The sequence below is a fragment of the Pleuronectes platessa genome, chromosome 1, assembly GCF_947347685.1.
Source record: "Pleuronectes platessa chromosome 1, fPlePla1.1, whole genome shotgun sequence".
NCBI classification, from domain to species: Eukaryota; Metazoa; Chordata; class Actinopteri; order Pleuronectiformes; family Pleuronectidae; genus Pleuronectes; species Pleuronectes platessa.
The window spans coordinates 6,155,242-6,226,135 of NC_070626.1; the positions used below are offsets into that span (position 1 = coordinate 6,155,242).

The 70,894-nt window shown below is 41.1% G+C and overlaps 7 protein-coding genes across 15 annotated transcripts in view; 2 read left to right on the plus strand and 5 right to left on the minus strand.

Moving 5' to 3' along the window:
* Nucleotides 1–101, minus strand: part of LOC128438181 (high choriolytic enzyme 1-like) — an 879-nt gene extending 778 nt beyond the window's left edge. Inside the window, exon 1 of one of the 2 annotated variants that reach the window (XM_053420646.1) lies at nt 15–101. In XM_053420646.1, the coding sequence (XP_053276621.1) occupies nt 15–101 (87 nt within the window). The other variant, XM_053420639.1, reaches the window with a different exon arrangement.
* A 3,371-nt stretch (nt 102–3,472) lies between these two features.
* On the minus strand, nt 3,473–4,351 carry LOC128438145 (high choriolytic enzyme 1-like). 2 transcript variants are annotated; one of them, XM_053420586.1, is made up of 2 exons: nt 4,265–4,351; nt 3,473–4,165 (listed from the first exon to the last, which is right to left on the minus strand). In XM_053420586.1, the coding sequence occupies exons 1-2, from the start codon at nt 4,349–4,351 to the stop codon at nt 3,473–3,475; spliced, it is 780 nt and encodes a 259-aa protein (XP_053276561.1). The 2 variants fall into 2 exon arrangements, with proteins under 2 accessions (XP_053276561.1, XP_053276553.1); XM_053420578.1 differs by having other exon boundaries at nt 3,473–4,351.
* A 3,371-nt stretch (nt 4,352–7,722) lies between these two features.
* LOC128438136 (high choriolytic enzyme 1-like) lies at nt 7,723–8,601 on the minus strand. 2 transcript variants are annotated; one of them, XM_053420564.1, is made up of 2 exons: nt 8,515–8,601; nt 7,723–8,415 (listed from the first exon to the last, which is right to left on the minus strand). In XM_053420564.1, exons 1-2 carry the CDS (start codon nt 8,599–8,601, stop codon nt 7,723–7,725), a joined length of 780 nt encoding a protein of 259 aa, XP_053276539.1. The 2 variants fall into 2 exon arrangements, with proteins under 2 accessions (XP_053276539.1, XP_053276529.1); XM_053420554.1 differs by having other exon boundaries at nt 7,723–8,601.
* A 3,371-nt stretch (nt 8,602–11,972) lies between these two features.
* On the minus strand, nt 11,973–12,851 carry LOC128438158 (high choriolytic enzyme 1-like). 2 transcript variants are annotated; one of them, XM_053420606.1, is made up of 2 exons: nt 12,765–12,851; nt 11,973–12,665 (listed from the first exon to the last, which is right to left on the minus strand). In XM_053420606.1, the coding sequence occupies exons 1-2, from the start codon at nt 12,849–12,851 to the stop codon at nt 11,973–11,975; spliced, it is 780 nt and encodes a 259-aa protein (XP_053276581.1). The 2 variants fall into 2 exon arrangements, with proteins under 2 accessions (XP_053276581.1, XP_053276573.1); XM_053420598.1 differs by having other exon boundaries at nt 11,973–12,851.
* A 3,371-nt stretch (nt 12,852–16,222) lies between these two features.
* Nucleotides 16,223–17,098, minus strand: LOC128438205 (high choriolytic enzyme 1-like). Of its 2 annotated transcripts, XM_053420689.1 has the most exons (2): nt 17,015–17,098; nt 16,223–16,915 (listed from the first exon to the last, which is right to left on the minus strand). In XM_053420689.1, exons 1-2 carry the CDS (start codon nt 17,096–17,098, stop codon nt 16,223–16,225), a joined length of 777 nt encoding a protein of 258 aa, XP_053276664.1. The 2 variants fall into 2 exon arrangements, with proteins under 2 accessions (XP_053276664.1, XP_053276657.1); XM_053420682.1 differs by having other exon boundaries at nt 16,223–17,098.
* Nucleotides 17,099–21,770: 4,672 nt separating this feature from the next.
* On the plus strand, nt 21,771–48,045 carry LOC128440338 (solute carrier organic anion transporter family member 3A1). Its single transcript, XM_053423030.1, has 10 exons — nt 21,771–21,929; nt 24,589–25,048; nt 44,002–44,100; nt 44,356–44,625; nt 44,738–44,902; nt 45,332–45,530; nt 46,339–46,474; nt 46,608–46,780; nt 47,342–47,406; nt 47,669–48,045. Exons 1-10 carry the CDS (start codon nt 21,771–21,773, stop codon nt 48,043–48,045), a joined length of 2,103 nt encoding a protein of 700 aa, XP_053279005.1.
* Nucleotides 48,046–62,882: 14,837 nt separating this feature from the next.
* LOC128439024 (COUP transcription factor 2) lies at nt 62,883–67,627 on the plus strand. 4 transcript variants are annotated; one of them, XM_053421859.1, is made up of 4 exons: nt 62,883–62,948; nt 62,985–63,384; nt 64,658–65,200; nt 67,353–67,627. In XM_053421859.1, the coding sequence occupies exons 1-4, from the start codon at nt 62,883–62,885 to the stop codon at nt 67,625–67,627; spliced, it is 1,284 nt and encodes a 427-aa protein (XP_053277834.1). The 4 variants fall into 4 exon arrangements, with proteins under 4 accessions (XP_053277834.1, XP_053277810.1, XP_053277815.1 ...); XM_053421835.1 differs by having other exon boundaries at nt 62,883–63,417; nt 64,676–65,200; XM_053421840.1 differs by having other exon boundaries at nt 62,883–63,384.
* The last annotated feature ends 3,267 nt before the right edge of the window (nt 67,628–70,894 follow it).

The following is a 70,894-nucleotide window of genomic DNA, read 5'->3' on the forward strand; positions in this document are numbered from 1 at the left end:
GTGTCCTCGGGAACATCTTCTTCAATTCCCTCCTCCTGGACAGGATGAGCCTGAGAGAGGCCGAGCAGGAGCAGCAGCAGCAGGCTGACACTGGGAGTCATCTTCAGGGTGGGTGTGGAGGCTGTGGAGCTTCTGTGGAGAGGAGAGACTCCTGATGCTTTATGTTTGACTCTGTGCTGTCCAGGCTCTTTATACTCTTCTCTACAGGTGTGGCTGAAGGATTATTATAGGCTGGGGTCTGAACTGTTAGGCCTAAATAAACTCTCGAAGGGAGGACTCCACTGACAAACCCAGTGTTTCAACATAGTTTGTTAGTAGGTGGATCAACACAGGTGACACTTTTTAAAGCTTAATACTTGTTGAAGAATGAACTTGTACCAATAAGATATACTATTATTTTAGGAGAAGCGTGACAAATTTTAACTTTGTGATAAATGTTTGTATTCTCATTGAAACGACCTTCGGCACAAACTTAATCTCTTACGTTCTTCATACACAGACACCATCATTATTCTGTTGCAATCAAAATGAAATCACTTTAAGGAGGCAGGTTACCGGATGTTAATTGACCTTAAAGTAAAAAAAAAAAATCCCTGCAGAAAAATGGTAAAAGTGGCTCCGTCATTGTTGCATGGTCAGGTGATCACTGGCCTTTTAGGAATAAAACGAACTATGCGGGAATAAAGCACTACGAGTCAAAGAAGCTTTGAACTTTAATGATGACTTCACAAAATATAAACAAACAGGCTAAAAACGCAGAGGGGATATTAGGTAGCCTCAGATTGTCCTTCTTTTATTACACTTGAGTCACAGAGCTAAAGAAGAAGTGGCCTTAGCATAGGTCATAAATCCTGCCCCTTCCATGTTAGTGGATGGAACGTGGACAAAAACTAAAAAGGCAAAGTACACATCAAATACATATTTCTCAAGGATGTTTTCAGTCATTTGCGTATTTTATATCACACAATGCTAATGATGCTATAGAAAATGTGGTCAGAGATCATTAGCTGAGACTGACACACAATTGGTTGAGCGCGAGTCTGCAGGACCTCGGTACCTTGGCTTGATCCTCCAATCGCTACTGTCAGACTCTGGCTCCAACTACGTAAGATTGCAGTGTTCATATCTGGGACATTTTGGCTTCATTTCTGGTTAGTGGTGGGGAAGAGGAGACAAGTGGTTTTCTTTATTCAGGGTTTATAAAGAGAACTATTAATAAAAAAAAAAGAGAGGAGTCATTCAACTGTCTAGATGTTGAAGGGCTCAAAAGGATTAGGGGGTTGTTTGACGCTCTGACAGTGCAATAGTAAAGATCAGGGGAACTTCACAGATCTTACACATGTGTTTTTTTTGTGTCAACATGCGATGCTGAAGCCTGCACACTTCTGGGGTTTTATAGTAGATGGGAAAATGATAAGCTTATGTTAGGGACCGTGTCAAAAGTGAATGCAAAATGTTCCAAACAGTTTTTTGAATTGTCTCTATTTTCTTTAGATGCACAGACACACATAGAGGTTTTAGCTTTGCATTGCAAATTTGATCATGAGCCAATTACACAATCAAACCTCGATCCAAATTGATAGTAAAGTCTATTAAAGGTCCTGGTAATGTACTGTAGAAATATGACATTATCCAAGAGTCTTGTTCCCACGTTGATCTGATCTTTTGATAAACAACTTGGCAAATGTATTATTAAAGTGTTTTGTTTTGTAACATTAAAACAAAACTTTAACCTGAAGATTGCTTTAGGTATTTGTTTTACAGCCAAGTGCTCTTAGTCGTAGTAATTTAACATTTCAGTTGAGTGGTACAGTATGCATCATATTCAAAGACAGTATATAAAGACGGTCCACAGGACAAATCCATAAATATGAAGGAAAAGGGTGTTTTATTGCTCCCTTATGGCTGGCTGCAGTACAGGTCATGAATCCTGCCTCCTCAATATTGGTGGATGGGACATGGACTAAATTCTAAATCGAAGTCCACATCAAATACATTTTCTCAAAGAGGGCTTCTGATTTGGATATTTGTAATGGCAATGATGTCTGTTCAAGTGCTTCTTCCCAGTAAGTTTGGTTTTAATTAGTTATTTGATGCTATAAAAACATGGGGAACTTGACAGCTGACACTGACTCACGATGTGGTTATGAAATGTATAAGATGGACCTTGTTCTGCCCCACAAATGCATACTTTGTTTAGCTATGCAACAGCGCCCCCTTTGGAAAGTTCAGGGATATATCATTTCTAGAGGTCAAGGTGTAATTCCCCCGGAAGTGGTTAAAAGTTATTTTATCTGCGACACAGCTATTTATAGACGTCAGCTATTTATAGACATCAGCTCTTCACATAAGTTGTGTTATTCTTCTGCGGGCTAACGCATCGTCTGTAAATATTGTTGTCTACTAATTGTGTCCTTACAACCAGAGTGTTATTTTGCCACACAGTTTTATGTTTACAACGGCAGTTCGGCCGAGCGGCTATGCTAAGCTAGCTGGTAGCGCCGTGTCATTTAATATATACGAACCGCCGCGCGATGTAGCTCTTAGAGTCGCCGTGTGAAGCATTGAAGAAGCTCTTTGAGCCTCATTGTAATCTGTTATGTCTGTATTGTTTTTACAGTTTCACAAATTCATTAAAGTTCACGAAAATAACCAAAGTGGAGTTTTGGAGAGTGTTTATGCTGGTTGGAGGGCTAGCGCCTGCGCTAGCGAGACCTTCACAGACCTCGATAATGCGGTTCCATCCCTCAAGCGCTACTCCATAGACTTTAGTTCCAAATGATGTCATCATCGCAAAGCTGCAGTGTTTGTATTAGAGATATTTTCATTTCATTTCTGGATAGAGAAAGGAAGTGGAGATGCACCCTCCGTCTTTAGTCTATGATCACATACTGGAAATGTATGCTGATGCACAAATTTCAATTCCGGATATTTTGTTTGTTATGAAGGAACTTTTAAGTTACATGTGTTCTTGTGTCCTATAGCTGCATTCCCTGGAATCTCTGATGTATTTAGTTATATTTTGAAGATTAGTTTTATTGTTGTCATGTTACCCTGAGTACCTTTTGTTAGGGGGCATTTATTATCCTTCAGAAAAATGGAACCTTATAGAGTAAGAGGAAGTATGGAAGAGAGTCCTATTCCCAGTATTTTGATGATTTTCCCAAAAATGTCAGATGTCCTTCACATATGCTTAGTGATTTTAAGTTTGTGCAAGAAAAAATGCATTTGCTCCATTTTGACAATCCAAAGATAAAATAAGGGATACAACAGCAATCATGTTGCTTTACCTTTATTATAGACATTTGATACTTGTTGCCGTCACATATGCTGTTGTCTGACTGCTTGAGAGAACATAGTTAAAAGAAATGTGATCTTTACCATTGCTTGCAAAGATTATGGTTTTTATTTAATAACAGTAAAACACATACAGTAAAGGTTGAAATTCCTGTATTTTGCATCAGCATTTTTGTTAGCATCTATAGAGCCTGTTGATCCTCATGATGTCCCAGTAGGACATGCCCTGCCTCTGGCCGATCCGGACGTTGGAGTTGGGGATGGGGGTGATGCTGTCCTTCCCCCGCTGGATGGAGAAGGCTGTTCTTCCGTAGTGCATGATGGAGGAGTAGTCGTAGGGAGTGTTCAGGTTGTTGGTTTCCTTCTTGTAGAAGTTGTAGGCCATCCCCTGGTTGATGTTCTCCCAGTTGATCCTGACGTATCCATCGCGGTCGCTCCTGGTCTGCTCGTGGTTGAAGCCCAGAGCATGGTTGATCTCGTGCTGGATGATTCCGTTTTGGATACAGCCCCCCCTGTTGAGAGAGAGCACCTGTCTGCCTCCCACTCTGCCCAGAGAGGAGAAACATCCCCCTCTGTTCTCGATGCTGATGTAGTCGTACTGGTTCTGACGGGGGACGAAGCGGATGCAGGTCTTTCTGGCGAAGGCCTTCATGGCACGGTCGATCTTCTGCCTCTCCATGCTGCTGAACTCTCTGCTCAGGGTGAAGGGGACCACCACCTGACCGTTGGAGGCTTTCTTCCACAGGCAGCTCTGGGACCAGCACTTCATGGCGTTCCTGGTTCTTGGAGCAACCAGGTCTCCTTCGAGCAGAATCTCATCTGTGGCGTTGTTTGAGGTCAGAATACTGGTGGTGATGTCCATGGTGCCCTCAGGAACTTCTTCTTCAATTTCCTCCCATGGTGTCTCATCTATGGCGTTGTTTGAGGTCAGAATCTCGGTGGTGATGTCCATAGTGTCCTCGGGAACATCTTCTTCAATTCCCTCCTCCTGGACAGGATGAGCCTGAGAGAGGCCGAGCAGGAGCAGCAGCAGCAGGCTGACACTGGGAGTCATCTTCAGGGTGGGTGTGGAGGCTGTGGAGCTTCTGTGGAGAGGAGAGACTCCTGATGCTTTATGTTTGACTCCGTGCTGTCCAGGCTCTTTATACTCTTCTCTACAGGTGTGGCTGAAGGATTATTATAGGCTGGGGTCTGAACTGTTAGGCCTAAATAAACTCTCGAAGGGAGGACTCCACTGACAAACCCAGTGTTTCAACATAGTTTGTTAGTAGGTGGATCAACACAGGTGACACTTTTTAAAGCTTAATACTTGTTGAAGAATGAACTTGTACCAATAAGATATACTATTATTTTAGGAGAAGCGTGACAAATTTTAACTTTGTGATAAATGTTTGTATTCTCATTGAAACGACCTTCGGCACAAACTTAATCTCTTACGTTCTTCATACACAGACACCATCATTATTCTGTTGCAATCAAAATGAAATCACTTTAAGGAGGCAGGTTACCGGATGTTAATTGACCTTAAAGTAAAAAAAAAAAATCCCTGCAGAAAAATGGTAAAAGTGGCTCCGTCATTGTTGCATGGTCAGGTGATCACTGGCCTTTTAGGAATAAAACGAACTATGCGGGAATAAAGCACTACGAGTCAAAGAAGCTTTGAACTTTAATGATGACTTCACAAAATATAAACAAACAGGCTAAAAACGCAGAGGGGATATTAGGTAGCCTCAGATTGTCCTTCTTTTATTACACTTGAGTCACAGAGCTAAAGAAGAAGTGGCCTTAGCATAGGTCATAAATCCTGCCCCTTCCATGTTAGTGGATGGAACGTGGACAAAAACTAAAAAGGCAAAGTACACATCAAATACATATTTCTCAAGGATGTTTTCAGTCATTTGCGTATTTTATATCACACAATGCTAATGATGCTATAGAAAATGTGGTCAGAGATCATTAGCTGAGACTGACACACAATTGGTTGAGCGCGAGTCTGCAGGACCTCGGTACCTTGGCTTGATCCTCCAATCGCTACTGTCAGACTCTGGCTCCAACTACGTAAGATTGCAGTGTTCATATCTGGGACATTTTGGCTTCATTTCTGGTTAGTGGTGGGGAAGAGGAGACAAGTGGTTTTCTTTATTCAGGGTTTATAAAGAGAACTATTAATAAAAAAAAAAGAGAGGAGTCATTCAACTGTCTAGATGTTGAAGGGCTCAAAAGGATTAGGGGGTTGTTTGACGCTCTGACAGTGCAATAGTAAAGATCAGGGGAACTTCACAGATCTTACACATGTGTTTTTTTTGTGTCAACATGCGATGCTGAAGCCTGCACACTTCTGGGGTTTTATAGTAGATGGGAAAATGATAAGCTTATGTTAGGGACCGTGTCAAAAGTGAATGCAAAATGTTCCAAACAGTTTTTTGAATTGTCTCTATTTTCTTTAGATGCACAGACACACATAGAGGTTTTAGCTTTGCATTGCAAATTTGATCATGAGCCAATTACACAATCAAACCTCGATCCAAATTGATAGTAAAGTCTATTAAAGGTCCTGGTAATGTACTGTAGAAATATGACATTATCCAAGAGTCTTGTTCCCACGTTGATCTGATCTTTTGATAAACAACTTGGCAAATGTATTATTAAAGTGTTTTGTTTTGTAACATTAAAACAAAACTTTAACCTGAAGATTGCTTTAGGTATTTGTTTTACAGCCAAGTGCTCTTAGTCGTAGTAATTTAACATTTCAGTTGAGTGGTACAGTATGCATCATATTCAAAGACAGTATATAAAGACGGTCCACAGGACAAATCCATAAATATGAAGGAAAAGGGTGTTTTATTGCTCCCTTATGGCTGGCTGCAGTACAGGTCATGAATCCTGCCTCCTCAATATTGGTGGATGGGACATGGACTAAATTCTAAATCGAAGTCCACATCAAATACATTTTCTCAAAGAGGGCTTCTGATTTGGATATTTGTAATGGCAATGATGTCTGTTCAAGTGCTTCTTCCCAGTAAGTTTGGTTTTAATTAGTTATTTGATGCTATAAAAACATGGGGAACTTGACAGCTGACACTGACTCACGATGTGGTTATGAAATGTATAAGATGGACCTTGTTCTGCCCCACAAATGCATACTTTGTTTAGCTATGCAACAGCGCCCCCTTTGGAAAGTTCAGGGATATATCATTTCTAGAGGTCAAGGTGTAATTCCCCCGGAAGTGGTTAAAAGTTATTTTATCTGCGACACAGCTATTTAAAGACGTCAGCTATTTATAGACATCAGCTCTTCACATAAGTTGTGTTATTCTTCTGCGGGCTAACGCATCGTCTGTAAATATTGTTGTCTACTAATTGTGTCCTTACAACCAGAGTGTTATTTTGCCACACAGTTTTATGTTTACAACGGCAGTTCGGCCGAGCGGCTATGCTAAGCTAGCTGGTAGCGCCGTGTCATTTAATATATACGAACCGCCGCGCGATGTAGCTCTTAGAGTCGCCGTGTGAAGCATTGAAGAAGCTCTTTGAGCCTCATTGTAATCTGTTATGTCTGTATTGTTTTTACAGTTTCACAAATTCATTAAAGTTCACGAAAATAACCAAAGTGGAGTTTTGGAGAGTGTTTATGCTGGTTGGAGGGCTAGCGCCTGCGCTAGCGAGACCTTCACAGACCTCGATAATGCGGTTCCATCCCTCAAGCGCTACTCCATAGACTTTAGTTCCAAATGATGTCATCATCGCAAAGCTGCAGTGTTTGTATTAGAGATATTTTCATTTCATTTCTGGATAGAGAAAGGAAGTGGAGATGCACCCTCCGTCTTTAGTCTATGATCACATACTGGAAATGTATGCTGATGCACAAATTTCAATTCCGGATATTTTGTTTGTTATGAAGGAACTTTTAAGTTACATGTGTTCTTGTGTCCTATAGCTGCATTCCCTGGAATCTCTGATGTATTTAGTTATATTTTGAAGATTAGTTTTATTGTTGTCATGTTACCCTGAGTACCTTTTGTTAGGGGGCATTTATTATCCTTCAGAAAAATGGAACCTTATAGAGTAAGAGGAAGTATGGAAGAGAGTCCTATTCCCAGTATTTTGATGATTTTCCCAAAAATGTCAGATGTCCTTCACATATGCTTAGTGATTTTAAGTTTGTGCAAGAAAAAATGCATTTGCTCCATTTTGACAATCCAAAGATAAAATAAGGGATACAACAGCAATCATGTTGCTTTACCTTTATTATAGACATTTGATACTTGTTGCCGTCACATATGCTGTTGTCTGACTGCTTGAGAGAACATAGTTAAAAGAAATGTGATCTTTACCATTGCTTGCAAAGATTATGGTTTTTATTTAATAACAGTAAAACACATACAGTAAAGGTTGAAATTCCTGTATTTTGCATCAGCATTTTTGTTAGCATCTATAGAGCCTGTTGATCCTCATGATGTCCCAGTAGGACATGCCCTGCCTCTGGCCGATCCGGACGTTGGAGTTGGGGATGGGGGTGATGCTGTCCTTCCCCCGCTGGATGGAGAAGGCTGTTCTTCCGTAGTGCATGATGGAGGAGTAGTCGTAGGGAGTGTTCAGGTTGTTGGTTTCCTTCTTGTAGAAGTTGTAGGCCATCCCCTGGTTGATGTTCTCCCAGTTGATCCTGACGTATCCGTCGCGGTCGCTCCTGGTCTGCTCGTGGTTGAAGCCCAGAGCATGGTTGATCTCGTGCTGGATGATTCCGTTTTGGATACAGCCCCCCCTGTTGAGAGAGAGCACCTGTCTGCCTCCCACTCTGCCCAGAGAGGAGAAACATCCCCCTCTGTTCTCGATGCTGATGTAGTCGTACTGGTTCTGACGGGGGACGAAGCGGATGCAGGTCTTTCTGGCGAAGGCCTTCATGGCACGGTCGATCTTCTGCCTCTCCATGCTGCTGAACTCTCTGCTCAGGGTGAAGGGGACCACCACCTGACCGTTGGAGGCTTTCTTCCACAGGCAGCTCTGGGACCAGCACTTCATGGCGTTCCTGGTTCTTGGAGCAACCAGGTCTCCTTCGAGCAGAATCTCATCTGTGGCGTTGTTTGAGGTCAGAATACTGGTGGTGATGTCCATGGTGCCCTCAGGAACTTCTTCTTCAATTTCCTCCCATGGTGTCTCATCTATGGCGTTGTTTGAGGTCAGAATCTCGGTGGTGATGTCCATAGTGTCCTCGGGAACATCTTCTTCAATTCCCTCCTCCTGGACAGGATGAGCCTGAGAGAGGCTGAGCAGGAGCAGCAGCAGCAGGCTGACACTGGGAGTCATCTTCAGGGTGGGTGTGGAGGCTGTGGAGCTTCTGTGGAGAGGAGAGACTCCTGATGCTTTATGTTTGACTCTGTGCTGTCCAGGCTCTTTATACTCTTCTCTACAGGTGTGGCTGAAGGATTATTATAGGCTGGGGTCTGAACTGTTAGGCCTAAATAAACTCTCGAAGGGAGGACTCCACTGACAAACCCAGTGTTTCAACATAGTTTGTTAGTAGGTGGATCAACACAGGTGACACTTTTTAAAGCTTAATACTTGTTGAAGAATGAACTTGTACCAATAAGATATACTATTATTTTAGGAGAAGCGTGACAAATTTTAACTTTGTGATAAATGTTTGTATTCTCATTGAAACGACCTTCGGCACAAACTTAATCTCTTACGTTCTTCATACACAGACACCATCATTATTCTGTTGCAATCAAAATGAAATCACTTTAAGGAGGCAGGTTACCGGATGTTAATTGACCTTAAAGTAAAAAAAAAAAATCCCTGCAGAAAAATGGTAAAAGTGGCTCCGTCATTGTTGCATGGTCGGGTGATCACTGGCCTTTTAGGAATAAAACGAACTATGCGGGAATAAAGCACTACGAGTCAAAGAAGCTTTGAACTTTAATGATGACTTCACAAAATATAAACAAACAGGCTAAAAACGCAGAGGGGATATTAGGTAGCCTCAGATTGTCCTTCTTTTATTACACTTGAGTCACAGAGCTAAAGAAGAAGTGGCCTTAGCATAGGTCATAAATCCTGCCCCTTCCATGTTAGTGGATGGAACGTGGACAAAAACTAAAAAGGCAAAGTACACATCAAATACATATTTCTCAAGGATGTTTTCAGTCATTTGCGTATTTTATATCACACAATGCTAATGATGCTATAGAAAATGTGGTCAGAGATCATTAGCTGAGACTGACACACAATTGGTTGAGCGCGAGTCTGCAGGACCTCGGTACCTTGGCTTGATCCTCCAATCGCTACTGTCAGACTCTGGCTCCAACTACGTAAGATTGCAGTGTTCATATCTGGGACATTTTGGCTTCATTTCTGGTTAGTGGTGGGGAAGAGGAGACAAGTGGTTTTCTTTATTCAGGGTTTATAAAGAGAACTATTAATAAAAAAAAAAGAGAGGAGTCATTCAACTGTCTAGATGTTGAAGGGCTCAAAAGGATTAGGGGGTTGTTTGACGCTCTGACAGTGCAATAGTAAAGATCAGGGGAACTTCACAGATCTTACACATGTGTTTTTTTTGTGTCAACATGCGATGCTGAAGCCTGCACACTTCTGGGGTTTTATAGTAGATGGGAAAATGATAAGCTTATGTTAGGGACCGTGTCAAAAGTGAATGCAAAATGTTCCAAACAGTTTTTTGAATTGTCTCTATTTTCTTTAGATGCACAGACACACATAGAGGTTTTAGCTTTGCATTGCAAATTTGATCATGAGCCAATTACACAATCAAACCTCGATCCAAATTGATAGTAAAGTCTATTAAAGGTCCTGGTAATGTACTGTAGAAATATGACATTATCCAAGAGTCTTGTTCCCACGTTGATCTGATCTTTTGATAAACAACTTGGCAAATGTATTATTAAAGTGTTTTGTTTTGTAACATTAAAACAAAACTTTAACCTGAAGATTGCTTTAGGTATTTGTTTTACAGCCAAGTGCTCTTAGTCGTAGTAATTTAACATTTCAGTTGAGTGGTACAGTATGCATCATATTCAAAGACAGTATATAAAGACGGTCCACAGGACAAATCCATAAATATGAAGGAAAAGGGTGTTTTATTGCTCCCTTATGGCTGGCTGCAGTACAGGTCATGAATCCTGCCTCCTCAATATTGGTGGATGGGACATGGACTAAATTCTAAATCTAAGTCCACATCAAATACATTTTCTCAAAGAGGGCTTCTGATTTGGATATTTGTAATGGCAATGATGTCTGTTCAAGTGCTTCTTCCCAGTAAGTTTGGTTTTAATTAGTTATTTGATGCTATAAAAACATGGGGAACTTGACAGCTGACACTGACTCACGATGTGGTTATGAAATGTATAAGATGGACCTTGTTCTGCCCCACAAATGCATACTTTGTTTAGCTATGCAACAGCGCCCCCTTTGGAAAGTTCAGGGATATATCATTTCTAGAGGTCAAGGTGTAATTCCCCCGGAAGTGGTTAAAAGTTATTTTATCTGCGACACAGCTATTTAAAGACGTCAGCTATTTATAGACATCAGCTCTTCACATAAGTTGTGTTATTCTTCTGCGGGCTAACGCATCGTCTGTAAATATTGTTGTCTACTAATTGTGTCCTTACAACCAGAGTGTTATTTTGCCACACAGTTTTATGTTTACAACGGCAGTTCGGCCGAGCGGCTATGCTAAGCTAGCTGGTAGCGCCGTGTCATTTAATATATACGAACCGCCGCGCGATGTAGCTCTTAGAGTCGCCGTGTGAAGCATTGAAGAAGCTCTTTGAGCCTCATTGTAATCTGTTATGTCTGTATTGTTTTTACAGTTTCACAAATTCATTAAAGTTCACGAAAATAACCAAAGTGGAGTTTTGGAGAGTGTTTATGCTGGTTGGAGGGCTAGCGCCTGCGCTAGCGAGACCTTCACAGACCTCGATAATGCGGTTCCATCCCTCAAGCGCTACTCCATAGACTTTAGTTCCAAATGATGTCATCATCGCAAAGCTGCAGTGTTTGTATTAGAGATATTTTCATTTCATTTCTGGATAGAGAAAGGAAGTGGAGATGCACCCTCCGTCTTTAGTCTATGATCACATACTGGAAATGTATGCTGATGCACAAATTTCAATTCCGGATATTTTGTTTGTTATGAAGGAACTTTTAAGTTACATGTGTTCTTGTGTCCTATAGCTGCATTCCCTGGAATCTCTGATGTATTTAGTTATATTTTGAAGATTAGTTTTATTGTTGTCATGTTACCCTGAGTACCTTTTGTTAGGGGGCATTTATTATCCTTCAGAAAAATGGAACCTTATAGAGTAAGAGGAAGTATGGAAGAGAGTCCTATTCCCAGTATTTTGATGATTTTCCCAAAAATGTCAGATGTCCTTCACATATGCTTAGTGATTTTAAGTTTGTGCAAGAAAAAATGCATTTGCTCCATTTTGACAATCCAAAGATAAAATAAGGGATACAACAGCAATCATGTTGCTTTACCTTTATTATAGACATTTGATACTTGTTGCCGTCACATATGCTGTTGTCTGACTGCTTGAGAGAACATAGTTAAAAGAAATGTGATCTTTACCATTGCTTGCAAAGATTATGGTTTTTATTTAATAACAGTAAAACACATACAGTAAAGGTTGAAATTCCTGTATTTTGCATCAGCATTTTTGTTAGCATCTATAGAGCCTGTTGATCCTCATGATGTCCCAGTAGGACATGCCCTGCCTCTGGCCGATCCGGACGTTGGAGTTGGGGATGGGGGTGATGCTGTCCTTCCCCCGCTGGATGGAGAAGGCTGTTCTTCCGTAGTGCATGATGGAGGAGTAGTCGTAGGGAGTGTTCAGGTTGTTGGTTTCCTTCTTGTAGAAGTTGTAGGCCATCCCCTGGTTGATGTTCTCCCAGTTGATCCTGACGTATCCGTCGCGGTCGCTCCTGGTCTGCTCGTGGTTGAAGCCCAGAGCATGGTTGATCTCGTGCTGGATGATTCCGTTTTGGATACAGCCCCCCCTGTTGAGAGAGAGCACCTGTCTGCCTCCCACTCTGCCCAGAGAGGAGAAACATCCCCCTCTGTTCTCGATGCTGATGTAGTCGTACTGGTTCTGACGGGGGACGAAGCGGATGCAGGTCTTTCTGGCGAAGGCCTTCATGGCACGGTCGATCTTCTGCCTCTCCATGCTGCTGAACTCTCTGCTCAGGGTGAAGGGGACCACCACCTGACCGTTGGAGGCTTTCTTCCACAGGCAGCTCTGGGACCAGCACTTCATGGCGTTCCTGGTTCTTGGAGCAACCAGGTCTCCTTCGAGCAGAATCTCATCTGTGGCGTTGTTTGAGGTCAGAATACTGGTGGTGATGTCCATGGTGCCCTCAGGAACTTCTTCTTCAATTTCCTCCCATGGTGTCTCATCTATGGCGTTGTTTGAGGTCAGAATCTCGGTGGTGATGTCCATAGTGTCCTCGGGAACATCTTCTTCAATTCCCTCCTCCTGGACAGGATGAGCCTGAGAGAGGCCGAGCAGGAGCAGCAGCAGCAGGCTGACACTGGGAGTCATCTTCAGGGTGGGTGTGGAGGCTGTGGAGCTTCTGTGGAGAGGAGAGACTCCTGATGCTTTATGTTTGACTCCGTGCTGTCCAGGCTCTTTATACTCTTCTCTACAGGTGTGGCTGAAGGATTATTATAGGCTGGGGTCTGAACTGTTAGGCCTAAATAAACTCTCGAAGGGAGGACTCCACTGACAAACCCAGTGTTTCAACATAGTTTGTTAGTAGGTGGATCAACACAGGTGACACTTTTTAAAGCTTAATACTTGTTGAAGAATGAACTTGTACCAATAAGATATACTATTATTTTAGGAGAAGCGTGACAAATTTTAACTTTGTGATAAATGTTTGTATTCTCATTGAAACGACCTTCGGCACAAACTTAATCTCTTACGTTCTTCATACACAGACACCATCATTATTCTGTTGCAATCAAAATGAAATCACTTTAAGGAGGCAGGTTACCGGATGTTAATTGACCTTAAAGTAAAAAAAAAAAATCCCTGCAGAAAAATGGTAAAAGTGGCTCCGTCATTGTTGCATGGTCAGGTGATCACTGGCCTTTTAGGAATAAAACGAACTATGCGGGAATAAAGCACTACGAGTCAAAGAAGCTTTGAACTTTAATGATGACTTCACAAAATATAAACAAACAGGCTAAAAACGCAGAGGGGATATTAGGTAGCCTCAGATTGTCCTTCTTTTATTACACTTGAGTCACAGAGCTAAAGAAGAAGTGGCCTTAGCATAGGTCATAAATCCTGCCCCTTCCATGTTAGTGGATGGAACGTGGACAAAAACTAAAAAGGCAAAGTACACATCAAATACATATTTCTCAAGGATGTTTTCAGTCATTTGCGTATTTTATATCACACAATGCTAATGATGCTATAGAAAATGTGGTCAGAGATCATTAGCTGAGACTGACACACAATTGGTTGAGCGCGAGTCTGCAGGACCTCGGTACCTTGGCTTGATCCTCCAATCGCTACTGTCAGACTCTGGCTCCAACTACGTAAGATTGCAGTGTTCATATCTGGGACATTTTGGCTTCATTTCTGGTTAGTGGTGGGGAAGAGGAGACAAGTGGTTTTCTTTATTCAGGGTTTATAAAGAGAACTATTAATAAAAAAAAAAGAGAGGAGTCATTCAACTGTCTAGATGTTGAAGGGCTCAAAAGGATTAGGGGGTTGTTTGACGCTCTGACAGTGCAATAGTAAAGATCAGGGGAACTTCACAGATCTTACACATGTGTTTTTTTTGTGTCAACATGCGATGCTGAAGCCTGCACACTTCTGGGGTTTTATAGTAGATGGGAAAATGATAAGCTTATGTTAGGGACCGTGTCAAAAGTGAATGCAAAATGTTCCAAACAGTTTTTTGAATTGTCTCTATTTTCTTTAGATGCACAGACACACATAGAGGTTTTAGCTTTGCATTGCAAATTTGATCATGAGCCAATTACACAATCAAACCTCGATCCAAATTGATAGTAAAGTCTATTAAAGGTCCTGGTAATGTACTGTAGAAATATGACATTATCCAAGAGTCTTGTTCCCACGTTGATCTGATCTTTTGATAAACAACTTGGCAAATGTATTATTAAAGTGTTTTGTTTTGTAACATTAAAACAAAACTTTAACCTGAAGATTGCTTTAGGTATTTGTTTTACAGCCAAGTGCTCTTAGTCGTAGTAATTTAACATTTCAGTTGAGTGGTACAGTATGCATCATATTCAAAGACAGTATATAAAGACGGTCCACAGGACAAATCCATAAATATGAAGGAAAAGGGTGTTTTATTGCTCCCTTATGGCTGGCTGCAGTACAGGTCATGAATCCTGCCTCCTCAATATTGGTGGATGGGACATGGACTAAATTCTAAATCTAAGTCCACATCAAATACATTTTCTCAAAGAGGGCTTCTGATTTGGATATTTGTAATGGCAATGATGTCTGTTCAAGTGCTTCTTCCCAGTAAGTTTGGTTTTAATTAGTTATTTGATGCTATAAAAACATGGGGAACTTGACAGCTGACACTGACTCACGATGTGGTTATGAAATGTATAAGATGGACCTTGTTCTGCCCCACAAATGCATACTTTGTTTAGCTATGCAACAGCGCCCCCTTTGGAAAGTTCAGGGATATATCATTTCTAGAGGTCAAGGTGTAATTCCCCCGGAAGTGGTTAAAAGTTATTTTATCTGCGACACAGCTATTTATAGACGTCAGCTATTTATAGACATCAGCTCTTCACATAAGTTGTGTTATTCTTCTGCGGGCTAACGCATCGTCTGTAAATATTGTTGTCTACTAATTGTGTCCTTACAACCAGAGTGTTATTTTGCCACACAGTTTTATGTTTACAACGGCAGTTCGGCCGAGCGGCTATGCTAAGCTAGCTGGTAGCGCCGTGTCATTTAATATATACGAATCGCCGCGCGATGTAGCTCTTAGAGTCGCCGTGTGAAGCATTGAAGAAGCTCTTTGAGCCTCATTGTAATCTGTTATGTCTGTATTGTTTTTACAGTTTCACAAATTCATTAAAGTTCACGAAAATAACCAAAGTGGAGTTTTGGAGAGTGTTTATGCTGGTTGGAGGGCTAGCGCCTGCGCTAGCGAGACCTTCACAGACCTCGATAATGCGGTTCCATCCCTCAAGCGCTACTCCATAGACTTTAGTTCCAAATGATGTCATCATCGCAAAGCTGCAGTGTTTGTATTAGAGATATTTTCATTTCATTTCTGGATAGAGAAAGGAAGTGGAGATGCACCCTCCGTCTTTAGTCTATGATCACATACTGGAAATGTATGCTGATGCACAAATTTCAATTCCGGATATTTTGTTTGTTATGAAGGAACTTTTAAGTTACATGTGTTCTTGTGTCCTATAGCTGCATTCCCTGGAATCTCTGATGTATTTAGTTATATTTTGAAGATTAGTTTTATTGTTGTCATGTTACCCTGAGTACCTTTTGTTAGGGGGCATTTATTATCCTTCAGAAAAATGGAACCTTATAGAGTAAGAGGAAGTATGGAAGAGAGTCCTATTCCCAGTATTTTGATGATTTTCCCAAAAATGTCAGATGTCCTTCACATATGCTTAGTGATTTTAAGTTTGTGCAAGAAAAAATGCATTTGCTCCATTTTGACAATCCAAAGATAAAATAAGGGATACAACAGCAATCATGTTGCTTTACCTTTATTATAGACATTTGATACTTGTTGCCGTCACATATGCTGTTGTCTGACTGCTTGAGAGAACATAGTTAAAAGAAATGTGATCTTTACCATTGCTTGCAAAGATTATGGTTTTTATTTAATAACAGTAAAACACATACAGTAAAGGTTGAAATTCCTGTATTTTGCATCAGCATTTTTGTTAGCATCTATAGAGCCTGTTGATCCTCATGATGTCCCAGTAGGACATGCCCTGCCTCTGGCCGATCCGGACGTTGGAGTTGGGGATGGGGGTGATGCTGTCCCTCCCCCGCTGGATGGAGAAGGCTGTTCTTCCGTAGTGCATGATGGAGGAGTAGTCGTAGGGAGTGTTCAGGTTGTTGGTGTCCTTCTTGTAGAAGTTGTAGGCCATCCCCTGGTTGATGTTCTCCCAGTTGATCCTGACGTATCCGTCGCGGTCGCTCCTGGTCTGCTCGTGGTTGAAGCCCAGAGCATGGTTGATCTCGTGCTGGATGATTCCGTTTTGGATACAGCCCCCCCTGTTGAGAGAGAGCACCTGTCTGCCTCCCACTCTGCCCAGAGAGGAGAAACATCCCCCTCTGTTCTCGATGCTGATGTAGTCGTACTGGTTCTGACGGGGGACGAAGCGGATGCAGGTCTTTCTGGCGAAGGCCTTCATGGCACGGTCGATCTTCTGCCTCTCCATGCTGCTGAACTCTCTGCTCAGGGTGAAGGGGACCACCACCTGACCGTTGGAGGCTTTCTTCCACAGGCAGCTCTGGGACCAGCACTTCATGGCGTTCCTGGTTCTTGGAGCAACCAGGTCTCCTTCGAGCAGAATCTCATCTGTGGCGTTGTTTGAGGTCAGAATACTGGTGGTGATGTCCATGGTGCCCTCAGGAACTTCTTCTTCAATTTCCTCCCATGGTGTCTCATCTATGGCGTTGTTTGAGGTCAGAATCTCGGTGGTGATGTCCATAGTGTCCTCGGGAACATCTTCAATTCCCTCCTCCTGGACAGGATGAGCCTGAGAGAGGCCGAGCAGGAGCAGCAGCAGCAGGCTGACACTGGGAGTCATCTTCAGGGTGGGTGTGGAGGCTGTGGAGCTTCTGTGGAGAGGAGAGACTCCTGATGCTTTATGTTTGACTCCGTGCTGTCCAGGCTCTTTATACTCTTCTCTACAGGTGTGGCTGAAGGATTATTATAGGCTGGGGTCTGAACTGTTAGGCCTAAATAAACTCTCGAAGGGAGGACTCCACGGTCTGTTATCTCTGGTCAGTTGGTGGCGGGACCCAGGTCAATCAGGTGAATTTTTTTTCATTTACAGTTTTTCTCCATTGCTTTGGGTGATTTCACGAAACAGAAATGACATTCTCAAAACAACACGTGCAAACCTCCAAACCACTGGGCACTTGTTCACAACAGATTGGAATATCTCATCCTTTAATCAAATTGCAATTGTATTAGCACATCCTTTCAATGACAAGTACAATTTCCAACAGCTTGCACAAATTTCAAATGATTTAGAACACCTTTGCAAACGGTTAGGTACAATTGCCTTCAGTTAGCCCAATTACCAATTGAATATATATTGCTGGTCAAAACTGACTGTCGCTTCTCAGTCAAGTTGTTGTTCTCTGCAGAACATGTTGGCATAATTTCATTGTTTACATCATCACCTGCACAATAGTTCACTCCACTGTCAAAATCGTACAGGCACATAATACCATGAAAAACATCATGGTATATACTGTAATAAGGATATCTTGGATCATTGGCTTAATTTTCAGGTGCAACTAGAACTTTAGTAATCAAGGTTGAGTTTCACACATCTGATCCCCAGTCACACAGTAAGTTTACAGTTTGTCTCCATTGCTTTGGCTCATTTCACGAAACAGAAATGACATTCTCAGAGCTCTCAGTGCAATTGGCAAAATAGCCCATATGGTTCAGCACAACTACATAGATCACCTTCAAAAGGTCATATCTCACTATGCCAAATTTTAGTTTTGATGTGCTTATTGTTTGACAGTATATTGTGCTGTACACATTTTCTGTTACTGTAAGCACGATGTATGGCAATTACTGTAACAATTTCCATGGCAGTATGAGTTCAATAAACATATTTTATGTGAAACCTTGAATTAATCTTTTTTCTGTTTGATACACATAATATTCTGGAAAGAAAACATCTACTGTAACCACTCAGTGACCATTCAAGGACTGAGCCAAGATTGAAATGTGCACATGAAGGATATTTCTATGGACCACTGCCATACTGACAAAACATCTAAACATTTTGACCTGTAGTGTTTAAACAATGCCAAAGGGACTTTTCATTTTGGGGGCACTGACTGTTTGTATGAGAAAAGGATTTAGTTTTGACTGATGAGTTGGCTGTTTTGGGAGAGATATGACCTTTTGCAGGTGTGCTATGGAGTTTTGCTGAACCATCTATGTTATTTTGAGAGATGGGCCACAGCAATCGAGAAGGAAATTTTCATTTTGGGGGCACTGACTATTTATATGAGAAAATGATTTGGTTTTGAAACTGTTTTGGGTGAGATATGACCTTTTGAAGGTGATCTATGTAGTTGTGCTGAACCATATGGGCTATTTTGCCATTTGCACTTAGAGCTCTGAGAATGTCATTTCTGTTTCGTGAAATGATCCAAAGCAATTGAGAAAAACTGTAATACCTCATGTGGTCTTTAGCCAATAAGAACTTATATTTATTTCATACAAACCGAATGTAATTCTGTCATATGTGTTCATTTGACAAAAAAATATAGATGATTTATTCTTGGTCGGTTGAGGTCATCGAAATACATTTGTATTGTCTTAATTATCACAATGAATTAACCTTAACTCTGTCTTTTATCTGATATATCTCACTTATTTGTTTGGTGAAATGCTGATGAAGCAGAAATGACAAATGTTCATATGTATTCGTTGCCTCTATGGGGTCTTTGTCTTTAAAATCAAAGTTGACCTTCCTATAGATCTACTACTACTTCTCCTATTGTAAATAGATTATGATGAATCAATTTGAGTAAAGACATACATTTTTATGTTTATTGTGCCAAAAAAAAGAATTATAGTTATCTTTAAACATGAATCCTAAACCTACGAAGGGCATCAGAAGCCCTTTAGCCTCCAGAATAAACTCTGACATCATTTACATCTGTGTCCTGGCGATTTATTTGTTTGTTAGAGGATAAATGCACAAATGCAGTCTTCTTTCAGTGGACCTTGTGATTATGAGGCATCCTAAAATAATGTCTTCAGTTGGCATGCACTGCATCAGCAGGCACTGTGGTTGGTCTTAAATCTCCCCGGCTACTCTGAATGACTCTATGAGAAATGGATGCTCTTCCTGCTGAGTCCACAGTTTGTCTGATAGATTGTGCTGCTTCAGATGCTATTGAATTGGTACTGAATGGTCCCAGGAATATTGCGGAGCCAAAAGCTGCAGGGCGAGTGGTGAGTGAACTTGGCACTCGGGTCTCTCTTATTTCACGGTTATGATGGAGGATTTTCGCCCTGTGTGTTTTACTGCTGTCATTTTCATTTCTTCACCGTGACAAACTCAGGGGCAGAGGAACTTCATCATTCAGTTCACTGACAAAGAAAAGACATACACTTGAACATTCTTTTGTCTAAAAACAGGAAAGTTGACACTAGTTAATGTTTGCGAATCATAAAACATGTTTTAATTATATGAAAAAAATGCCTAGTATCAGATCTGCCATCATAGATGTGAAAATGATAATACAGCTAAGGATGAATGGATGGATGGATGGATGGATGGATGGATGGATGGATGGATGGATGGATGGATGGATGGATGGATGGATAGATGGATAGATAGATAGATAGATAGATAGATAGATAGATAGATAGATAGATAGATAGATGGATAGATGGATTGATAATACTTTGATTTAAACAAAAAAAAAGTGTCAAAATGCAGCAGCTTAACATTTGAAGTACACATTAGGAATCGTGAATTAAATATGGAGCAGATCTTAACGGTCCCTGAGCATTTGTCCACACTGATAGGATGATGCTTCACAGAGATTGTTTCCATGTAGAACAGCGATAGTGAGCCACTGATGTATGCAAAGAGTTATGTTTGGCAAGTGTTGAATTTTTAACCACCCTGAAGCCAGTGAGTACACATAATAACATAGCATTATTATGTATAACATAATGTAATGCAACATTATACATAGCACAACAAAACCTAGCGTAACATAGCATGGTATAACATAACTAGTATAACATAACCTAATAATAAAAATTTAACATAGCATAACATCACATCAAGGCATGCACAGAGTGGGGGGCAGCTCCCTATGTCCTTTTTTGAGATGTATTAATCCAGGCTGTCTGGGCCTTAACAGGACATGTCCCGGTGTCATGTTTTCCCTGAGGACACTTCTCTGTGTGCCTAAGTGTTTGTGCCTAAAAGGGACCCTGTGGTTACTTCCAGTGCAACACCAGGCAGGGACAGGGCAAAACTTAACCTTCAGACATAGAAGTGTGTAAACACAGTAGAAATGCCTCCTTTTCTCCTCTTTCTTTTCTTCTTTTGCCCCATGCCCCTTAGAGGGTCTGTGCACATCGCTGCTGCATTAGGTTTAAACATATAAGATGAAAAAAAAAAAGAAAAAAATATGATAAATCGCTCTGGAAAAATAAAGAGACCACTGCAAGTTCAGCAATGTCTATGAATTCACTATTGGTATGTATGTGCCAAAATAATGTGTTGTTCTCTTCTCTAAACAGCTGACAGCATTTCCCCAAAATTCCCAATTTAACCGACACTGGAATGACATGGCTGCCAAATATGTGGAGATTCAGACTAATCAGGAGAGGGCTCCTGATGTGTTCTGTAGCTGTATTAAAGAGAGGAGCAGTGAACATGGACTGATGAGAAAAATTACTTTGTGCTATGTCATTGTCAGTCCAGTGGATCTGTGAAGGTTTAGTGAACACAGGTAGTGCGCACAGGTAAAATTATGAGAGAGAGAGAGAGAGAGAGAGAGAGAGAGAGAGAGAGAGAGAGAGAGAGTGTGTGTGCGCATGTCTATCCATACAATTTTGGTGTAATACCATCATTGTGAGGACATTTTGGCTGAGCCCCACAAATCCAAAGGGCAGTTTGCGGGTTAACGCTTGGTTCTAGGGTTACGGTTAGAATTAGGTGAAGGTTAGGACGGAGGGCTAGGAAATGCATTATGTCAAACAGTGTCCTCACAGCTATGGCGAGACGTGCATGTGTGTATGTTTAAGTGCCGCTCTCCCGCCCTGGCTTGGTTCATGGAGGGAGGGAGGAGCATCGCAGCCTGTAGGATGCGGAGCTGCAGATCGGCTGAGGAAGCCAAACCAGCACCTGTTCCTGGATGGAGATCCAACATCCGGATGTGAGAGAGGCAGCATCCTGTAGTTCTATACGTCGGCTGTGAGAAGCCGTCGCACATATACATGCGTAACGTACGTATTTAAATATGATCTAGCCGATAGGCAGTGGCCAGACCGGCGGTGAAAAGAGCTCGCTGACGGACTGTGCGTAATGCTGAGTGGACAGCAGTATTTCTCGCCCTGTTTTCCAGCCTAGACGGGCTCCTGACAGCAGCTTCGCATTTCCTCTGCAGTGCAGCTCGTCACCAGAGCCCGATGCGCTCCGCCGGACCGAGCCCGTTCACTTTGATGCCGTCCAAGCCGAGCGGAGCCTGAGCCGAAGGATGCAGGTGAAAAACCAGATCTGCACCGAGCGCAGCAGCACCGACGACCCGGAGCAGGATGACAACCAGAAGAAGACCTCGTGCTTCTCCAACATCAAGATTTTCCTGGTGTCGGAGTGTGCGCTCATGTTGGCTCAGGGCACGGTGGGAGCCTATCTGGTGAGTTTCTGTGCCACAGCCGCGGTGCTGGTGCGGAGAAGACGCGTCGTTTCCCAGTGTCTCTCCGGCGCCCTTCAAACATTCACAGGGAGACGGCGGGTACCGATGCGGCGCTTGCGCTGATGCGGCTAATAATCATGTTATTCCGATCACATCAGAATAATCACATCATCCAGTGAGCGCGGGACGCTGCGCTCTCACTGATTGATGACTTGCTGCGTATGATCCATCAGGCCTATGCACCATCCACACGACAAAAAGCGCGTCACCGCGGCCGTAGGCTCCACGTTGTTGCTGGTGAATTCTCTATGCGTATATAGGGACAGGGGGTGAGATCAGGTTATGAAACACCGGTCGGGACACTGGCGCATCCAGTCTGCCGGCTCATGCTACAGCCACATGCTTCAGTAATGCAGGAGGCCTTTGACTCTGGAGGATACAGGCCTATAGGAGATGACGTGATCACCACAAGAGAGAAGAGAGACAACACCTTATTTTGTGATTTAAGAAAAGATGCATTTTTTACTAATTATTTATCACTGGATTATCTGTGCCATAATAACAATACTGTGCTTCAGATGATGTAAGATTTGTTGCAAAGGCTGTGATAGTAATGATTGATCTTTATGATGTGGCCAAATAAGCCTCAGCCAGAGCAGCCGGTAATTCATCTGTGGTGACATTTACTAGAGAATTGGCCCAAACACTTCCTGCAGATCTCTATACCATTGTATTCAGGGAGACCTTCATACATACAAGGGATATTCTCCATTTTGTCCTACATTCTAAAATTATTCCTCAATTTTAGATGTTTTGATACTCCTAATAAATGTTTGGAAGATTTGGCTGAAATTATTTATATTGATGTCAGGAAGGTCACACCTTTACTTTATGAGTTATAGCTTTTTAGAGGCTATTAGACAATTAGAAATGCTTATTAAAGCTTTTTCGAAAAGCATTTTTAAACGTGAAAGGGTGACTCAGTCCAGGAAAATAAGCAAAAGACTTAAATATTGCCACATAGACAGTAATACTTTTTGGTTTAAACATGTTTTGTACACGTCGCAAGTTTAAGGTGCATTAAAAGGCTCTTGCAGTAGAAGTTTGTCTTTTGAGGCAGCATCCAAAAACAAATGTGCATCTTTAGCAAATCCCTCTGCAGACTAAAGCACTACAGAAACACTGTGTGCCCTCTCTTGTATAAAATATTGTTTGTCATCATCTTTTGTTTCAGGTCTTTTTGTCACTCAGCCACTTTTTTTGTTCACAGTGGGCATTTATTTTTTTTCCTCTTCTTTTCAATGCACAATTGTCTTTTAACAAGTAAATTACCTCAAAACGAAATTAAACCATGAACAGATTGTTCATTGATTTTTTTTCTCACCTGTTTTCTGGCTTTGTCCAGATGTCTCTGGTGGCCTACCAAGGTCAGGCAAAGGACAGAGTAACTGGGCTTAGGGTATTTCACCTTCAGCATTAATATAATTCATTGCCTCTTCATAAACATATTGTAGATGTCGGCTCTGTGATGGACTGGTGTTCAGGTTGGACCGTCAGCTGGGATTACCTTCAGCACAACCCTTGATGGATGCATATTGTAGATGTAGGACTAGTTTACCTAGAGACAATCTATTTCTTGAAAAACTACAGAACGGTAAAATTAAGTACAAGCTGCTTTGTAGGCCGATTTTGACAAATTAGAAATGTTGTTTTCATACAAAGTACTTAAATTGGCTGTTACAGCAGAACGATTGAGTTGAGTTATTGATTAGTTGATCAACAACTTATCAAATATTTTTGTTCTACAACCGCTAAATTGTTAATTTGTAGCTTTTATTTGTTTTTATAATAAAAGAGAAATGTTGACAGGCTTTTTTTCTAAATGAGCGATATTTTATAGAGTAAATAAAGAATTAAAACTATACTTAGAAATTCAGATTTTGCTGCTGTTTGAAAAGATTAAAACAGGATAGGCAATACAGACATAAAAGTTAATGGATATGACACATGATCCATCTTATTTTACTTGGATAATCATCGTTAAAATGGTAAAATCAAGAAGTCTTGGGAATTATACTGCACCTTTCGCTGTGGTTGGATGATTAATACAAAATGTAATAATTCAATTTAACTTGTGAGTCCTATATCAGCACGCAATTGATGTTAGGGCCAGTGTGTCGCTTACACACAGCCAGAACACAGCTGCTACAATGTGTTTGTGTCGCTGCATAATTAGAACAGCTGCACCAGGTTTCTTGCCTGAAGCCACACACATGCACTTATCCCCCTCTCTCCGGGCTGGCATCAGTTTAGCCGCGGGGTTGTTCTGGGAGAAGGCGGGGGAGTGTGGGGATGAAGATGGTGGAAGCAGATCAGCCCGCAGAACGGATCAGCTTCTCTGAGGTATCAACAGGTCACTGGTGGCTGGTACGAGCTCTGGGGGAATGGCAGATGGCTGCGTTTATACTACTGCCCTTCTACTGAATACCACCTGAAGCTAAATGTTCTGCCTCAATAATTTACAAAAAATTAAAAACTACTGTATATAAAATTAGATGTATAAACCTGACCCACAAAATTAGCGCCTGTGGTTTAATCGACAGTCCTAAATGGTTGTAAAAACCCTTAATAACTCTTGCTCTCTCCCTCTCTGCACCAGGTGAGTGTTCTAACCACTCTGGAGAGACGCTTCAACCTGCAGAGTGCCGATGTGGGCGTCATCGCCAGCAGCTTTGAGATCGGTAACCTGGCCCTCATCCTGTTTGTCAGCTACTTTGGCGCCAAGGCCCACAGGCCCCGCCTCATTGGCTGCGGCGGTATCGTCATGGCTCTTGGGGCGTTGCTGTCCGCCCTGCCGGAGTTCCTGACCCATCAGTATGAGTATGAGGCCGGCGACTCCTGGCACGCCGAGGACGGCAGGGACATCTGCTCCAACAACTCCAGGTCAGAAAACAGAGACTCTGGGTTTAAATGTGGCAACCGAGCCAACACCAACATGATGTACCTTCTGCTGATCGGAGCCCAGGTTCTTCTGGGAATCGGAGCCACACCTGTCCAGCCTCTGGGTGTGTCCTACATCGACGACCATGTCCACAGGAAAGACTCCTCACTGTATATAGGTGAGTCCCATTGAGCTACAACAGAGACACAATTCTGTTTACCTAGTAGCTATTGTTTTATTTTAAAATGAGCAACCTTCTTTTTTCTTACCATAACCTCAAGCTGAACTGAGGAACTAAACACAAACATCTATATTATCTCTGAGTGAATCCACAGCATTTTACATTGGAGCTGCCCTCACTGTTGGCTAAAAGCTCTATCGTCAGCTCTGCCATAATACATGTATAGTAGAAAGCTGACTCAAAGATGACCAAAGCCACAGAAACAATCGCGATTTGATGAATGTGTTGTAGGTGGGTGGTTGCTGAGATAATAACCTGGATAACAATATACTGTATAATGAATCATTCCGCTGTACTATTAAAAAGATGAGCCACAGACTGAAACCAGTTCAGATTCTGACACTGAACCGGGGATGAACAGCACACAGCTAGTGTTAATTTCTCTTTCTGTAAAGATTAAACTATGTTGCGTTCGATCAGCAGTGGTAATGCTTGAACTTTATCATAAGTGACTACAAATCTATGAGCCAATCTGAATGAGACGATTGAAATCTTTAAAGTGATTTGTAATTTCCACCTAGAACAGTGGTTACATTTGTGCAGAAGTGAATGAAATCATGAGCCTGGCAGTCACAGTGGCAGAGGTTTACTCCACAGTGTTGTTCTTCTCTTCTGGGGTCTTTGATGGGACATGTGACTCCCGATGCTCATTTATTTAGCAGGAAAACTGTTTATTTACTGTAATCAAATTTGGCATGTAATCAAGAGGCTGCTGAACATGTTGCTGGATGCTAGTACAGTTAGCAACACCATATGTCGGTCCCTCTGCAGCAGAGGATGTGCACAGGTGGGGTAGAATAAATTATGCATAGAGTTACTTTGACCACGACATCCGAAACAAAACTGGGCCTTAAATTTATCTGTCATCATGGATAAAGAATGTGATTGAAGATAGGGCTGTGCAATTAATCGAATTTTAATCGTGATTTAGATTTTTGGGTCAAACGATCCCCAAACTACTATAATCAAGTTGAAACGTTTAATTTTGCATTTTCAGTCCTTCCACCAAAGAAATTCAGTCCTTCCCCCAAAGCATTCAGCGTGGCCCTGCTGACTGCCACTCACCCTCAAGCAGCTGTAAATTGAAGGAGGGAGAGCAGCCCTGTTTGATTGACAAGCGGTAGAAAAAAGTTATCTTGAATGGGAACACTTCGTATTTGAAGAATCCGACGAGGAGCAGCACCCAACAATGTGCAAGATTTGCTACAAGGTGATATCTGCGCCACTTGGCAACACAACAAATCTATTAAACCAAGAGTTTATTGATGATACTCAGCTCAGTGAACCAGATAACGCCGGGTTTACACCGGACGCTGAAGCGCCGCGCCATTCTCAAGCACGCAGCCTGGCTGTTCACACCGGACCCGCATGATGGTCTTCATATTCCCTCTTCCCCAGATGGGGACATTTAATAATGAGGGGAAAATCTGGGAAATTGAAACTCCGGGACAACACAAGGGAAATTTAAAGTATGGGATGCATATTTGATCATTTATATAATATAAAATATGTCATTTATATCGTCAAAGTCATTTTTCAGAGTGTTTCCTGGCGCGATTTTCAGTTACAAAGTGTGTTTTTTGAGAGAAATACTAAATAAATGCATCATGTTTTCAAACTCAAAAGTAATCTTTCGAATAATCATGATTTCAATATTGTCCAAAATAATCGTGATTATGATTTTTACCATAATCGAGCAACCCTAATTGAAGAGTCCTAGAAAAATACAAACAGAAAAGATCCTTGTAATCTGAACGCAAAATCAACTGGCAGCAGGTTTCCGTCTTCTTCTTTGGTTGACATTGGATGTAATAAGAAGCAATGCAATGAAAGGAGGGAGGAAAAGGAAAAATCTAAAAATAATTCTTTGAGGATAAATGCAAATTATCATGTCAACCCCAGTGCTCCCCCAGAGCTTAGTGCTGAGTGCTGTGGTGTTTCCAGAGTGGACTTCCCAGAGATCACTCTTCAGTCAGCATGTTTGCTGACGTGATACATTTGTCCCTTGATTTACTGAAAGTGGACGTGTCTCAGTTGATGACTCACTTGCTTGAACTTCTTCAGCCTCATTTAATACTAGGGATGCACCAATTTATCGGCCGAACATCGATAGCGGCCGATATTCGCCTCGTTTACTGATATCGGCTTATCGGTAATAAACTTGACTTTCACCGATATCATTGGCCGATGTTCATATTTGTGGTAAAACCGCTGGGCACGTGCCGCGGCTGGGGGAGCAGTCGCTCCGTCGCCCTCCTCTCCGCGCCGCCGGAGGCTCAGTGTGCGGCACCGAGAGGTCCTCATCCGGTGGCACCTCACGGCGTCACTGGTGGGGGGGCTTTCTTTCTCTTGGACCGCGGGGCGGTGTCCATCGCCGGCGCAGAAGGCGGGCCGTTGGAGGGGATCGGGTACGGCGGTCAGCGGCGGCCACTCTGGACGCGTGTCGGGCCCTTCTCGCGGATCACCTCAGCTACGGCGACCGCTGGGGGAACCCTCCGGCTGGCGCCTAGCAGCTGATTGAGAACTGGTGCGGACCAGGGGAATCCGACTATTTAATTAAAACAAGCATCGTGAAGGGCCACGGTGGGTGTTGACGCGATGTGATTTCTGCCCGACACTAAAAACAGGTAAAACTGGGGAGGGCTTGTTAAGTTATCTTGACTCACGCAGTGTAACTTGGTGTAAAAAGTATGAGCGTAGCGTCTGTTTAAGTACTTTATTCTCATGTGCACCGGCTCTATTCATCCGTCTCATGCACAGGTAACAAGGGAATTGACAACATACGTCATACACACAGAAGCCGTAACACATCTAATAAACGGTCAATACTGCTACCGTAAATCAATGAGAAGAGCGTTCTCTATAATCAGGGGCGGTTCTGGCTAATTGGAGGCCCTGGGCAAAGAACAATTTTGAGGCCCCCCCCCCAAAAAAAAAAAAAATTCTATTTTGACTATGTGTGTGTGTATGTGTGCGAGAGAGAGAGACAAAGAGAAAGAGAGAGAAAGTGATTAAATAAGTGTGTGTGAAATGGAGACGTGTATGTGAGTGTGTGTGAGAAAGGGAGACATGTGAGTGAGTGAGTTAGTGTTTGTGTCATACTAACCCAGGGGTAGTCAACCTTTAGTATCGAAAGAGCAATTTTGCCCCCTCTTCCCCCAAATTAAATCTGCCTGGAGCCAAACAAATATTTGATTACACAGGTTATAAAGTTATATATATAGTTATACAATATATATAAAAACTATAGTTTGTTGCATTTATTAAATTATAGAACGACAATAAAAAAACTGTTTAACTGCTATTTTAACCTTTTACAAAAAAGGAAAACACCAAACTCTTATGAAGAGGAGAACATAATACATGTGTAGGCCTACTTTGAATTAAATGAAACACAGAACTCCGCTTTTTTTGCTCATCTCCAGCTTGGTACTTTTCAGCAGATGCTGTGTGCTCGCTCTGGAAATGTCTTTCAACATGACATTCCTTATTGCTTGCTAATTCCTCACCACATATCAAGCATACAGGTGTATGACAATGTATGGTGAATTGTCATACACCTGCATCGTTGCATCGTTGGCAGTGAAAGCAAATTAATCTGTCCACGCAGAATTAAACTCTCTATTTACCTCATCTTCCATCCAGTCTTTATCTGAGAGCTCTGGGCTGTCCTTGCCTTTCTTTTCACAAAACTCTTGAATCTCTGCTCTCAGGTCCCATACAGTTTTAAGCACTTTGTCCAGACTGAGCCATCTGACAGCTGTGTGGGGGCCTATGTCCCCATGTTCAGTCTCATGCTCCTCCAAAAGTGCAACAAACTGTCTGAGATTCAGCTCCTGCCCTGATAAAGTTAACTAATTTAGTTACATCAGTAACATGATTCATTTTGAGCACTGACTTACACAACACCTCCTGATGTATAATACACAGGGTTCATACACATTTTTAACCCATGGATTTCCATGACTTTTCTATGACTTTCAATATCTTTAAACCAACTTTCAGTAAACCTTACATACAGTAAACCTTGAATTACGCAAATGAGTGAGACAATAGTTTGATTGACGTCTGTTGTAACATATGGCATGTACTTTTCCATTTGTAGCCAAGCATGGTTAAATCTACACTTCCCTGGCGTAGTGCATTATCTCACCTGCTTCCCCACCGAACATTTCAATTAGTATGAGATAGTATGCCTACTTATATTTTGAGCGTATTTCTTTTAAAAGCATTTGAATTAATTAAAACTCAGCGTAAATGAACGACATGAAAATATGAATATAACAAATCTCCATGACTTCTCCAAAACTTTTGGGATTTTTTTCAAGCACTTTTCCAGGACTGGAAAATAAACATTTAACAATTCCATGACTTTTCCAGGTTTTTCATGACCGATGTCCTCGATCCTTCTCGTTACGTTTCGTCCGTCAAAGTCTCTCCGTGCTTTGTCTCGTAGTGGCGGTTCAAATTGCAATCCTTAAAAACAGCGATCTTTTCTCCACAAACTAAGCACACGGCTTTCCCATTGACTTCAGTAAATAAATACTTAGCAGTCCATGTCTCGTTAAAAACTATCTTTCTTCTCTTAACGTGGGCTGACACTTTTGCGGACTTTAACAGCTAACTCACATCTCTTCTTAACTCCGTTCGCCAACACATCATCCGCTCGCGGCATTCAGGATGTACGTCAGGTAAATGTTAAAAAAAGGCACCTTCAAAATAAAAGAAATGTTGTATTCTCTGCATGATGTTCACTTATTTACATGTGATTCCTAATATTCCGTTGACCTCACGCGGGCCGGTCACAGACAGCCAAAGGGCCGGATGCGGCCCGGGGGCCGTACAATGCCCAGGTCTGCTGTACAGTGTTGTGCGGGCGAGTGTGTGTGTGTGTCCCCAGACATCACACACACACACAGGCCCCGGGGCTCCGCCCTCTCACATTCGCTCAGAGACACAGAGTGAGATCAGAGCTCGTTCCTGTTAAGCAGCCGGTCAGTGACAAACAAGACACAGTGTTCAAAAACCAAGTTGAAAAGAAAGTACGATGAAGCCTGTCTTGCTATTGGGTTCATATTGAATGAAGGAGGACATGAGGAGTGATTTATTTGAAAAATAAAGAAAAAAATCATAAATAAGACGAGGCCCCCTGGTGGCTGAGGCCCTGGGCAACTGCCCGACTTGCCCAATGGGACGCGCCGCGCCTGTCTATAATGATACTTTAACAGGGCTGTTTTAGACAGGGTAAAAAGGTACTGTTTTAAATTACCCTTGTGGTATTTTGACCAAAATATGTTACAGACATTTTCATTGAGATCCCAAGGAACCATTTCAACTTGCGGTCTCTGTTAAATAAAGTTTAGTTAAATCATAAATCTGATTCAATCTGTGCTCGTTAAAAGATAAGAGTGATGAAGGGCTGAAATTTTTATAAATAGTGCTTTCTAAATAATGATTTAATTATTTTTCTGGCACAAAAGGGTGAATGAATAACAACAAAAAGAAAATAAACAAATATCGGTATCGGTATCGGCTATCGGCCAGATTGTTATTTTAAATATCGGTATCGGCCAAGAATTTCCATATCGGTGCATCCCTATTTAATACCCCAGCTCACGCCAACTGCTCAGCTCGTCTTATTCATACTGAGCTATAGCCTGTTCTGAACAGTATCAAGCCTCAGCCTATCTTGCCCTCTACTCTAGCCCAAAGAAAGAAACCCATCGTGTGTCATGCAGCATCAATGCTTGTGTGCGCATGTATGTGATTGTGTGTGTGTGTGTGTCCTTGTTCCAGTGTCTTGTTTAGTGAAAGTGACTTACAGGTTTGGTGGCATAGTAGATACATTTTTTTTAAATTGTACATATAAAAATCACGCTATTATCACTGTTATGTTATTGTGCAGATTCCACATCAAGTAGACGCAACAGGCGACATGTTTCTAAGCTACTATACCCCACAGTATTGATTTGCTCAGATAATTAGTTTAGACAATGGATGGAAATATTGCTGGCTGTTAAACATGCTAGTTACTTTATGGGATGCATGAGCCTATCAATATTTTATTTTGCTCTACTTTTAATGCACCACAATGTTGCATGGTATTTAGAGGCTAGTCTAAGCCCTGGGTACTATATGCAACAACAGATGAGACATTTTAACGCTACATTCTTTGATATTGTTTTTAGCTGCTGAGGTTTTGAAACAGCTCATTTGTGAAAAATTGTGTTTGGTGCAACGACAAAATTAAATCTAGGGTTGTCAATCCTGGAAAAACTAGAAAGAGCAGGCTACACTTAGCAAGAATGCAACCAATACATCCCAGCCCCTCCCATCAGCCCCCTCTTCAAATCTATGTCCCCAAAACACATGAACTCACACTGTCTGACAACTGCTGGAAGCCAACTAATCTGTGACTCGCTCAATAACTGTCTATTGTCGCTGCTTCAGTGGTGTGTGTCTCTTTGGCTGTTAAAGACTCCAATCATGGACAGTGAGAGCACAGTAATTTCAACTTACAACAAGTATTTCATAAAAAATTAATAACCCTAACTTTACAGTAGGTTGTGAGCAGAAGGTAACTGACTAACAATTTCAGAACTTATTTCCTGTATTCATTGTTGAGAGGGAAGTTGTGGGTGTGTGGCCACTCGTTTGTCGGGGCCTTTGAGCAAAGCACTTTAGTCCTCAACCTCTATTAAAGTTCAGAGGCTGGTAGCAGAGTACAGTGGTTACACTGTACAGAAACCTAAGAGGCTGACATAACACACATTAAAGTCTGTCTGCCAAAGTCGCCAAGGCAACAGTACAGAGAGAAGCAGGGTGGCTTTTCTCTACTGTTCCTCTTACTGCTCAGCGACCTGCGCGTAGCAGAGCTCCATCCGGGCAGGTGGAGAGGCTGAAACAGAGGACTAGAGAGAAGAAAAAAGAGTTTCCTATTATGACTAAAACAAAGAAAAGACGTTGGCGCAGCACATGAATTATCTGATTACATATCTGAAATGTTTGTGTTAATGTACATTTATAAAAATAATTGATTTAGTCTTTTCTAAATCAATTATGTACATCAGATTGTATATATCATTATTATTACTATTTATTTAGCCTTATTAGGCTCATAGGTCCATATCAGTAGAAAATAAATAAAACACATGGCAGGCAGGTTGATACAGCAGGTCAAACAGTCAAAGAAACTGTAATAAAGTTAGAGCATTGTGCAATAACAAAAGTTGCATGCTGTATATTTTGCTTGTCATATTAATATGTTGACTCTTTAGCCGTACAACATTTTCTCTCCAATCTAACCCTATTTAATATGTTCTTCCCTTACCCATAATGCATTATTTCACCAAGTTTTGTGGTCATCCCATTAGCTACTCTTGCTAACTTACAGATAAACAAACTAACAAATGCCAATGAAAACACTTACTCCTTGGCGGAGGAAATTAATGGTTATTGTTATCAGCCCTGAAATCCCATATTTGGAGGTTGGCTACAGGACAGCCAAAGTCGGCTAACCACCCCGAGTCACGACAGTCCCTGACCGTCCGAGTCCGTTGGTCTTGTAGACTGTAATTATTCACATTACAGTTTATGACACTGATGTCACACGAGGCAGCTCATACAGCCAACTGACTTTGTAGTAATCCATTTTACACAAAAAAAACTTCATACATCATGCAGCCATAACTGACAACAACCAACCACTGTGTACACTTGACATTAAGCAGTTTTACACGATTTACTTTTTTTTATCCAACCGCGCTAATGCATCATTAAGCTCCTCTGTGCTTTAAAGTGCTAGTTTTGGGCCACAGTGAGGCTGGTTGCACCTCCTCTCAGTCATCTCTGCTCGTTCCTGGCCAGTTGTATTTTTCCTGCTTGCGTTTCAGTATAGACCTCTTGCAGGGTGAGAAGGCCTGCAGTTTGTTCTGTTCATGCTTTGATCTGTAAACTCTCTGCCAGCACAGAGAGAGGAGGAGATAGGAGAGGAAGGGGGAGAGGGAGGAGGAGAGGGACGGACAGAGGATGGGGAGCAAATGAGGCTAGCTCAGCACCACACAACCCACCCTACCTCCTGCTTGGATAGAGTCCAACTCATACCAGATGCCTGATGCTAGACTGTTAGACACCTGATATTTGTATAATTTTAGAACATTCAAAGAATTTACTGAGTTTCGAGTGAGATTTACTATGAAACCATGCAGGTCATGCTAATATCAGTCAGTAGAACAACCAGGACAACTCATCGCTTACTTATAGTTTTCAGGTTTCCAGGTTGCTTTGACAAATCTGTAACTCAAATGGGATTTCTTTGGGATCTTTTTCACATATTTGCAAGTTTTTATATTCACTGGGCGATATGGAAAAAAATTATATAAAACAAATCAGCGCCACTGCACTGAGGGGCAGTACTCTGCTCCGTCAACAAGTGACTCTGCTCCTCTGAGGTTTTTTAATCAATCACACGCAGAACTGATCCTTATAAAAATCTGCTGAATTCATATTTATGTTCCTGGATAAATTGAGCGTTGCTTCTTCAGCAACAAGGAAGTCAAATTTATTTAGTATTATTATTCAGAGGATGAAAACCGCTTAAATTATGAACGTAGCGGAAAACATGAATCAATTACATTCTGTCAGTGTATAGATGCAGAGTCGTCCACCTCTCTGCAGGAGCCCAAACATCAGCATTTGTGCTACCTGCTCCTACACTGTCCTGTGTGCGACAATCTAAACTGACTTGGCTGTAGCTCTATTCCAGTCACATGATTGGTTCAGCCCGGCGCAACCTAAAACCACAAATGTCAAGCTGATGTTGGCTCTACTGGAAAAGTTGACAAAAACTTGGTAGAGATTATTCTTTTTGGACCATGAATATCTGCTCAAAGTTCTAACTGACCAAAATATTAAAACCAGATTATGGCATGGCTTTTTACACTAAAGCGATTAACTGTGTTGTTCAGTTGGACTGTAAGTGTAAAAACTGTTGCTCAGTGATGACTGGATCCGACAGTGTGGTCGGTCAACCAAAGACAGTCCTTAAAGAGGTACCACTTTTTATATCATTTTACCCCCTAAACTGAATTTTATTTACGGAAACACTATATTTTGCACTGAAATCTTGACTCAGACTCTGGTAACATGTCCACTGCTGTAAAATATGTACCAGCTCAGTACTAAGTGGATTTAGCTTTTCTGTAAGAAACTGTCTAACATCCCCCAAGCTTCTTCCTTTGACACTTACAGATAGTCTTTCTTTCTTTTCTCTCCACCACCCCCTCACTGTACTGACAGAATTGCCAACCAAGGCCTGTTGATTGCCATGGTTACCTCCCACAATGTGATTGCTGGGTCTTCTGTTATAGCTATAGCTAAATGCATATAGCTTATACAGTATTTACAGTATGTGTTATGTGACAATTTGTATTTCAGCTTCTTTTTCCTAGTCTCGGGGAGGGGTGTGACAATCTTGATGTGTGAAGACATATTTGCATTGTAAGAAACCCCTCTGAATAACAGACAGAGGAGCATTTAGGAGTCGTTTAGCAAACATCTAACCAGATGATGAAATATTAAAACAGCTGCTCTCCATGGGCTCACTAACAAACCAGATGATAGACGAGAGGCTGCTGTGTTGTGGCCGAAACAAAAACTGCCTGAATGAGAGACTGAGGACACTGGGAGTAATAGAGTCCCCCAGCATGCACCTGTCCTGTATCTGCTCTGTGTCATTACCTTTGTTCTTATACAGTATGTGTGCATTAAGTCACTGTGAGACAGACAGCAGGCTGCAAAAAAGGTAAAGAGGTTATTCTTACTGGTTATTGTTCATCAAATTATTGTCGGAGAGAAGGTTTCCACAATTGTAGTTTAGCTTTTTAGCATGCTTATTTTAGATGGTTAGCATCAAGTGCAAACTACATCTTAAGCTCGGTTTAAGGTTTCATAATTATGATTCAGTGTGTTAGCATGCAAACATTTGTTAATAATAGCAAACAAAGTACAACTGAGGCTATAATTGGATTAGTTATTTAGTTATTTGGCGAAGAATGTATGGACCAAAACGAAAGGCCAAGGTGGTGATATATTTCATTCTCTGGGAACCCCCAATTTATCAATTCTGTAACAGTCCCTTCAGTAAACGTTGACGTTTCATCAGGTATGTGGCAGTGTCAGCTTGCTAATATGTAACGTGTAAATGTAATGTGTTAGTGACAATGTTAAACTGGAGATAGGCAAGTTTTCACAGTTTTAGTTTGATTTGTCAGAATGCTAGCATTGGCTGATTTGCAACAAACATGAAGTACAGCTGAGGCCGATGGGAATGCCTTTAGAATTTGAGCTATTTACCATAAACCACATTAATATTACAATTAGGACTGGATTGTAGTGCTTAGATGGAAATTGAGGTACCACCAAAAAGTTGATATAGGTTTAATCATTTTAGAGTAATTTCATTTGAACAACGGTTTTGTGACAATCCAATCTTGTAAATGAGATATCATAGGGAAAGCTTTGACCTGTTGGTGCCTCTTAGGCTAGAGGATCACTGAAGAGAGTAGGATTCACGCTCAGGGGACCAGGACTGGCTGTATACAGTTTAACTGCTGTCCATCTAATAGTTGTGATACTTCAGTCTACACAAAGTGTCAAACTGACTGATGGGCCAACACAACAATGCAGCGTACCTACTGTACCCTGCCATTTTTAGTTCCTTTTTTAATAGAAAGTTAAGAAGCCGTAGTAAATACCAATGCAAATATGTATTTGTATCTATCCACATGGAAGTTTCAAGCGTCTTTTTAATAATTAACCTGCGGCTAGATCAGCTCTGCCAAATACCTGATAGAAGGAGGAAATGGCTTCCCAGAGAAGACCAACCTGCTCTTGAGCTGTGTTGACTATAATGTACAGGGTGGACTGTAATTAGATTATTGATTGCTGTCTACCGCTTGACTGATACCCAAGGCAAAGGCAACTAACCCTCCTATCTATTGTATCACTCCCAGAGCATCGAACAGAAACACATTTTCAATTAGAGTATTCATGCTCTGTGCATTTTTACAGTATGGCTTTTGCTTTACATATTAATGGGGTTTAGTATGTGGTGCTGTGAAAATGTTTGTGTCTTGTTAATGGAAGATGTAAATCTTGTTTTGCTACAGAATGTGTTTTGTGAGCACCACTGCAACACAACAGTGCATTGACTCAGAGGGCGATTCAGATGCCTCTGGTTTAATTAGGTGTCCACGAGTTCACATTTCTCTGTTGAATGACAAAAGCAGATTTTCCTCTTGGAAACTAATCTGTGAAGTAAAAATAAAGTGCATTCATACACTTTCACACACATTTTGCTCCAAGCACTGTGCAGCTTAACATAGCCAGTAAATTCCCTGGCGCAAGTGCGTGTTAAGTCAAGCTAATCATTATACCTTTTGCAACATTGGTAATACTTTGAAAAGCTAGCAAACCCCCCCTTGGACCTTCTCATTGTACTGAATGTGCACATGATCTTAGACTGAGCTACAGCAGAAATGTTTAACACCTGCAGCAGTGTGCCAAATGGCAGGATCAACACAGTAATTAAGTACTGTAAAGAGTTGTTGTCAAGTGAGTGTAATATCAGCTGAGCCTGTGGAGCTCGAGGGGTCCAGCCCTGCCCCCCCACCTCATATCTTACCCTCTACTCATCGCTGTAATGCGCATAATGAAGCTCTGTGAGGCTTGAAGTTGAGAGTCCTCTGCAGCAAAAAGCGTTTTCACTCTAGTGCAGCTATTATTCTTCCACCGTAGGACAGCACAGGAAGGAATGGACGCTGACTCAGCACGCACTGTCCGTTAGGTCCGGCTCAGGTTGTTTTATGTGTGCACCTTTTAGGAGCACCTTTGCCAAGATACAAAGTACCAGTGATTGAATATTGCCATAATGTGAGTCTGAGTGAGAAATTATTCATGTGCTGGCAGTGTGACCAGGTAGAGGAGCCTTGTCTCACACAGTTTGACCTTGCCTCTGCTGCACTCATTACTGCTGCACGTGCCCAGACGAGGGGACGGCACTGCCATCGGGTTTAGGCTCGGAACTACTGGATTTGTAATGTTATTCTGTAACAGTTTCTGTCACTTTGGCATAGTCACTGCCCTAGCACATCACCATCTACACATTGTTGGTAATTCATATCCTGGAAAACAAGACGAGAACAAGAACAAGATTTGTCCAGCTGCTAAATGTCTTCTTTCCGAAGTCTTCCCCACTTGCCTTTTACTCGCACTCTCATTGGCCTCTAAAAATACGAATAATAACTTCTCCTTCTAAAATGTAATGGTGGTTGACTGGAAATCATTTAGGCTGCAGATATATATTTTTGTTGGAAGGGAAATGTTAATTTAAAAGTCCAGACCAACCAATAAGAGCCTTCATTAATGGACCTGACTCAAGCACATACAATCTATGTTTTTACATAGCTTAAGTGTGGCTGTTATGGGCACCTCAGAGAATACATAAAACAACATCACAGTGAAACTAGGAGATCTTATCTATAATTCAAACACAGATCATTTATTTAATACTTGCAGAATCTATCAGCAGTAAGCAGTCAAATCAAAATAGAATCAGTCTCTCCGTATAAATGTTATTTGAAATAATTTAATTACAGCCACTTTGAGCAAAAAAGGTTGAGGTAAAAATAGGCCGTCAAATACAAGAATAGTATTAAGTAGTTACTGGAGGTGCTGCAGAAAGAGAACTGCGAGCTTCTGCTGAAGAAGCACCTTTTTTCAATGTCAGGACAAGTCTGGACACAAGCTTTCCTTATGATGCAAAAAGAACTTACTTTATACAAGTTTGTGTTTTCTATGCCAAAACTCATCTCTTATTTTACACATTTCGTCATTATATATTTGCTTTCTTACTCGTGTTATTGTCAGTTTTTAGATAATATTCTTACTTGACTTCCTTATCCTGCTTCTGTTATCTTGGTAGTATTCCTCGCTTGGATAGTCCTTTTGCTTCTCAGATATACAGTGCCTTGCATAAGTATTCACCCCCTTTGGACTTTTCTACATTTTGTCATGGTATAACCACAGATTAAAATGTATTTCATCGTGAGTTTATGTAATGGACCAACACAAAATGGTGCATAATTTGGAAGTGGGGGGAAATATTACATGGATTTCACAATTATTTACAAATAAAAATCTGAAAAGTGTTGAGTGCATATGTATTCACCCCCTTTACTGTGAAACCCCTAACAAAGATCTGGTGCGACCAATTGCATTCACAAGTCACATTTGCAAGTCACATAATTAGTAAATAGGGTCCACCTGTCTGCAATTTAATCTCAGTATAAATACACCTGTTCTGTGACGGACTCAGAGTTTGTTGGAGATCATTACTGAACAAACAGCATCATGAAGACCAAGGAGCTCACCAAACAGGTCAGGGATAAAGTTGTGGAGAAATATGAAGCAGGGTTAGGTTATAAAAAAATATCCAGAGCTTTGAACATCTCTCTGAGCACCATAAAATCCATCATAAGAAAATGGAAAGAATATGGCACAACCGCAAACCTACCAAGAGGAGGCCGTCCACCCAAACTGAAGAGTCGGACAAGGAGAAAATTAATCAGAGAAGCAAACAGGAGGCCCATGGTTACTCTGGAGGAGTTGCAGAGATCCACAGCTGAGGTGGGAGAATCTGTCCACAGGACAACTATTAGTCGTCTACTCCACAAATCTGGCCTTTATGGAAGAGTGGCAAGAAGAAAGCCATTGTTGAAAGGGATCCATACAAAATCCCATTTGGAGTTTGCCAGAAGCCATGTGGGAGACACAGCAAACATGTGGAAGAAGGTGCTCTGGTCAGATGAGACCAAAATTGAACTTTTTGGCCTCAATGCAAAACGCTATGTGTGGCGAAAAGCCAACACTGCCCATCACCCTGAGCACACCATCCCAACAGTGAAACATGGTGGTGGTAGCATCATGCTGTGGGGATGCTTCTCTTCAGCAGGTACAGGGAAACTGGTCAGAATAGAGGGAAAGATGGATGGAGCCAAATACAGGGAAATCCTTGAAGAAAATCTGATGCAGTCTGCAAAAGACTTGAGACTGGGGCGGAGGTTCATCTTCCAGCAGGACAATGACCCTAAACATACAGCCAGAGCTACAAAGGAATGGTTTGGATTAAAGAATGTTAATGTCTTAAAATGGCCCAGTCAAAGCCCAGACCTCAATCCAATAGAGAATCTATGGCAAGACTTGAAGATTGCGGTTCACAGACGGTCTCCATCCAATCTGACTGAGCTTCATCTTTTTTGCCAAGAAGAATGGACAAACCTTTCCATCTCTAGATGTGCAAAGCTGGTAGAGACATACCCCAAAAGACTTGCAGCTGTAATTGCAGCGAAAGGGGGTTCTACCAAGTATTGACACAGGGGGGTGAATACTTATGCACCCAACAGATGTCAACTTTTTTGTTCTCATTATGTTTGTGTCACAATAAAATTTATTTTGCACCTTCAAAGTACTATGCATGTTTTGTTGATCAAACGGGAAAAAGTTTATTTAAGTCTATTTGAATTCCAATTAGTAACAGTACATAATGGGAAAAAGTCCAAGGGGGGTGAATACTTATGCAAGGCACTGTAGGTAATATCTGAGATGCTGTGAGCAGCAGACAGCAGACAGTGCCTCAATTATGCTCTTGTGGGGTTTTAAAAAAACGTGAGGCTTCAAGAAATGTCGTCTTTTTCTGCATGAGCTTGTGAGATACAATTTTGACAAATTTCTTCTTCATATACATAACAAACTTAAATGAAAAATGAAATACAATCCAAAGAAATAAAAAAAATAGAGAGCCATTTCTTTTGATATCCGGTGAAAATGTGGTTTGGTTCAAAGAAGAACCCTCATCAATTTGGGTGGATCCAGGATTTTGAGTGTGTTAGGTAGGGCATTTTTCAACAGGTGTTTTTTCCCCAGGGAATATTTCATTGATTTTAATGAAAAGAATTCCTGACTCATTAAGGGGCCTAATATCAATATCACAGTGTGTGGAATCTGGTGAGGCATGATTTAACGGTTGGACCTAGATGAACGTATGCACTGTACTGAGTGCCATGCCATTTAACTGATATTTTTTGTTGCTGTAGTTTGTAGTACTGTTGTGTATGATTGCAATTTTTTCTGAGATGTTCGTAATTTTCCAGGCCTAACAATCTAGTAGAATTTTTCTATTGTATTGGATTGCAATATGAAGTACATGCAAATAGGCTGTGAGAAGCATCATTACATTTCAATATAATCATCATTTTTGTAGTATCATGGGATCAGCTTCAGTGGACAACAAAAGCAAAGAGAAACTTTAAAAGTTCTCCAGGGCATTATGTACTCAGACAAATTGTCCGTACAGTTAGATATCTAGCTGTTGGCTTGATAGTACTACAAACAAGGCGGAACTGTCAGAGCCTTTACAAAGTCTCAGTGTAAGTGGGGTGTCTCTCCTTGCCATTTCCAAACGGCTGGGTCACACAGACAAAGACTAAGCTGCCAGGGTTACATGAATACAGTATCTGAGTTAACTGTATCTCAGGCTCTACAGTTCAAAGTCTTTACAAGATAATAAGAAATGATCCTGTGAATTATACATTTCTGTCACACAAAGTCACATATAGCTGTTTGTCACAGAAATAGAAACAAGTGCTTCTTGTCGTGGATTGTTACTTGTGTCGTCTTGGCTGAAATTAGCTTTTGTTGTAGAGAGACAAGTCTTATAATATAAATTAAGTGTTCTGTCCCTGTCTTCCTGCACATGCGATACTCTACCGCGTGTGTTGCTGAAGTGTTAAGTGCAACAAAATTGTCCCATCACAAGTAAATAATCTTTTACAGTCATGACCGTCTTGCTGCACCTGATTCTGTGGCTCTAACTGAAAACACAGAGTGCATCTACAGCTTCTATCCTTGGTCACACTGAGGCAGAACTGCAATGACTGCACAGTCAATACGTCCACAGAGATTTACACTCAGTCTCTAATGTGCAATCAAAAGTTAATAAACCAATCCTGTGAAAATGAGCTTATCTCAACGGTGCTGATTTATAATCAATGCATTCAAAATTCATGCACATCATGATCTGAAAATCGTTGCACTGGATGCTGTTGTTTACAAAATATGTCAAATTACGATGTAGCAGCATTTATCTCAAGTAATTTAAATTTAAATAGATTTGTCAGTTTAAGAACTTAAACCTTTAAAAATGTTATTTTACATCTCGTTAAATGTCTTTAAAGTAATATAATATTTATTATGATATAATTCAAATAAACTTTATACAGCACTTTTCAAAACACATTTACAAGGTGGTTTACATGGTAGAAACAGAAATAAAACATTTCAGGGCTAAAGCAAATAAGATCAGGGAATAAAATAATAGAATAAAACAGATAATATGTATAGTAATACCAATTTTACTACAGTTATTAAAAGCCTTTTTTTATATATCTTTTAAGAGTTCTACAGCCTTGACATATTGGTTATACTGCATCATTAGTTGAAAGTTAATTGATTTCAAATACATATTATATATTATAATGATATATTATTATTTTAACAACTTGGTTTAGGCCACACCTAGTACGCAAACTGCCCATTGTATAATCACATGAAATTAAAATACCAAATATTTTGTAAATTTTTGAATTTATGAGATAGTTCCTAAATATACTATTCTATATTTATATTTAAAGCCTCTATTTTTTGTTTGATACATTTTCTAATAGAAACAGCATGCATCAGCAGAGTTTTTACTAAATAATAATACTAAATTGCATTATAAGGCTAAAGTCACATCAACTTTAAGGTGAATTTTCACTGCCTGGACGTAATCTCCGAGGAAGTGACCTCAAATACCAACTGCTGAGTTGAACTGCTGAGTCCAAACATTAGACAGTCCTGAATCTTTCTCCTGGTGGGTGTGGAACAGCTGTTGCTAAAGGATAATGTTACAGCATAAAAAAGCTTAAGTGTGATTTTCCTCCATCATGCTTATTACTACCATTTTCATCGGCAGTATCCCTTTGAGGACCACTCCAGGCTCTTACCTTATTCCACTCTATGGAGGACTCAGCAGAGCTGGTAGCGCCCACAGTGAAGTGAGGGAACGTGCAACTTCAGGGCACTGAGGATCAGACTGGCTGGCAGCCAACATTTTCTGCTGGTTCACCGCTGTGTGTGTTTGTGTGTGTGTGTGTGTGTGCCAGCCTGCCTGCATCACATACATTATGGATTAGTTGTCTCGTCCTGTGTTTGTCTGTGATTTGACTCCTAGTGGCAGGCAGAGGAGGTTACACGAGGCTGTTCATTGGTTAGTGTTTGAGCATCTGCACTGCTGTAACCTCTGAGCTCATGTGTTACCTTACTGCTGCTCCGCTGGTATCAGAGACTATGCTGATACGACCATAATGGGCATATTGTAGACCACAAACGTCCACAACTAATGATACTTCTAAATGTTTTGAGTTTAGTGCTAAATAGCCACCATTAGTTGCTAAATTTCTAAACTGCACTTGTGAAAATGGTAAACATATGCTAGCAGACTAGCCTTTAGCTGGGGAAAACATGTTTATATCAGCCTTCAGTGTATAATTCTGAGTCATAGATATCAGTGACTGTAAACAGTACATGTACAGACTTTTATAGCTGGGAGCAAAGCTTTGTCTTGTTAAAAAACATTATTATGAAAACCAAGCAATGAGTATCTATCTTTTATCTGCCAGTCCTTCTTTAGGCATATAAATAAAGGTGGACATATGCATCAAGGGCTAGGGTTGGAGCCTGTGAACGTAGTGATTAGTGTTACTAATTGTAAAATTAAATTAAAATATGCTGGAAAAATCCTAGATTGGGCTAAGACGCTGATGTTCTGTCTCATTTGACTCTGTCTTTTTCCAATATGTGTCTCCTAAAAGGGGAATAAAATGACCCCCAAAATGTGTATGGCTAAAACTGTGTGACATTACTTTACCAGATTTTCCAATAGCAACAAATCCACATTTTCTTTCTGCTTCTGTGGAAATGAAAGATAACACGCTGAGAACTGAAAGGGCAATTGTGCCCTGAGATTTTTCACTTGTGATAACCACAGCACCAATCACTACATCCTATTCAGAGAAACTGAAAGGTCATCTCTGTGAGGAGGGGCCAGCCCTTTCTGTGCCATGCTCTTGTTATTAACCACTGCCATTGTTCCACTGAACACCAGCCAGTACAGCTGAGTTCCACTGCCTCTTACAAACAGCCCTGCTCAATCTGCTGCTTACTTCAAACATGTCAGCCTCTGGGCCGAAACAGAGTATATTTTCATAGGAGAGAATTACTGCTGTTTCCCAACTGCTCTCACAATGAGAACCCATTTCCTGATAGATTATGTATGATCCTGCTGGATAACATAGTCTTAGATCAATTAACCTGTGCAACCTATGTGCTGCATATTAGGGTGACAGTGGCTAAATCTGTCAGTGGGAGACATCTGGTGAAATGTAACGTCCTTGGCTTGGATTCAATATCTATCTTACCTTGAAAAGAACTCATTTGATTCTCAAACATACTGTGGCCTCTGGAACAGTATTGTTCCAGAGTATTGTTCATGTTACAGCATATTTAATTAAAGGGTCAAGTAATAAACTCTTTCCACTCTTTATACAATGCTTCCCTCTGCTGGATGATCCAGTGAAGTGCACTTATTGCTAAACTAAACTAAAGAAAACTTCAAATTTAAGTAAATGCATATTTCATAAATATTAATACTAACATGGAATTTGTTTTGTTGTTGCTCGTTTCATTTTAACCAACTAACATTCTATATTCTTCTGTCCTTCTTTGTTTTGCAGGTATTTTATTTTCAACTTTAGTTTTTGGCCCGGCTTGTGGCTTCATCTTAGGTTCCGTCTGTACCAAAGTATATGTTGATGCTGTCTTCATTGACACCAGTAAGTTGGCCTTTACTATTTGTCTGCATTAAATGATATTGTTCACTGTGTAATAATTGTATTTTTTATTGACTGTAGGGAAATTAAGAATATTGCAACATAGTATTAAAATAAAAGCATTAAAAATGGACATAACAGTCACAATGTACTCCTAATCAATCCTGATTTCTTCCCATTGATCTGTTAAATGTCATCATACTGCATTTATCAGCATCCATTCAATCATTGTGATAAACTCCCCTGCCTCTTGTTCAGGTAAGCTGGACATCACCCCAGATGACCCTCGCTGGATCGGAGCGTGGTGGGGCGGCTTCCTCCTCTGTGGTGCCTTACTATTCTTGTCGGCCCTCTTCATGTTCGGCTTCCCCCAGTCACTGGACCAGCAGGACATGGACGGTGGAGGGGAGAGTGAGCAGGCCATGCTGCCTCCTTCCCTGACCATGGAATACCAGGGCTCCAAACCCAATGGGACCATGCGGGGCTTTGATATAAACAGTGGCCTCACGGTCTGTGAGCATCTGAGAAGTAAGGAGGGGGGAACAGAGGGAGCGAATGGTGTTGAAAAAATATGATAAATAACAACATTTTCTTATCTCTTGTCCCATTTTCTCTGTTTTCTCCTTCTTTATTGATTCAGTAATCCCTCGGGTCACCAGGCACTTACTCTCTAATCCGGTGTTCAGCTGCATCACACTGGCAGCCTGCATGGAAATTGCCGTGGTTGCCGGCTTTGCTGCCTTCCTTGGCAAATACCTGGAGCAGCAGTTCAACCTTACCACCTCTTCAGCCAATCAGCTGCTAGGTAGGCGAGCCAATTGTTTACCATTAAACAAGAAGTAGGTTAAGGTTATACAGGTATACAAAAGGAGAAGTAAAATGCACTCAGTAGTACGCATACCCCTGCCAAGGCCCAACAGTCTCTTTAACTTCAGTCCAGCTTCACCACGTGCTTGACTTTTTTCATCCACTTTTTACATTATTCCTTGGAAAAAGTGCCCCATTTCGCAACATTTGATAAAGTAAAAAATCTGGATCTGTCTCCTCATTCGAATCCACACCAAATTTTCGTGGGCTCTTCCCTGACCCATACGGACGTACCACATCCTTCCACCAAGTTTTGTTGAAATCCGTTCAGTTGTCTTTGTGTCATCTTGCTTACAAACACTACTAAGGAAAATATCAGTAGGATTTTATGAAGGAACAGTTGACATCCCTGTCTTTCTCTCCGCAGGTATGACGGCCATCCCGTGTGCCTGTCTGGGTATCTTCCTCGGGGGGCTGCTGGTGAAGAAGCTTAACTTGTCTGCACTGGGCGCCGTCCGCATGGCCATGATGGTCAACCTGGTATCCACTGCCTGCTACGTCTCCTTTCTCTTCCTGGGGTGTGACACCGGACCAGTCGCAGGGGTCACTGTGGCCTATGGCAACGAGTAAGAGTGATAATAGGCCAATGAGGCGAGGAGTCTTTTCAAGGATTTCCAGCTCTACTTGGGCCTTGCTGTTGTTTTTCCACAAGAAACTATTCCAGTTATACATGACTTTCTATACAAACATGCAAATTGACTGTTTATTATCATTACTTGTGTATGTCCACAATTTCCATCTACATGATTACCTGCTGTATTATAACAGTACTTACAGATATAGTTGGACATTTTGAGAAATACCCTTACGCACTTTCTTGCCAAGAATTAGATGAAAATATCAATACCACTCTCATGTCTTTGTGGTGAGTATGAACCTAAAGTCAGCAGACAGTTACCTTATCTTAACATGTAGAATGAAAACAGGGTGAAACAGCTAGCCTGGATCTGTCCAGAAGTCATAAGTGCATTTCCCCAAATAATAAAATAGTCCCTGCATTTTCACAAAATCTATTTCTGTCACGATGTAGCTTATCTCATAATTATTCTATTAGAAACAAGATGATAAACATTATTATACATTAATAAGTCCACAGTAAAACCAGGTGTGTTCTCCTTATACTTTGTCTCTGTAATATGAAGACAGACATTTTCAACTTTTACTCAAATACATATCCAGCTGTCAGAAATACTTGCTTTTGCATAATTGTTGACAATGTGCTTTTAGTGTATTATTCAGCCGATTGAGGGCTGTGTTTAATCTTAAATGAACTGATGTCCATGCAGGATCAACAAGATCATTTTCATTTGACGTGAACATCGTACATATACAAATGTTTATCCTCCCTAACATGACCTTTGACCTCCTTCACAGGACGCTGCGATCCTGGCAGCGACCTGAGTCGCCGTGCATCAATAACTGCAACTGCTACACAGCGTCAGTTAGTCCTGTGTGTGGTTCCAATGGAATCACCTACCTCTCAGCCTGCTTCGCTGGCTGCACCAAACCAGTGAGTGGAGATGAAAACACTGCAACCAGCTGAATTATGAATAACCACCGGACACATTCATACAGTGCAGCATTCTTCATTCATTCATTCAGACAGTGGAGTAACTCGGCTCTTCCTCTTATCTTTGTATCAGAACCTGACCAGCTGCGCGTGTATATCCAGCAACAGTGAGGAGGCCGTGGCGCTACCGGGGAAGTGTCCCAGTCCAGGCTGTCAGCAGGCCTTCCTCACCTTCCTGTGTGTTATCTGTGTGTGCAGCATGATCGGAGCTATGGCTCAGACACCCTCAGTCATCATCCTTATCAGGTATGAGACCTGCGGCTAGACACAATCGCCACAAGAGGGAGCTGTAGGCATTCATGTCTGCGATCCGGGAAAAATGATGGAGTCAAAGTCACTTTTGTCATCTCAAGTGTAGAGGAGATTTGTCAAGGGGACGCTGGTAAAGACAGATACTAACATAACATTATGTCTTAAAGGGGTCATATTAATCTTAAAAAGAAAATTGTAAGGTATAGAGTAGACAGTTAAGTAAATGTGTGTGGATAACCTAAGTAGTGACTTCTATCTGTCTACTGAATGAGTAGATAATAATAATGATCATTATAGTAATCATAATAAATTGAAATTCACCCAAAATTAAAGACTTTCTTAGAAATAATGTTTTAAGAAGGGATTTAAAAGCGTTAACAATTCTGATAATATACCATCAAGATAAGTTTGTAGGTGACTTTCTCCAAGTAGTGTGTAGAATTAATTTCCTTAGTGCACTATTATTATTGTTAATATTATAACAGTAACAAACTCAAGATAATCTGGTTTAACTGGTGGAACACTTTGCTCATACAAGATGTTTCTCTGTTTCAGAACTGTAAGTCCAGAGCTGAAGTCTTATGCCCTTGGGGTTTTGTTCCTGCTGCTGAGACTTATAGGTATGAAACTCAACATTCACCTCTTATGCGCCAATCTTATTGTACACTTATATCCACAGAGAAACAATCATTTAATTTCTGTAATGACTCTCACACCGTTGTTTTTGTCCCTCCTGTAGTTTTACTCTGTATTGTAGACTTGCAATTTTTCATCTTGGTTAAAATGGACTTCATCGCTCTGTCCGTGTGAATATAAAGGAAACCTCAACTCTAACAGGTTCTCTGTTTGACCCATTGACCTGCTGTCTGTCCACAACCCCAGGCTTCATTCCTCCCCCTCTGATCTTCGGCATGGGCATCGACTCCACCTGTCTGTTCTGGAGCTCGGTGTGCGGTGAGAAGGGAGCCTGCATGCTGTACGACAACGTGGCCTACAGGCACCTGTATGTCAGCATCGCCATCTTCCTCAAGTCCTCTGCCTTCATCCTGTATGCCACCACATGGCAGTGTTTAAGGAAGAACTACAGGAAGTACATCAAGAACAGCGAGGGGTACCTCACCCCCACCGAACTGTTTGCTTCCAACGTGACTCTGGACAATTTGGGCAAGGAGATAACGCAGAACCCGGCCAACAGGACAAAGTTCATATACAACCTGGAGGACCATGAGACATCTAACAACATGGAGTCGGTTTTATAGTAGCGCTCTGCACAGGGACTGCAGGCTGGAGGTGTTAGTGTGCAACCGACCTGATCTGCAATGTTTCTCTGGTGTTATATTGATTTAGAAGAATGTCCTCAGTATGGGTCTTATCTTCTTCTCACCCAAAACATCAAAACACAATGGAAAAAATATCCCAAATTATCCAATTATAGTAAATTTCTTATTTTGTTTTATGACACATGTTCAAGTTTTTGTTTAGCTTTTTTCACCTATTTAACAACCAAGTAGGGATTGACAGCAGTACTGGAAGAGAAAGGAGAAATGACACTTCAACTAATTTTAAACAGGGATGTTGCGGTAAAGTGTTTTGCATCCTTGTACCAGGACACCAACAGAATTGTTTTCTTTACAGATTTAGATTTAGTACAATCTTCAGTTTCGATGAACTTCAGACTAAGAGCTGTGTAAGAAGCAGAAATCTGTTTGTTCGTCAGCTTTTCTTTGACAGTTTATTTTCCTTTAGAAGGAAATATTTCTCAGGTCGTCAAGTCAGATAGAAAGAATAAGAATTAATGTGATTGTTTGCTGTCAGATGAAGCATTTTTAGCTTATTTTTTTAGCACTTTTCAAGAACATACAGCTGTAGTGCAAGTGGGATCATTCCATTCAGGGAGTTTCACGCTTGTAATTGGCTCGACAACCCCACCAAATCATTAGTCACGCAGTTAACTTTAACACAGGGAGAGGTCATAACTCTCTCTTCTGGCCACATCATTAAAGATTTGGGAAATAAGGGACAGAGAAAAGACAACATATCTACTGCTCTACACCAAAACCAAATCAATCAATTTCCAAAGCATCTTAAAATAATTGCACTTCTCTTTAATCCCCAAATCATAATGAGTGCAAAATAAATGAAATATCTCATGTCACTTTTAACGTCATTGTTTAGTATTTTGCAAAATAGCACGGGAGTTAAATCTATGACAATATTTGTTTTACCAGTGTGATCATTTGCTTTACACCTAAGTGGGGTAGGTTTATTTTATTTTTAAACGCTAAAACATAACACTGATCGTATTGGTCAAAATGACTATGTCTTTCTTATTTGCTTCCAGTGGAATTGTCCTGTTCTAGTTCTCGAGGGCATTCTGGGACATTTGTTGAAGAAAGAGGAGCCTTGAGCCAGTATGTAATACATATCCCTTTACTGTGTCATATTGAGGAGTTTTGCTATGAAGGCTGGACAAGATTCTGATGTTTCAGAACCTCACAACTGTTTTTTTTCTACTTCATATAAATCTTTGTTTTCCCTGTGTCCTTTATAGAAATTTGGTACAATTTCCAAAAGGTAATTTATTTAAAAAAAAAGATCCAGTCGAATTGTTTAAATGTTGACCGTACCTAAATCTGATGAGAATAATGACTTAAGTATATAAGCATAACTGAACCTGTTTCTAATGCATAACATTATCCATCTGTCACTCATGTCATTGGCAGATGGAGAGAGAAACACAGTTTGACTTGGTGGTGTAATTCCACTGCCCTCAGCAGAAATGCATGGAATACATAGTAACACGACAAATAACAAGCAGGGAACATTGTCTAGCGTACGCACATGTACGTAGTAGGGCTGACACAGGTGGAGGCTGACAGAGAGTGCGAAGACGTCTAAGTGGAACGCCAAGTCAACGTAGCGAGACATGATGATGGTGGTGGGCTAGCTGTCAGCAGACACAGCATAGCATGACGCAGCCTGAGTTAGTTCTTTTAGAAGCATGCTGGTAATGCATGTAATGATAAAAAAGAAAAAAATACTCAGTATGTCACTAAGTTGCACACACTGCAGTTTGGTGGACATGGAAATGGTTAAATACACATTTAACTCTAATGGCCTGCAAATTCTATTTTTGACCACGGGAAAGCTTTATAATGCATACTGCATTGTGATGTCAACATAAAAAAAAATACTCAGCTGATTCATAATCGCTCACACTGCAGAGACTGATTTTAAATACACATTGTTTTCTATGGGATTCTGATTTCTGACATATCCAGTTTATGTAGAGTATGTTGTTTTCTTCAGGCTTACTTTGTAAGTATCTAATATGTTTTGCATCAAAAAATATGGATGTTTTTCCAGCTACTCGCCACTGCAATAGATTTCATTTTCCAAACATGTTTAATCCCTTTTGGGGATAGAGACTGGAGGTTTGAAAGTGTTTTTATCATTTTGGGAAATACATATTCACTTTCTTGCCAAGCGGCGCAGCGCTACCCCAAGAAGTAGGCATGCACATAATCCCCCCTACCATAAAAAGCTTTTACACCTGTTTTTTGTACGGGTAATGAGATACAACATGTTCATAGACGCCCTCATGGCTGGATTTTATCGATGGAGCCAGGTTAATGGTTTCCCCCACTCTATCTTTCCATCTTCGTCCTACATTTGGCAGAACCAGCTGCTGGTTGTAATTTCATATTTACTGTAAAGACATGAGGTCAACATCCTCGTCACCTGGCAGGAAAGCTGAGAAGTGTTTTTCCCAAAATGTTAAATAGTTCCTTTATAGTTGAAGTCAACTACTATTTAGTTTTATGCTGCCACCCATGCTTAATGAGCCTATTGTTTGCTAATGGTGGAGATGATTTATTCATAAGATGTATTTTAGTTTGGCACCTCACTGAACCAACAGTAAAAACTCGATGGTACATTGATGCAGCTTTAGCCTCATAAGAAACACAGAGACATACAGTATTTATCAAATAGGGAGAACAGACAGTTGTTAGAGAATACTTGAGATCAACTCTAAATGGACCTATGTTCAAACTGGACCAGAATAACATCTGCCTGGTGTGATGTGACAGTGAGAATACAGATGTTTAGCTCTGCATTGAGACTTGAATCTTTAAAGTGGGGGACTCTCTGGACACTGAGACAGGTTGTGCCTGAAACAGTTTGATTGTCCTTGATTGGATGATTGACTCTGAGCAGGATCTCTAAGGACAGCCTGACACAACGCTGGAATGTACAAAAAGAACTAAACAAAACAAATAAAAAGGAGGCTTCCATTTTTCTAAAAGGGAGGAGGGCTATGACCAACATCACCTGCTGGTTCGCCGTCTCCTCCTTAGCACCCCCTCCCCAACAGGTGACGCTGTCTTTGATATCTGTGACGTCCAGTGTGTCATAGTGCTGACTCCTCTGTACATAATAGTGCCATACAAGTGCCAAAGTGACACCATAGAAGTGTTCCGTACGACCCCGCTGAGAACGCTGTCTCAACACGCTGGAGCTCGGAGCAGATCGTCCAGCTAAATGTAGCCTTTCTGTGATATCCCTCCACTTACTTTCACCATATCATACAAAAGTGTCCCGAAAAACATTTTGCCTATAAAATATTGTACATTTGGTCTAGAGAGCAGTATTATTTAGGATGTAATAACTGTTAACATGTAGGACTTTTCTACTAGTGAAGTTATAGTCTAATTTTGTCTTTCCATCAGTGGCAAAGCTACTGTTTGTTGCTTTGGTCCAAATACTAAATAATACTTTTTGCTTGAAACAAGTGGCACCAATGTTGACATGGCGCAGTAGATATGGTCGAGTGTAGAGCATCAGCCAAACTTTACTGATAGCAGTCCTGCACCTGTGCCTGGATATGAAGCTCTACTCTGACGGGGGCCCATGTTGTGCCATATCAACCTGTGCACTGTAACATTCAACACTTTCCAAGAAGAAGCCAACATATTGTAGGTCTGTCCAACGCCCTGGCAAAGTGTGACGGCGCTCGCTTGACCTTGTACTCACCTGCGGCGACAGGACTGTTTTTTTTGGCACCTAATTGTGCTTGAGATGTTTTGCCTTGTGATGAGAAAACAACTTTGGAGCATAAAAGTTTTTAGTTTTTTTTACATCCTCTTTTTTTCACCCATGATTCTCTTTTGATGATCTTGCCTTTTGGTAAAAGCAGTCGGACTTTTATAGCATATCTTTGGAGACGGAGGTATTGACATATGAAGAGTTTGCTACCAAAATACCTAATGAGTGGGCAAAAATGTTCTTATCCGAGGTCTCTTAACAATGGACAGTCATCCTGTAAATACGTCCATAATCTGATCCTTTAGTTGCTCTTATCATTTCTCAAGGAAAGTCACTTTTTGTCAGAGGAAAGATCTTATTTTGGAAGGAAACTCTTCATATGCAGACAGATAATCAGTTGGTTGGAGCATTTAGGCAGCATGTTGCCTTTGATTCAAGTGAAACCATGTGCTAACCATGTTAGTGATGGTTTTAGAGTGATGTGTTTGCTTATGTTGTCGGTGGAAGTCAATATATGAATTTCATGGTTCTTTGGACCTTTGACATGGAGAAGGGCAATGAAATAAGAAAATATCACTTATATTTTCAAAGCATCAAAAAAGACTTTTAGATATGCTCTACTGCTTCTTTGGTTATTTATTTTTATTTTTCTTTAAATTACATAACTTTATATTTAAAAAAGCTTTATGTTCTGTATATTTCTTGGAAAAGATTACATGATTGTATGTTTATTGTAAATACATTAAATATACTATTTTTGGTTTTAATATGACATTTCTGTCTGATTATTATTATCACACATCTGAGAGCTTCAGATCTTATCATTGTTTTGATCTGAGTTTGACACAAACCTCATTTGTCCGAATCTAATATATGATAAATATTTTTCATCTGATCATATTTACAATTCATAATTGCTACTTATGTTGACGTCTACAGCCTCACTAGCAGCTCTATGAGGCTGTGCTTTGAGCTAAATGCTACGATCTTCATGCCATGTGTATGGATGACCCCCCACTCACGTTTTATGTGTTTGCATGTTAACATAAAGTCAGTGGCGGATCCAGGATTATTCCAGTCATCGGCCTTAAGGGGGCACAAGGGGCCAATTATCTTCAACGTCCAGACTTCCTGATACAGTAAGGTGCATACCTTTCTTTGTTTACTATGACCTCTATAACTTTGAGCAAAGCCTCACATCCCTTTGAAATGAGTTGTAAATAAGTGACTAGTATATATATATACCCCCAAAAAAGGCTATTGACAGGACAGGGCAAGTCATGGACCAATTAGATTTCAGTTGCCCCCCCATGGCCCCGCTGCTGGATCTGCCCCTGCATGAAGTACAGCTGAGGAAGACTGAAGTGTCACAGTGGAACAGTAGAACAAAATATTGAACAATAAAAACAAAAAAAGATAATTGTCAGTGCCACATAAAACATTACTCCACTTTATCCTCAGGGGGACATTAGTGTTTGTACCAACTGTCACAACAATCCATCTTATAACACTTGGCTCAAAATTGCAAATGTCGACCTCACTGTGGAGCCAAAAAGACAGTAAATCAGTCTGTGAGATCCATTCTTTAGGCAACGTCACCATAGACCCAAGTATAAAATGACCAAAGTGATGGATCAGCATACAATCTGCATAAAAATGTTGCTATCCCGAAGGCTACATGTTTCACATGGTGTTAGCACTCGGCAGTTATTACCAGCATTACGTCAGATGCTGGTGAATGTGCGGCGTTGTCTTTTATCCACTTGATATTTTATTCCCAGCCTAGGGGCCAGGCCTCCACATGGGGGGTCACATGTCAAAGATAAGGTGTCATGAGATGATAAGATTAGTAGGAAGAAAAATATGCATTTATTTACACTTGTACGACTTCAAATCTTAATTTTAATCCTGTGAATCACCACAAAGTTTGACCTTCTCAGGTTGTAGCTCAAACTCACTGAGAAAGAAACATCGTTCTTTGGCTTAAGCGTTTACAGCTCATACACTGGGTTTAGAGCGGAAATTTGTTGGTAGCATTATATGATTTATTAAAGATGACTACAGTTGTATTTGCTTCGATATTTTATTTCATACACAGACAGCATGTTGTATCTTTCTACATGACATGTAGAGCCATTCTTGCAATTAAAGGCTACATCCACTCAGTCATTGTGAGGTCAGATAGGGTGAAAGGAATTTCCTTTTCCTGTGTCAATACACTGAGAGTAGAAGATAAATCCTGACATCAGTTTAATCGAAATGTGCTTTGCCAGATTCTAATTTCCTGTCATCCAATCTCTGTGGTCTCCCTGTGGTGCTACAACAGCCAGCAGAGATAATAGCCATGGTTATGGATTGACCGGTGAACAACTTCGTGCCGCTGCTTTAAGGGAGCGCTGTACGTGTTTGGGGCCAGGTTGCAGTGTTGCTTTTAAGCGAGTGCCGGCGCTGAGAACTCTCCTGTTTCTCGAGTGCAGACGGGGTCTTGCCAGGGCCACGGTGCAGTGAAATGGAAAGCATGCCATTCCCTGTTCCGCTTGATGCCGAATGACTGTGAGAGGTTGTGTCATGTTCTTTGGCTATTGACTCAATGACTTGGGACTTCACGACAAAAGCCTGAACCCGTGCAGGCTCTCTGTGTGCTGACAGATAAATGTGTCTTCCACTTGTCTTCACATTGACCTGAGGACTCTGCCGGACTGACGTGTCCACATCCCCAAAGTCTCACCTCCTGAACCCAGAGATAACCTTTCCACAACCTTGGCTGTCTCTCACGCTCTGTTAGCCGTGGGTCTGACTGCTATTGAAACAATTCACTGAACTTCCCGATATAGCTATGGATACCGCTCTGTGCCAGTCAACCTATTCAGCTTACGCTACATGGATGACATGGCTGAGAATTCAGCTTTATGTGGAGCATATTATTCACTGTCACAGTGGGTTGAGAAGTCGAGGCACAGAGTAAGCGCAGGCCATTAGCTGGCACTGAAATTAAAGCACAAAGAGACAGAGTGTCATGGCCGCCTCTGGCCGGAGGTTCATCCAGGAAACAAAATCACCATATGCCCTTCATTTGTTGTAAAATAAATATTAGGATATGTTCGCTTGCCACACTCCATGATATGTATTCCTCTTTACATTTTATGCATGAGAGTCGCTCTGCATATTTGACTAATGCCTTGTCTTGTGACGTGGCTGCGACAGCTGACCTGATTTATTGCAAGGTTCCCCACATTGTTAAAAAAACTAACTCTGACTCTGTGACAACGGCCCAATTATCCCCTTCATGCAGAAAAGGTCCACGTTCAGAAAGAGGTTGTGAATTGCAAATCCAGTTGCTGTGCATCCTTGCTCTCCTCTAATCTAATAATGTGATCCATCATCTCAGCAGACAGCCCCACACTCAAGGTATGGGGGAGAATCCCACCGGGGATTGATATTACATATCCAACGCAATGTTTGCATTTCCTCATAGATAGTCCTGAGAGGCTGTGTGGAGGAATGAAATCGCAATTAAGTATTTATAACAATTTTCGCCCCTCATTTATCCATTTCTTAAAAAGTGTTACTTGAGTGTAGATTTTTGTCACCAGTCAACACTCACTTGACATCCATAACCAGCGCAGATATTGTCCAGAGAGCGAGAGACTCTATTTTCAGTCAGGAGAACCAGTTCAAACTCTGTGTATCCTGCTCAGCAGTGGCACTGTTGGTTGAGGGATGGTCTTGTTGCAGAATCATCCATTACCCTGATGAGCTTGCAGCCCCTGAGCTATCACAACACAGCCACACGACGAGCGAGACAGCCGACTGCCACTATTTGTCCGGCTAAGGCATTCATCACACTAATTACCCAGGGTGCCAAGCGGCTCCTATAGCCCGGTGAAGCTTCGGCTGCTCGTTTGGAGCCGAGGTGAGAAAGGGAAACCTCACACGAGTCTTAACAGGAGGCCCTCCTCTTCTCTTCTTTTTTTTTTATCTGTTTCTCCTGCACATAATTAGTTCAGCACTCCAGAAACTTGACAAATTGGAATGATGAATCTGGCCTCTATGAATAGACACAAATACATGATCAATCAAAACAGCTGGTGGAAATGTGATGCTGGGAAGGACAAAAGAAGTGTCTCAGCGTTAACCTAACATTTGGCCCATCTGATGAAAAAGTGAGAGGGGTTTTGTGTCTTTGTTGTGTTTGTGATGCGGAAACGTAGAAGGAAGTCAGTGCTAAGAGGGTGCATGGTGCAGAGAGAAGTGGCTGCAAAATATCACCATTTCATCTTTTAATTATTCATTATGCTTTCCTTTCATAATGCTTGTTTCAAAGGACTACAAATGCAACCTGCCTCCAAAACTACCAGCGTTTCCCAGATGTAGACAAACCCATAGTGACAGTCTCTCTGAATTACACTCATGTATGCCACCTGACCTTGAAAAGCACCAAGAAAGACTCGTGGTTTTCTTTTTCTCTTTTGAGTTTCCATGTCATTCATACAAGCTCCCATCTGCCTGTGTCCCTTCTGGCCATCACACAGCCATCTGAACCAATGTAACACCCAGCACATCACAGCAGCCCAGAACCACCTCCCTGCAGAGGCTGCAGATCCACAGATCAAGGACAAGGAAACATGTCCCCAATTGACCAAGTCCAAACAGCCTGACAGCTACTGAGAGAGTTTCACTGCCGCTCATCAGCCAGGGGAGAGAAATACAGCAGGGGAACTAAAGGACTCATATCCCATGTTGGAACACTCTGTAAACTAACATTCAAAAAGGTCATCAAAACCTGTACTCTTTCTAACTATATGTTAGAACTATATGGGATAAATATATGTGCATTTCGCTGATAATAAATATTTGTAATACATTGTTTATTGTAATGTTTGTCCAAACTGTCTCTCAGTTAAGTTACTCAGTGAGCTAAGCTACTGCTACAGCAGTTACTTATGACAACAGTTCAATACAGTAATATTGGCTGGCAAGCTAATGTTAGCAAGCGCTAAAGTAATTTGATCATACTAGCAGAATGGAATTCACCTGATGTAAATGATGTCAAAACCACCAGAAAATGGTACAAATAACACTAATTAAATGTACTATACTAAATGTAATATATTGCCAATATAACACAGTTATAACAGCTTAAACACAAATAACCGTTGGTATTTAATACAACCCCAAAATAACTGATATTGTGAATTCTGCTATCTAGCATAGTGGTATGCAGTATTTAAAGCTCTTAATGTCAATATTAGTCTGTAACCATACATAATATGAACCAGTTTTTTTTTCAGATGATCTGTTAACACCTCTTTCTATTTATAGAGGCAACCACCACATATTGTCCAGTTCATAATGACAATGATCTGATCACAATACAACGCTGTTAAAACATCAGAGTAAAAACATTTCATGCTGTTTGCAACAGAAAGCAGCAATTTTCATTATTTGACAATTATTAATATAATATAATATCTTGTTTTAATTTGAAGCTGTGTGTACAGTATTTTAATTAGTATTATGTAGATTAATGGTATTAGTAAATAATAATCTGAGTGAGGTGAGTGGTTAAGTATAAGGATTCAGCATTTTACCAGGGTTGTTCTGTTTATAGGACTATTGGTGATGCGTTAACATTGCGCACAGGCCTGTAGCACAATGTGTCTCTCAAGCATGAAATTAAACCTCATGAAAGGATTCCTCCGCAGCCCTGGTAGAGTCAGGGGTCAGTGGTCTGAGGTTGATGAAAGGTGAGAGACAGCCAAGATGTCATAGGTGAAGCAGAGGCTGAAGTGCGCTAATCTCTCTGACTAAACTGTGGCTGCTCTCTGCTCGGGGCCTGACCCTGCTTAAAGGAGCCTAAGTGATTCCAGCTTTGTTTCAATGACTGCCAAGGTTAACACAAAGGATATACCATATCCTGCTCTGTTCACTGTCCAGATCCATGGTCTAATTTTTGTAATACTTAACTGTGTATATTGACTCAGTCACTAACTGTATTTCTAGGTATATAAAGTAATTGTCCATATGAATTACATTTTGGGTACACTTTCCTTTTTAATGTTACTATTACTCAATGACACATCTAAACCATGTGTCCATTTGAAACATTACACTTTATAGTGTGATAACTTAGACCAGAGATTCCCTGTAAAGGTGCCGGACACGCTGGACCCCCAATATCCGAGAGGTGAATGAAGCATACAAAGGATATTGATTTGCTCGAGTCCGCAAACGTTTACGTTGCAGTTTTCCCTGTAGTGCTTTGACCTGCTTCAACTGATGCTGTCACACTTTTTTAAGAATCATCTTACAGGTCAGGTATAGTTTTAATTTAAGTTAATAATTTTTCTTTTATTAAAAATATGGTTAAAATATGCCATTTAAAATTGTTTTAAATTGTTTTTGTATATTTCTGGAAATCTTCCTGGGTGCCCCGTTTCAGTGCCTCATGACCACCCTGGGGGTCTTGACCATAGACTGTATGGTCTTGACCCCTAGTTTTGGAGCCACTAACTTTTTCATAAACATGGTAACAAACTGACTCATTCACACAATTTGTATATTTTCAGTCTTGTGTTGAGCCATGACAAGATTCATGATGATGATGATGATGATGATAAACGACATCCATCAGACAGTCCCTCAGTTTTACTTTGTCTGTAAAGGTCTAAATGCACCCAGGTAATATGCTTGTGTTTGTCTCGCCCTCAGATCGGGTAGGTGCGGTGTGTGATTGTATAGTTGTGTTCAGATGGTCGTTCTCCCATCTTTGAAGATCAAGGTATCCTTTCTCTCTCTCACTCCCCTGCTGGCTCGCCACTTTTTTTATTACACTGTGCAACACAATATATTCAAATATCAACTATCAACCCCCTATAAACCATTATTATAGCTTGTATCTTATGCTGTTGTTCTATTTCAATACAACCTGTGCAGAAGAGGATATGCGACAGGCGGCAGTGTACTTTTAGATCACAACCACTCATCTCATTAACGTAACAAGCTTACACCACACAGCACTACAACACTAATGAGCACAGTCACAGAATGACTCTTTATACCATAATAATAACGTCATTAGACCCATTACAAATTCTTTTATTTCTCCTACACCATTAGATAAACTGAATACAGATTGAAAAACCTAATTTTACCATGCAAAATACTTCTTAGCAACAGAACTTATTGTGTGTGGTACTTTTCTCTTTTACCCTCTATGCATGCGTGTGAGTGTGCGTGTGTCTTATGGTAATGGTCATATTTTCTAACTTTTTTAACTTTTGGAGCTGATCGGCCAGGGTGGGGGTGGGCAACAACACCCCTGCAGTAGACAGCCGCATGCATACATTTGGTCTCAGGTAACGAATATGGTATCTCCTGAGTTTATGCTGAATCCTGCCTTCCTTCTGAAGACAGTCAATCTTGAATGATGTTTTCATGGCGATGCGCACTGTGGTCCTGTTCTCTATGATGCCACTCCGGCTGGAATTTACTGCGGGCCTCTCCCTGCTCTGACCTGCCGATGCAAATCTTGTAGGAGCAGGCGGTTCCAAGTTTTAAAAATAAACTGCCCTTGATTTAACAACACTGTTGTCACTGCGGCATCTGGACCTGTGTCCAGACCTAGTGTGTACTCAGCTCCTCCGCATTTTACTACTGTAATTTTGTTTTCATCTGACCTCAAACTGGTAGCTGAGTGTATGTCATGTATCCAAAACTTGAAAAAACGTAATACTGTGGCGTCTCTGCCTTTCCTTGTCTTGCCACAATACTATGAAGGCGAGTGCATATTACTGTACATGCTACATATATTGTTTGAGATATAAAGTTGATGCAACACGAATCTTCTCCATCAGTCTCAGGGTTTCAATTTGATGATGAAGAAAGTCTTAGAGCTTTGGTTGTGGGAAAACTGCGAGTATGATACAGATCACCAACTGTATGATTTGTATTTTAAAATGTCATGTATGATAGTGTGTGTTTTGTTCCGTCAGACATCTGTCTTAGCCAGGTGCTGTGGGGACCTATATCTATTTACACAGTCACCTTATGGGGACTTGTCTTCTTTATGGGGACAAAAAGTAATTCTCCATCACATAAATCACTGAATTGTAAAGTAACCAAATGTTTTTAAGGTTAGGTCTAGGTGTATAATTTAAGGTTAGGGGTCATTGTTTGGGTAAGGCAATTTAAGTAACTTTACTTTGGTTAAGGTTAAATTAAGTCTTCAGGAAATCAATGTAAGTCATGTATCCTCTAAAGTGATGGATAAATGAATTTGTGTGTGTGTGTGTGTGTGTGTGTGTGTGTGTGTGTGTGTGTGTGTGTGTGTGTGTGTGTGTGCTCCTCTGTCACCTTGAGCAGGCCTGAGGTATTTCCTGTATATGACTTAAACCCTGGGTGGATTTAACAGATCACCATGTAGTGCCACTGGTTATAGTTAGATGGTGTAAACGAGCTACAGTAAGGATCTGTGTTCAATGTGTGAAAAAATAAAAATGTGGCAAATCTCTGCGCAGCGAGCAAGCCATGCCTCCCACTGTGCTGTAAACAGTCACATCCTGGTGCTTTTCCAGACACAGCAGATCTCTTGTGGCCATACTCGGCCTCACTTTGTCTCCGTTTAGCTCACTTTCAACTCCCCACTGGTAACAAGTCTTAAGGGCATCAAATCACCAAAAACATGCATGGATTTATCATCTTTAAATCTGTGATTAATGTAAACTGGGATCGTCACTGGGTAGAACAGGCAGGGGAGAGTTCAATGAATTTAACTGTAGAGGAATTAATCATCCCTATCCAGTGTGGTAAACACTTTAGCCCCGACCTTCCACTGTTGATGGGTCTTGGACGTCAGCCCTGTGTTTTGTTAGCAGGCAAGGCAGCAGTGGCTGGATGACTGCAGTGCTGGCTGTCTGGAAGAACATGACAGCATGCTCAGCCACAGGACTCATGGAGCATGAGTCAACAATGGAATGGCCGCGCAGACATGTTCACCCAGCGATGACTTGCTATTAAAAGGTTTCCATGAGCATCAGGATCATTCAATCAAAGGATTAAGAGCACGGGCAGTCAATATTTCATATTAACCATAGACACAGAGCATGATGCAATTATTTATTTTTGTATTTGTAATTTGGTAGTTCTCAGAATCTTAAGTAGGCCACTAGAGGTTGTCACAAATATTGGTAAAATCATCAATCATTCAATTAAATCAAACAGTTCTATAGAAAAATAGCCAATATTCACAAAAAAAACTACAATAATTAAATTTTAACAAGGAAAATAAAACGTGTCACAAATGAGGGATCCCTATTCCAGAACTTACAGAAGTGCCATAGATGCACGAGATTCATTATATTTAGGTAAAGGAAACATCGCCAGTGTAAAAATGGTTCTAATTGTCAGAGAAATAACTTGCTTGCACACCATTACACCAACACACTGTAAATGTGGGAAGAACTATTATAAATTCCATTTGAAAAATGCAAGGTGAAAACATAGATTATGTTCATATTGCATCCTCATAATAAAATGTATTAACAAGACAAAACAGAAAAGGATAAATCCATATTATTTTATATTATATGTTATATATTCAGATTTGGTTTATGGTAAATGCTCTGTATTTATAGAGTTCTTTTCAAGATTAATTTATTGAAGGAAAAATGTTGCCATTGACTCAAAGTCAAATTTGTACAGTGCATCTCTAAGCAGTAATTTCTTTATAATGCATCACTCATACACTCGTCACAAGGGGCAACTCTGGACACTTCATCAAACAGAACCAGGAAGACAGGGAATCAAATCGTCCACCGTCTGCTTACCTCCTGAGCCACAGCCACTCATTTATTATGCACCAGTTTCTGAAATTAGTTTTATTCTGGATACTCATAAACTATTATTTGAAAAAAAGAAAAACAGCAGCAGAAACACATCGTGTATGTCCATATATGTTTGATAAACACTTTTAATAAAGTGTTACATACCATATGTGGTACATTAGAAATGTATCTCATCAAGCCTTGTGAGTCCAGTGCACACTGTGCTCACAAGGTATTTTTTAATGGCACTAGGTGGCATCAGATTACTGCTGTTAGAAACTGCAGCTTCCGCCTCTTCTCCATATGAGACTAATAGTGTGAGTATATTATCTCATGGCGGCTAGGCTATGACAGATGTCTGACAGACCAACACACACACACACACACACACACACACACACACACACACACACACACACACACACACACACACACACACACAAACATAGACAAACACACACGCACACAAACACACACACAGACACACGCACTGCAGGGTGTCCTGCTGAGGCCCCTCGCTGCCGCTGCTCCCAGACCAGCTTCCCCTGGCGTTAACTCCGCCCTACAAACAGAGACGTCATCCAAATCACAGCCGTGACGTGTGGACGCACCACTCTCCTCATCCGTCCCGGAGCAGAGCATCATCAAAATCATCATCCATCAACCCCCCCCCCCCCCCCCCCCCCCTCTCTCTCGCTCGCTCTCTCCTCCCTCTCTCCGCTGTCTTTTTAATGTAACTTGTGACTGATCGGGGGAGCAGGCAGCGTCTGGAGAGCCTGGTCCGGAGACTCCATCACTGAGGAGGGATCTGCTCGGCTCGCACGCTATTCTCATTCAAGCTGGACACAGCGGACAGAGAGGATCACACTTCAGATGTGTTTGGGATACAGTGGTGGATTTGGCTCAGTGTTGTGCGTCTTCGTGTTTCCTCGGTGGATGATACTCTCTGCGTCTGAAGGAAGCTTGTTTTTTGGATGTGCCTCGCGCCCAAGCTGTTTCTGGTGACTGCGCATTCTTTAATTGTGAAGTCGCGCGTGCTCTTTTTATTAGCGTGATCCTGTGCGCCCTTTTCACGTTACATTCCAGGAGTGACTATTTGATATTTACCTCACGATGCCGCAGTTTCAATGAGCGCGTTTTAGCAGCCCTCGCCAACAAATCCCGTGCGTTGATTATTGCGTAAAAATTGGAAAAGTTGGGCGCGCAAAGTTTCGGTGACGGTCGATATGGCTATGGTGGCGTGGAGAAACACGGAGGGCGTCGGGGACACCCAGGGGACCCTCTCCTCCCCGGTGTCCCAGGTCGCGCCTCTGTCTCTGTCCGGGGAGATGACGGGACACATGAACCCGGCGCCCTCTCTGGAATTACCCCCGGCGGCTCCCCAGGGCGCACCGCATCCCAACCCGTCCAGCGCCGCCACAGCGACCACCACCACCGGCGGCGGCAACAATAACAATACGACCTCCTCTTCCTCCTCCTCCTCCTCGTCCATGGACAAGCAGCAGAGCCAGCACATCGAGTGCATCGTGTGCGGGGACAAATCCAGCGGGAAGCACTACGGACAGTTCACTTGTGAGGGATGTAAGAGCTTCTTCAAGCGCAGCGTCAGGAGGAACCTGAGCTACACCTGCAGGGCCAACAGGAACTGCCCCGTGGACCAGCACCACCGCAACCAGTGCCAGTACTGCCGCCTGAAGAAATGCCTGAAAGTCGGCATGAGGAGGGAAGGTACGCGCTGGCATCCTCCTCTTGTTGCTCTGGGTATTGACACATGAGCCGCTCAGCACCACACCTTCCTGTCCAGACAATGTTCGGTGTCACACAGCACTGCGCGTTTGTCCATATTATTTAGTTTGAACACAATAAACTCGAATTGTGTGCATGCTGCCATTGTGTATAGGCTAGCTAGTATCTCCATCCGTCTAGACACAGGCATGTTGCATTTGTCTTGTACGCAGACTCCGGTTATTTGTGATGGAGCCTCTCATATATATTATTCTTCTGTTTGAATTCTGGTGTGTGTTCTGTGTGTCCTCATATCTCGCAGATTGGTGCGCTCAGCTAGCATCCTCTAGCATGATGAGTGTGTTATTGTGGCTCCTCCTGTGTCCATCTTACGCGGCCATTGTGTGTCTGAATCAGCCCGGAGCTGCGTTAAATGTCACATGTTCGGTACCAAACCAGAGCTGCGACCTTTACTGTAGATCCCAATGTTATTTTCGTTCAATTGTTGCCTTTACCTGCGTGACGTTTTCGGATTATCTGTGCGCATGTTGGCGGTGTTTATGTATGTGTAAGTAAGTGTGTGTGAGTGTGTATTTATGCGTAGGCTATTCATAATGCATGCTGGTCGTACAGGCCCGAATGAGGCTGACTGTAGTCCACCATTACAGCCTGCAGAATAGAAGAGTTATATAATAAATATTTTTCTTATTTTAAACTAATCCAAATAAACTTTAATAAAAAGTTAAACAGCAAATAATAATAGTAATACGATAAAGAGAATAAAACACACACGCTGGGTATGGGCTATCAAAGCAAAACGTATAAGTTGTCACATCATTAAAAAAAATTGGTATCTGCAGTTTTAGGTCTTGAATTTAAAACATTAGGATGGAAAATAAAAAATACCAACAACCTAGCGGAGACACCTCGCAGGTCTTGGCCTCCAAACAGGCGGAATTTCGTGCAGCAACTCCATTGTTAAATAACGCATGCATATATATATATATATATATATATATATAAAATACAATGTATTATTTCCTAACAACGCTGAATGTCTGTCCTGGAGCTGCCTGAAAGTGCCTGGTGTCCATATCTAAAGAGCCAGTCCACCATTGGCTACCACTCAACTATATTGGCTACAAAACGGGGGAGAGGGTGTGTGTGTATGGGGGTGTATCTGATTTCTAACAGATTTGATATACATCTCTTTTTGAAAGATGTTTTTAACTATTTCGTTTTCCCTCTGTGATGCTTCTTGACTTTTTGGTTTGTTTGTTTTGTTTTGTTGCAGCTGTCCAGCGAGGCAGGATTCCCACCCAGTCTTACCACGGCCAGTTCGCCCTGACGAACGGAGACCCTCTGCAGTGTCACTCCTACCTATCGGGATACATCTCCCTGCTGCTGAGGGCCGAGCCCTACCCAACCTCCAGGTTCGGCTCCCAGTGTCTGCAGAGCAACAACATCATGGGCATCGAGAACATCTGCGAGCTGGCGGCCCGCATGCTCTTCAGCGCCGTGGAGTGGGCCCGCAACATCCCCTTCTTCCCGGACCTGCAGGTGCCGGACCAGGTGGCCCTGCTCCGCCTCACCTGGAGCGAACTGTTCGTGCTGAACGCCGCCCAGTGCTCCATGCCCGTCCACGTGGCCCCCCTGCTGGCCGCCGCCGGCCTGCACGCCTCGCCGATGTCCGCGGACCGGGTGGTGGCCTTCATGGACCACATCCGGGTGTTCCAGGAGCAGGTGGAGAAGCTGAAGGTGCTGCACGTAGACTCTGCGGAGTACAGTTGCATCAAGGCCATCGTGCTGTTCACCACAGGTAAACCCTCCGTCTGTGCGTCTGTCTGTACGTGCCACCATGGAGGCCTCAGGCTGAGCCCTGCTACAGGAGCTGACGAAATTATGTCCTATAGCAGTTTGAACTAATTAAAAGTTAAAGGGAGAAATACAAATAAATGTATATTAATATATCAGTCTAAGCTGCATTGTGCACAACATGGCCGAATTGAGTGGTTGAGAAAAGCGTCGCACATAATAAATCATTTTGTAACGGAAATCACCATCGGGTTATATAAAATAGTTTTTTGTAAAGAACAAATATTTAGATAATGAGGGTGGTGTGTAGACTTGTGAATTGCGACACAAAACTGGTTAAAATCCCTGAATAGCCTGTTTAACTAGATTTGTTGTACAACAACATATATATCAATGCTCTACAGAATGGGTATTTCCGTGTTATTAAAAACAATTAATAATAAATAAATGTCCCCCAACTGTTTAATAAAAAATGTGGGGTTGTTAAAATTAGGGCTAGTGTTTTCAGATGGGGTTTCCTTACTTAAAAAATATTAAATAAGTAAATTAAATAAATAAATACATTTACAACGTTTATTTTCCAACAAGTTAAAATGTAATCTGACCTCCAGGGTCATTATACAGACGAAAAAACCGAACGTTAAAAAAGAACGAAAAAATAAATAAATATATATATATATGTGTGTTCATTTAGTTTTCTTTGTCATTGAAAATCCTTTTCTTCATACAACTTACGTAATTTCTTTACTACTGAAGAGCTCATACAGCCCAAAAGAAGCAGAATTACTCCCATTAGAAATACAAAGTGTGTTTCTTTTACAATATTTTAGGGGCTGCTTTTAAGATTAGTTAAGTTTACATACAGCATCGAATCCCTGCAGCCGCTAAAATGTCAAACACTTAGAATGAATCATCCAGTGAACAAATGAAACAGGACTGGCTATTTAGCGTCGGATATTTAACATTTAATATAAAATTTCGTTGATGAGCCTTTCCTAGAGTATTTTATTAAAAAGAGTCTTTACCTAACTCAAATATAGTTTTTATCCAAATCCCCTAAATTCGCTTATAATTTGTCATATTTAAATTTAGCAAATAAATATATTTATTTATTTATTAATGTTATTCTGTTGCTTTAAAAATGAATGACCCCATATATATTTATTCATGCGATACAGTTAAATTGTTACGTCTTTGGATTTAGCTCACAGTTAACCTTGATAACCACTGCATTGATGAATGCATACTAGTTATTTCAGAGCCTTTTTCATCAGTCAAAATGTTTGACTGCTGAATCCAAAGGACAAATGGCAGAAGAGTAAAAAATAAAACACTCCTATGTAGGTCTATTTCAGTCCCCATGAGCACATCCAAACACGTGTCCTTAAACTGGGACACAGTAGCCGTTCTTTAACCCCTGCTGCCATCTGGCCTGCAGCACTACAGTACAAACACAGGGTGTACACACGTAGTGTGTGGAAATACTACGTGAAGGAGGGAGCGCAGTCGAGGATGTGGCCGGACTATTGATACATCAGTATTGTTTCCTTATCTATATGTTCTGAACTTCTATATTTGATGGTAGGATTAGCGCCATCTTTGATCCCTGATGGTCACAGATTGATGAGATATCAACTCATCACAATAGGTCAACTGAAGGCCGATTTGTTTCTCTCCACCGATGTGTTTTCAGCACAGTATGTGATCCTGAGGGCAAATTCATTTCTCTTACTTTTTTAACAATCTTGCACTCGTATAATATTACCATCCCATGTTTGACTGACTGATTTACTCTGTTCAATAATATACACAGTTAGTTATGTATCCACTCTACTGATCTCCTACTTCTGTTACGAAGGATGAACAAGATAAACTGCCGTCAGCTGTCCTGTCTTTTCCTTTATATTCTTAATCAGAGCTGTTAAATCACTCAGTGATTTTTCAAAACATAAAACTAATGTTAGATTCTGGTTGTTTTTCATCTTGGGATGATCACAGGTCATCCATTTTTCGTTAAACTTTAAATTAGCCACTGATTTCCTCCTGTCTGTCCTCTGCTGCGTAGTCACTAACCTAATACGAATATTGCTGCTGATCCTGTCTATGCCTGAGCCACTGGTCTTGACTTCTTCTCCTTCTGTCCTCTTTGTCTGTAGATGCTTGTGGTCTCTCGGATGTGGCCCACGTGGAGGGTCTGCAGGAGAAATCCCAGTGCGCTTTAGAAGAGTACGTAAGGAGCCAGTACCCCAACCAGCCCAACAGGTTTGGGAAGCTGCTGCTCCGTCTGCCTTCCCTCCGCACTGTCTCGTCTTCTGTCATAGAGCAGCTTTTCTTTGTGCGTCTGGTGGGGAAAACCCCCATAGAGACTCTGATAAGGGACATGCTGCTGTCCGGCAGCAGCTTCAACTGGCCTTACATGCCCATTCAGTAGAGGAGGAGGCGGCTGTTGTGCTGCTAAGGTCAGGAAAGCTCTCAGACCTCAAACAAAGTCATTTCAGAGACTGCAGCTAAAAATCTGTTGAATTGAACAAGGGAAAAATAAACTGCCAGTGAAATGAGATAATTACAGAAATTTTCAAGTAAATTTTTTTAATTTAGTTTGAACATGTTCTTGTTTCCTGAGGCGTGACCTGCCTTATGCTGTTTTTTTTAATGTTTCCAGAAAGATCTGTGAAACAAATTCACCTTTTGGGCAGTGAGGAATCACCTGACCACACTGGCAGAAGTTTAAATTTGCTCAAAGAGGGGAAAAAATATTCATGTGATGAAATGATGGACCTTTTTTACAGTGTGGTGACCACTCAGTCAGTTTTTTGGGAATAACAAACAATATTTATTCAAACCCTTTGTGTATATTTATTGTGCTTGTAAATTATGTTTTTAATGTTTCATGTATTTTTGACCTGGCCAGTGAGAAACCTGCAGGGATTGTTTCGTGTCGATTTTTTTCTTCTTTCATTTGTTTGTTAGTTTCATACTTTCCAGACTTGGCACTTTGGACTACAGGAACATTTCAGAAAGATGTAACACAAGTGTTTGAAACCCAGCCTAAATGTGTACCAACAGAATGGTGAGATTAATGCTGTGTTTTAGTAACTTTTGAAACTGCACTTCTCATGAACCGTGTTAGGTTGGGCCAAGTAATGCATTACTTGTTAATCTTTGCATAGATAGTATCATTACGTAATATTTCCTGCAATATTTTACTATTCTCCTGCAGATCAAATAATTTCATCCATTTCTACTTTTTTGAATACTACAAATAATATGAGAAAAGTTTATTTTTTTCTCCCTTGAATGATCAGAAACCCTGTTTCTCATCACAAGTATGAATTGAAAAGAGAAATTCAGCTTTTCTTTTCATGTCTCTTCTGAACAAAGTTTATAATGAGGCTAAACGTGGCAAAAACTAATAAGAGGTTGGAATGTTTGCTAAGCTGTACATTAATGTGACATTTTAATATTTAGAGGTGCGAAAAGAAGAAAACTGTTTTTCTTTTGGCGTATAACTTTTTACAGTGAAAAGTAATGACATTACTCTACAGGATTAATGAGTGATGCATTACCACACACTTCTAATTCATTTATGTTTCCATGTGTTTTACACTGACTGTCTGAGAGAGATTTAAGGAGCACTGGGCCTGATGTATAACTACAGTGTGAACATGTGCACAACTTCCCAGGTCAAATCTATTTCATTAGAATTCATGCGTTTATGAGCCCAGGCCGCTAAATGGTACAATTGACCACTGCAGGGTATATTTGCTGAATTGAAAATGTGTGTCTCTGTGTGTGTGCGTGCGTCTGTGTGCGTGTGTGTATGAGTGTGTACTTGTGTTTACTTCTTTTTGACAACCACTCTGATGTACTGTGAAAGCATATTGGTTAACATATTGGTACCATATTAAATTATAACTCAAGATTTATAAATAAAGTGTATTTGATTTATTTTGCCATGTCAGTTCTGTGTTGTTTGTTACTCCCCAGCCCCCCCGCCCCAACTGAAAGACAATTTGTGTTTAATACATGTATATGTGTCACTAAACACACTAGAGTGTGTGCTGAAACGGAGTGAGAAAATGAAAGTCCCGCAAAGCTGTCTGCTGCTCTGGAGCCTGTTTCTGACTGTAATGTTGTCACTAATCAGACATTTTAATCAAACTAATTGCTCTCCATTGAGAGGCTTAATGTGTGTGTCAGGATTTATTTGAATTTGCTTTATTTGAAGACCTCCTGCAGGAAAACATTTAACTTGTCTCCAACTGTAACGCTAGATTGGGCTTGATCAGGCAGTTAACTAACGGAAACACATTTAAATCTGTGAAACACTTAGCAACAAACTGTTGACCCTGCATGCGTTCATTATATGTTTGACCAGCATGCAGGTTTTAGATTCTGTGCTGGTTTTTCATATCGTATTCTTTAAACAGTTACTGGACCAAAGTAAAATTGTGCATATTAATCAACATTCAAAGTTTAAAAAAAAGTGAAACAAACAAAAATAAACACACACACTTTATTGTGGGACGGACCATATATAACACTTATGGTACAGCATAAAGATATACAACCTCCAGTTAAACAGTGCCAAAATATAAGCAATAACATTTATTTTTCAAGTTAAAAATCTATTGTAATCTAATTTTAATTCTAGTCTTATCACTGACTTAACACCGCTTAACAAACACTGAAGTGAAGTGATCCATTGATTGATAGATGTGGCTAAAGTGGGCATGAGGGAGGAGAGCAGCATGAACATGCATTTCTAATGGTGTCTGTGTTGGCAGATTGAGGGACAGAGAGGATTAGAGCAGCTTCTTTACTTCTTAGCGGACAGAGAGCTAATGAGGGGCCCCCGCGTGCTCTGTCACTGCAGTTTACCCTGAGGAGGATGAAGCTGGGCGCTGCACGGCCCCGACGAGCCGGAGGGCCAACATGAAACATGGAGCACTTTCCCACACACGGACAGGTCCACATGGAGAAACAGGGAGGACCAGTTCATTAGAGGACCCTCAACTGTTGCTCCAGTGGATTTTCATTGGAGACGGGTCCAGGTTTACTGTTTGTGCGGAGCTGAGGCTGGTCAGTCATCACACAGCATTGTTCACACTCAGCCAATCAGCTGTCAGGACAGGAAGCAACCAATCCGAATTTCAAAAAATATAGATAGTCCTAAAATTAAATTGTTATATCTAATAATAAATAATGTTAATCAAATCAAATAATAATAGTAAAGCTGTTATGAAATTAGCTATTCACCCCTAAATGTTTATTTCAGTGTGTGTGTGTGCGCGCGTGTGTGTAATGCTATTTATTATTATTTTACTTAAAATACTACAATGCGTTGTTGAGGACGCTTCTGGAAATGAGTGGAAAACTAAAAATATGTTAAAGACGAGCTACATGTGGCATTAAAACAATATATAAATAGTTCAGGGGTGAATTAGAAACAGCCCAACATCAAATATTTGTTGAGGTTATATAGGCTGTATGCGGATATAGTAATAATGTGGTATTATATTGATCTCTCACTGCCTACGTGTGCATCGCTGCCTGTTTCCTGTTAACTGCAGATATGTTGCAGAAATAAGTTTTACTTCCTCCTTCTGATATTTGAGCTTTTCAGTCTCAGAGTATTGCCTGTATAAATTACTCTGTAAAGTTAAATGAAATATTCTTGGTGGTGGCTGCTCTACTG

Bases quoted from the DNA above. Each gene is read 5' to 3' on its own strand.
- LOC128438145 (XM_053420578.1), bottom strand. From the start codon at position 4,351: ATGACTCCCAGTGTCAGCCTGCTGCTGCTGCTCCTGCTCGGCCTCTCT.
- LOC128438136 (XM_053420554.1), bottom strand. From the start codon at position 8,601: ATGACTCCCAGTGTCAGCCTGCTGCTGCTGCTCCTGCTCAGCCTCTCT.
- LOC128438158 (XM_053420598.1), bottom strand. From the start codon at position 12,851: ATGACTCCCAGTGTCAGCCTGCTGCTGCTGCTCCTGCTCGGCCTCTCT.
- LOC128438205 (XM_053420682.1), bottom strand. From the start codon at position 17,098: ATGACTCCCAGTGTCAGCCTGCTGCTGCTGCTCCTGCTCGGCCTCTCT.
- LOC128440338 (XM_053423030.1), top strand. From the start codon at position 21,771: ATGCAGGTGAAAAACCAGATCTGCACCGAGCGCAGCAGCACCGACGAC. The intron at 45,531-46,338 runs GTAAGAGTGATA...CCTCCTTCACAG, and splicing joins ACTGTGGCCTATGGCAACGA to GACGCTGCGATCCTGGCAGC. The intron at 46,781-47,341 runs GTATGAGACCTG...TCTCTGTTTCAG, and splicing joins TCAGTCATCATCCTTATCAG to AACTGTAAGTCCAGAGCTGA.
- LOC128439024 (XM_053421835.1), top strand. From the start codon at position 62,883: ATGGCTATGGTGGCGTGGAGAAACACGGAGGGCGTCGGGGACACCCAG. The intron at 63,418-64,675 runs GTATTGACACAT...GTTTTGTTGCAG, and splicing joins TCCTCCTCTTGTTGCTCTGG to CTGTCCAGCGAGGCAGGATT. The intron at 65,201-67,352 runs GTAAACCCTCCG...CTTTGTCTGTAG, and splicing joins CATCGTGCTGTTCACCACAG to ATGCTTGTGGTCTCTCGGAT.